The sequence below is a fragment of the Schistocerca serialis genome, chromosome 3 (genome assembly GCF_023864345.2).
Source record: "Schistocerca serialis cubense isolate TAMUIC-IGC-003099 chromosome 3, iqSchSeri2.2, whole genome shotgun sequence".
In the NCBI taxonomy this organism is placed as follows: domain Eukaryota; kingdom Metazoa; phylum Arthropoda; class Insecta; order Orthoptera; family Acrididae; genus Schistocerca; species Schistocerca serialis.
The window spans coordinates 884,828,158-884,900,246 of record NC_064640.1 but is presented as its reverse complement, the minus strand read 5'-3'; positions in this window follow the sequence as shown (position 1 = coordinate 884,900,246).

Sequence of the window (72,089 nt, the reverse complement as noted above, 5' to 3'; positions counted from 1 at the left end):
GTCAGCACGTTGTAGGTGTCGCCACCGGCGCCAACCTTGTGTGAATGCTCTAAAAAGCTAATCATTTGCATATCACATCATCTTCTTCCTGTCTGTTAAATTTCGCGTCTGTAGCACGTAATCTTCGTGGTGTAGCAATTTTAATGGTCAGTAGTGTACTTGCTCAATCGACAAACAGAATAACATTGGGAACATGTTGCAAACCTGTCTCACTCCCTTCTCAATCACCACTTCTCTTTCATATCCTTCAACTCTTATAATTGCAGTCTCGTTTCTGTGCAAATTATATACAACCTCTCGCTGTCCTTATTTTATCCGTATTACACTCAAAATTGCGAAGAGTGCAGTCCCGTCAACATTCTCCATAGCTTACTCGAAATATACAAATGTCATAAACGTAAGTTTCAAGTTCTTCAGCCTATCTTCTAAGGGAAGTCGGAGGGTATGTATTGCTTCACGTGTTCTTATATCTCTGGAACCCAAACTTATTATCCAGGAGATCGGCTTCTACCAGTTTTTCCTTTCTCCCCTGCCTTATCTATCCAATTGCCCACCACCTCACAAGGTCCCACCGTCCAGCCAGAGAGGAGCATTCCCCTCATGACTCAGTACCACCTAGGACTTTTGCAACTGAATCACATTCTATGCCAGTGTTTTGACTATCTCTCTTCGTGCCCTGAAATAAGAAATGTTCTACACACTGTCCTTCCCACCTCTCCACAGTGTTATTCTACCACCCACCGAACCTACACAATATCCTTAGCCATCCCTATTGAACCCTGCTCCCAGCCTCTTGCCTCATAGCTCATATTCCTGTAATAAACCTAGAAGCAAGACCTGTCCCATACATCCTCCCACCACCACCTACTCCAGTCTTGTCACAACCATCACCTATCCCATCAAACGCAGGGCTACCTGCGAAACCAGTCATGTGATCTATAAACTAAGATGCAACCACTGTTCTGTATTCTACGTCAGCATGACCACCAACGAGTTGTCTGTCTGCATGAGTGACACCGACAAACTGTGGCCAAGAAACATCTTGACTACCGAGTTGCTGAGCACGCTGTTCAACACAATTTTCTTTATCTTAATGACTGCGTCATAGTCTTTTCTATCTGGATCCTTCTTACAAACACCAGCGTTTCTTAGCTGTACAGGTGGGAACTCTCCTTGCAATATATCCAACTTTCCCATGACCCTCCTTGCCTCAACCTTCGTTATTCATTGTCCATTGTCCTTTAGGCACCCATCCCCTTCACTGTTCCCACTCCAGCACTACACAGCCATCTATTCCATCACCAACGCACCCACGGTCCCTACTTTCCCGCTCCCCCCCCCCCCCCCCCCGTCCTCCACCTGCTCTTTGTTCAGGCTCCCAACTGCACCTAACTGCCCTACCCTCTCTCCACCTCTTCCCTGAATGCTCCCACAAGCAGCACTTCACTGTCCACCCACACCTACCCTGCTATCTGTCTCCCTTCCCGACGCAGCCTCCTCCTTACCCCCTTACCCTCCCCATCTCCCACATCCTGATTGCTTCTCCCATCATGCTCAGCTGCTCACAGTGTGTGAGTTGAGTTTGCGTGAATGTGTGTGTATGTGTTGTCTAACTCGGAAGAAAGTCTTTAGGCTGAAAGCTTAATTGTTAACAGCTGTTTGTTGTACCTATCTGCGACTCAACATCTCCACTACATGGTGAATAGCAATCCGTCATTTTCGTAATATTGTCACTGACTATTTTGTGTGGTTATGGTTGCACTGGGAGAGGATGAATTCAAACCCCTTGCTGAACAACAAGGTAAGGCTGATATGTCAGTAGCTGCAGATATCACTGTTCTTTTTTCAGAGGTTAGGAAAGTAGCTTCTATGAAGAATAACTTTGTAGAGAGTAGCAAGAATTACTAGTCAGGAAATTTCATGAAGTATATGTTCAATGCTTTGTTCTAGGGAATGGAAAGAAGAATAGGATTTGACGTCACCTGAACGAGTAAGTCACTGCCAACGAGCCCTTAGCTTGGATTGGTGAAACATTAGAGAGGAAACCGGCCATGTCCTTTCAAAAGGAATAATCCCTTCATTTTCCTTAATTAATGCAGAGAAACCAAGGCAAACCTAAATCTAGGTGGCTGGAAGATAATTTGGACAGCTGTCCTCCCGAATGCTTGTCCCTCGTCTTATCTCTATCTATTGCCGTCATAGGTGTGCCAAGTTGTTTGCTACACATTTTCTAGATACTGGGAGATAGAACAGAGATGTGGGACTGTTGAAAAAGGAAATGAGCAAGTGGTCTAAATTTGGCTAGTTAGGAATTGCTAAAGTATCCGTGTAGCAGACTGCAAAGTGATTAGCTTCGCTTGTTTTATCAGGCAAAGGATGCTTATTGTCTAGGAAGTGGTATAGAGGAGCAGGTTTTTTTTTTTCAGTGAAACAATCGAGAGCTTGCCAGTCCTTGGAGGGGTTTATGAGTATTATAGCTTGATCTCTGTGAATGTTCTGGGCAGTTCTCGAATCTTTCACATTAAATAAGTTTCTGATGTGTCACTATATTTGCCCGTGACATACGAATGTAACCCGGTCGCGAGTCTGCAGGAGGAACTTTATAAGGTTGTAAAGGGAATGAAGGTTATTAAGGATAGATGGATTTGTTTGCAATTTTGCCAGATATAGTTTCACATAAGATCTGTTATAGACAGGGTGCAGCATGAGGGATATGATTAGAGTACTCGAAGGTGAAGAAATCGCTTCCGATTTGGGCACCAATGGATTACCAATAGGCGTTACAGATGTTGTGGGAGTCGTCGTGAATAACTTCTCGGTGGACATTCGGACTGGGTGTGGGTATTTGTGTGGTGAATAGTTTACAACACAGGTAAGCCGTAACGTCAAATTGAATCAAGATCTTCAGTAATGCATCCCAGCATTTTAGGAGATGTTAAGACGAGATGGGGGAGGGGAAGTTCCTTTCGGGATGGCTATGCTGTGGGATGGGTACTTGGTCGCTTTGGAATGAGTCAGTAAACTAAAGTCGCAAAGGTAGTGGCTAAGATTTCAAAAGAAGGGGTGAGAATTAGGAGCTCGGTTGGACTGTTGTTTAGGTATTGTGGCTGAACAAGGATGTGCTTATAGAGGCCGACAGCAATGAACCATTGACAAAGTGCTATCACTACAGCGTAGGATAAGTGGAGAGATGTTGATGCTGTAGGACAATTGGAGTAATGTTTCATTGCCTATTTAGGTATGGGCTTGGTGGTAGGAGACGGTATGCATAAATAGGGTTTTGTTTATGGGGAAGGAATGGATATTGCGGAAGAGGTTTCTGTTTTGTTGCCGATTTGTACTGAAGCTAGGAAGCGCCTTTAGGACGTGTGAAAGAAGTGTTTAAACCAAGATATCTAAGCTACTGAAAACGAAGTATACTTTAAAACAATGGTTAGGAAACGAATTACGTTTCTCATAGGACGGAAGAGATGTGGGTGGTAAATACTAGCTGACGATGATTTGGCTTTGAACTTCGTGGACTGGATGGGGTGGGACTGATAAAAGGTATTACAAATTAGAGTGTAAGCACGTTTTTACTGTATTTGGAGAAGTGTAAAGCTTTGTAGGCACTTTTGGCAACAGTAGCATGGGGTATGAGATTTAGAAAATTCGACTTTGTGCCAGCGGTGGTAGATCATGGCTCCCTGTATCATAAGTTTGTCTCTTGTGGAGGGGATTTCGGTAAATATTCGAATGATGAATGTGAAGCCAGAATTATTGTTGATTCGTGCAGCTTTGCGGGTTTCGATACCAGGGTCGGGGTTGAGTTCAGATACCATCTCCTCTGCTGTGATTTAAAGGTCAACTTCTTTCACCACAGCTGTTAGGTGAATAGGGGGGGATGAGGCAGTAGTTATATAGATGGAATGACACCAGGTATTTTGTGGATGATGTCTGTAGGAAAGCTAGTGTTTGGAAATTTTGTGAGATAGGAGTCATTACGAGATATGACTCTCTTGATGGTAAGACTTGGGAGATATTTTTTGGATACAGAGCCCGGAAGGTACAGGAATTTCTGTTCATGGTGGGACGGGATGAAAGTATGAGTGTCACGGCAAGATGCTTGAAGTGGGAGAGTTAGCTCATTAAAACTATAGCTGTAGGATGATCCATGTGGTATTGATAGGTGATATGTTGTGTGATAGTGATTAGAGCGCAGTGATGGGCACATAGCACCGCAAATCTGTCCCCTGGACGGAAAAAGGTAAGGATGACGAGCTACAAAAGAATTACAGGCAACGATGCGGGGACCTACCTACCACGGAGACGCGGGTGGTGTAAGTAATATAGAGCTTTCTCTAGGGCACGCAAAATCTCTTCCACTTGTCAATACATGGAAGGTATCAGATAGAGCCACACACAGCGACCACAACGCAATAGTCATAACCACGGACAGATATATCAATACACTTAACATGGACCACGAACAGCAGCATTTACTCATAGGAAGAGCCGACTGGCAAAAACTTCGAGACATTGTTGAGGCATCGTCACTACACACTGTTGAAGGCAGAATAGATTACAAAACGCATGTACTGACAGACGTCCTACGAAGAGCACAGGAAGCAGCTATGCCACGAGCAAAAACTGGGTGGGAACAGAAACAATGGTGGTCGACAGAACTGGCAAGACTAAGGAAGGATTCGCGGGAGAAAAGAAAGTACTACCAACAACGAAAGTCATCTCCTGAAAGACGGATAAGACTTGATCTGTATCGTGACGCTAAACAGAAATACCAAAAACAACTAAAAGCAACAAGGCAAGACTACTGGACTAATTTTGTAAAAATCCAGCTACAGAACATCTGGGGACAACCATTCGAGATAGAAACAGAACGAGTTAAGACACCGACAGTTCTGTCAACACTAAAACAAGCTGACTGCACAATGACCAGAGGATGGAGAAGCACAGCAGGATATCTTCTGAACAGGCTGCTCCCTGATGACGACCCCACACAAGACGAGCGACACCACGCTGACCTAAGAGAGAGCATGAGACAACCATACATCAGTGACAGTGTAACCATGCCATTCGCGCAAAAAGAAGTCGCGACGGCAATCAGCAGGCTTAAAAGCCGAAAAGCACCCGACCCAAACAAAATACTTTCAGAAACATTAAAACAAACAGTAACACAAATCACACCTTTTCTTACTAACATGTTCAACGAGGCACTACTAACAGGCAGAATTCCAAACCTCTGGATAACTGCTAATGTAGTAATAATCAGTGAATCACAAGACAAAGAGCCAACAGATCCCAAAACGTACCGACCGATCTGTCTCTTACACATTCTCGACAAGGTACAGGAAAGGCTCTTGTGTGACCGTTTACAATCGCACAGACGCCTCCAAGGCCTAACGCACCATCAATTCGGCTTCAGGGAAGGTAGATCAATAGAAGACGCCGTCAGCTAAACACTGACAGTTACAAATAGCATCAGCGACAAATACGCGGCCGCCATTCTAATCGACATAGCCGGGGCTTTTGACAAATTGTGGTGGCCGTCCGTCTTTGCCAGGTTAAGAGAAATGAGGCTATCAGCTTCCCTCTACAATAGCCTCCTCGACTACTGCAGAGGCGGAGTGGCGGAGTGGTACAGGGAAGGTTGTCAAGAGAATAACAAAGTGATGTCCACAGGGCTCGATCTGCGGAACAATATTCTGCCCTTGCTGAACACCCTGGACAGTGACGACAGGGTAAGAGGTGTGGTGACTTACTCAGATGACCTACTCGCAGTGGTGTCTGCCAACTCGAGAGTAGCACTAGAGACAAAAGGGACACAACTGCTTCAGAAAATTAACAGCTGGTGCAAAGAAAATAAATTAAAAATAGCTCCCAACAAAACTGCATATTTTCTGCTAAGAGGGACACTACAGAGGAATCCAATTCTAAAATTAGAAAATACAAGCATGCAGAGGAAGCAAGCCACACGTTATCTCGGACTGAATCTAGACGAAAAACGGACTTTCAACCGTCATATAAAATTGACAATTGACAAAGCCTCCAACATTATGCACAAACTAGCAAGACTAAACACAACTCAGCACAAATTACCTATTAAGACGATAAGGACCTACAACATTGCGATATCTGAATCCATCGCATGCTTCGCCGCAAGTGCTTGGGCTCACAGACTGAACATACAGACTAACAAGACAATTACAAGCCGAGGTCAAAGTAGTGTGCTCCTGAGATTGAACGGAGCCTTCAACGCCACGTCACTAGAGGCACTTTGCGTTGTGATGGGGACCTGCCCTATAGACATAGCAATACTCTATAGAGCTGCACTTTACTGGTTTAAGAGGGACAGGCTCGATAAAGTCACCGAAATTGCGGGAACTAACACTATGAACAAAACACAGTTGAAACAATGGCGGATTCAAACATGGCAGAGAGGGTGGGATGCATCCGATAAGGGTGGCCGAGTACACTCTTTCTTTCCTGATGCACACGACAGACTACAACTGAAACATGTCAACCCAAGCCGGGGATGGTCCATTTTCTGACAGGCCACGGACCGTATCCGGTACATTTAAACCGTATGTGACTAACTAATGATGAAGTATGCGTATGCGGAGAAACTGGGACAACAGAGCATGTCACACTGCTATGCAACACGCTAACATAAGTGAGACCTATACATAACGACAAGGACATCGCCAGAATAATACGTAGTCCCGATGACTGGAACACAATAAATAGCGTAGCCGATATTGTATCGAACACTCTGCACGAAGAATACAAGCGCCAAAACCCAAATGGAAGGAGGCGTAGACAAGCACAAACAACACAACAAACCACATGGGAAGACACAAACACGACCACAGATTCCGAAACCGAGGAAGGAACACTAAGTGAACATGACTCAGAAGGGGTCAACATGAAAGGGACCAAAACCAACAATGCATCACTGTAGTAATAAGGTAATGTCGCTTGGGAGGAGAAGGCTCGAAGAACTTTTATTCAGAGGCTCCTCCCCCCCAATGACACCTGCATAGTGTTTAAAGTATACAGCACACAAGCAGTATTGTATTGCTCGTCTTATTGTGTGCAACACAAGTATATTCTCTTCTCTATTCAAAGTTACAATCAATGAATTTTATATATCAGAAGTGTATTAAGTTATTTAAGGAGTAATGCATTCAAGTAGCAATGAACTATATTCTATTTCTACTAACAAGTTACAAACATAAGTGTATTTTTCATGTAAAGCTAAAATTCATGTATTCCACGTATGAAGTGCTCAGTCAGCATTTAATCTGTATAATCTGTGTAAACATACACTAGCACAAACCATTTCAGATGAGACTACCTCGAGGTTGTACCGAGACCTTCTCATCTGAAATAGGTAGAAATAGGCCATTATTAAACAACGTGCTACTTAGACTGTATTACACATCCAACTACAGCATCACTTCCCTCTACATACTACAAATTATTTTTACCACGCTCAGTGTGTTACATTTCATTTTTTATTTTTCTTTGACATTTGCATTATATAAATTATATTCTCATCAACTAGGTAGTAATAAATTATATGGGACCATTTTAACAACTGTCAAGCATTCAATTCGCTGTAACCTCAGAGAAATCTTTATATATTATGTTCTTTATATTATTTAAAAAAGAAAAGCGTTAACAACTGTATACCAATAAGATTGTAACAATGAGAAGTCTTTGCTATTAGATTCAAAAGCATCCGACCCACCTTACATTTCAAGGTGGTGGGTTACTCTGTACTGTTAACGAAATAAATAAATAAATAAACTTCTGTCGGCGTCGTATCGTTCATCCGAAACCAGAACTTTACCTTAATGACGATACACTCACTGTAGTGGAGACATATCGATTCTTAGGGCTGGTTTTCGACGCCGTATTGACTTGACTTCACCTTCGTCAGCTTAAGCGGAAGTGCTGGCAGCCCTCCGCTGCCTGAGCAACACCAACTGGGGTGCAGATCGCTCTACGCTGCTGCAGCTCTACAGAGCCCTTCTTCAATCCCGCCTTGACTATGGGAGTCTGGTTTACGGTTCTGTGGTGCCCTCAGCGTTGCGTTTACTCGACCCTGTGCACCACCGTGGCGTTCGCCCAGCGGCAGGAGCTTTTATGACGAGTCCGGTGACCAGCGTCCTGGTGGAGGCCGGAGTCCCTCCATTGCAGGTTAGACGTGCACAACTGCTGGCCAGTTCCATTGCACACGTTCGTAGTTCTCCTGCACATTCGAATTACCGTCTCCTTTTCCCACCGACGGCGGTTCATCTCCCGCATCGGCGGCTCAGGTCAGGGCTTCCAATTGCAGTTCGTGTCCGGTCCCTTCTTTCCGAACTGGAGTCCTTGCCTTTACCACCTGTACATCTACATCTACATCAACATTGATACTCCGCAAGCCACCCAACGGTGTGTGGCGGAGGGCACTTTACGTGCCACTGTCATTACCTCCCTTTCCTGTTCCAGTCGCGTATGGTTCGCGGGAAGAACGACTGTCTGAAAGCCTCCGTGCGCGCTCTAATCTCTCTAATTTTACATTCGTGATCTCCTCGGGAGGTATAAGTAGGGGGAAGCAATATATTCGATACCTCATCCAGAAACGCACCCTCTCGAAACCTGGCGAGCAAGCTACACCGCGATGCAGAGCGCCTCTCTTGCAGAGTCTGCCACTTGAGTTTATTAAACATCTCCGTAACGCTATCACGGTTACCAAATAATCCTGTGACGAAACGCGCCGCTCTTCTTTGGATCTTCTCTATCTCCTCCGTGAAACCGATCTGGTACGGATCCCACACTGATGAGCAATACTCAAGTATAGGTCGAACGAGTGTTTTGTAAGCCACCTCCTTTGTTGATGGACTACATTTTCTAAGCACTTTCCCAATGAATCTCAACCTGGTACCAGCCTTACCAACAATCAAATTTATATGATCATTCCACTTCAAATCGTTCCGCACGCATACTCCCAGATATTTTACAGAAGTAACTGCTACCAGTGTTTGTTCCGCTATCATATAATCATACAATAAAGGATCCTTCTTTCTATGTATTCGCAATACATTACATTTGTCTATGTTAAGGGTCAGTTGCCACTCCCTGCACCAAGTGCCTATCCGCTGCAGATCTTCCTGCATTTCGCTACAATTTTCTAATGCTGCAACTTCTCTGTATACTACAGCATCATCCGCGAAAAGCTGCATGGAACTTCCGACACTATCTACTAGGTCATTTATATATATTGTGAAAAGCAATGGTCCCATAACACTCCCCTGTGGCACGCCAGAGGTTACTTTAACGTCTGTAGACGTCTCTCCATTGATAACAACATGCTGTGTTCTGTTTGCTAAAAACTCTTCAATCCAGCCACACAGCTGGTCTGATATTCCGTAGGCTCTTACTTGGTTTATCAGGCGACAGTGTACACCTCCATGGTGTACACCTAGGCCGCGGCTTCGCCTGGACCTTTCACATGGCCCTAAGAACTCAGTTAATCCCGCGGCTCTCCGCTGCCACTTCCTCTGGATTCTTCACATGTACCGAGGCCAGGAAGTGGTTTACACCTACGGCTCGATGGCTGATGATCACGTCGGCCTCGCGTATGTCCATGGAGGACATATTGAACAGCATTAATTGCCCAATGGCTGCAGTGCTTTCACTGACGAGCTGGTGGCTATATTCCGTGCTCTTGAGCACATCCGTTCATGCCCTGGGGAGTCGTTTCTTCTGTGTACTGACTCCTTGAGCAGCCTACAAGCTATCGACCAGTTCTACCCTCGTCATCCTTTGGTAGCGACCATCCAGGAGTCCATCTATGCCCTGGAACGGTCCAGTCGTTCAGTGGTGTTTGTCTGGACCTCAGGTTACGTCGGAATCCCAGGCAACGTACTTGCCGACAGGCTACGCGGAAACCACTCATGGAGATCGGCTTCTCTGCAACTGACTTGCGTTCAGTACTACGCTGCAAGGTTTTGCGGCTTTGGGAAACGGAATGGCATAACCTCAGTACGCACAACAAACAGCGTACCATTAGGGAGACTACGAATGTGTGGAAGACCTCCACGTGGGCCTCTCGCAGGGACTCTGTAGTTGTCTGCCGGCTCCGCGTTGGCCACGCTTGGGTGACACGCGGCTACCTCCTGCACCGTGATGACCCACCTCAGCGTCGGTGCGGCGCCCGGCTGACATTGGCCCATATCTTGGTGAGCTGTCCTTCTTTGGCTGCCCTGCGACGGACTCTTCAGTTGCCGGACTCGTTGCCATTAATTTTATCTGACAACGCCTCACCGGCTAATTTAGTTTTACGTTTTATACATGACGGTGGGTTTTTCATTCTCTATAAGTTTTAGCCCATGTCTTTGGTCCCTTTGTGTTCTCCACTCTAATGCTTTTAGGCTGGATGTTTTAATGTGTCAGAGTGGCTGGCTTTTCCTTTTATTCTCGTGATCGATCAGCCACTGTCATCTGCTCTCTTTTTTTTTTATCCCTTCTAACTGTTTCTTGTTTCTCTCTGTGGTTTTCTTTTCCTATTTTGTCCATAGTAGTGTTGGTTGTCCTTCTGTTGTTCTTCTGGTTCTTCCTCCTTCCTGTTATTGTGCTGCACTCCTCCTTTCTTTTCTTCTTCCTCATGTGTACTTCTTCCGCCGGGAACAAGGAACCGATGACCTCGCAGTTAGCCGTCCGAAGTGGCCGTGCGGTTAAAGGCGCTGCAGTCTGGAACCGCAAGACCGCTACGGTCGCAGGTTCGAATCCTGCCTCGGGCATGGATGTTTGTGATGTCCTTAGGTTAGTTAGGTTTAACTAGTTCTAAGTTCTAGGGGACTAATGACCTCAGCAGTTGAGTCCCATAGTGCTCAGAGCCATTTGAACCATTTGACCTCGCAGTTTAATCCCTTCATCCCCTCTTTTAAACAAACCAACCAACCTTCCATATTTTATATTATGTTCTCTAACGTCTTCCACATCCTCTAGAATCTTCGTACTATAGATCTATCGAACGAACAACTAATCCGTCCTAATACATAAACTAATGACAAAGAACCCACTTGTGAATTTTCCACTAAACAAGACTCTCAGGCCAGAAACCGTTTCTACACATTTAGATAGCAGCAGCCCTTCACTAGAAATAAATACACTGATGGTGAACCTCTCTATCTTTCACTGCTGTCATCTACTCCTTAAGCTGTCGCCACACGGACCGTGCATCCCATCGATGAGCGTTGAGCCTGCAGAGTTTCTGACGTCATAGCTTATAGTCCACGTTGGGGCGTCTTTCCGAACGTGCAGAGCGGTATCTAGCATGTCAGATACTCTGAAAGTTCGTTTGAACGTTGACCAACAAGATGACAGAACGCCATCTACGTCACATGCACTCTATCTCCCTTCGTTGCAGAGTTGTGAGGCGCCATACTGGCTTTTAGTTGAAGCCCGTATGTATATAATATGCCGTTTCTGAACACCAGCAAACTGAGAAGCTCTCTAAAACCCGCTGTTAGTTGTATTATTCGTTGTAATAAAATGACGAGAAACGACATATTCGTAGTAAAAGAATTATTATAACTTGCGTATTATAAGCGTATGCCATTTAAAGGCAACGGCATATTGAGGATCCAGTAAAAACGCTTTTATCTTCGTGCAATTTGTTATAATTAATTTTCAATTTAAATATAACCACGACTAAAGCTTTCAGGACATGGTAACAAGTTAGATATGATTAGCTTACCGTCGTGTTCGCATTAGCGCAATGAATAGCATCACAGGAGCATAACGAACTGTGTGATATGTTGGTTGTTCTCGTCGCTCTACATTCAAATATATTTTTTCTAACCTTCGCGTTTTAATAGGTTCTGATACTTTCTTATTAGCTTAATATAAGTTTGTACTGTAATACTCGATTTTATGTAAAATGTAAGTGCGTTCTTTTTGAGAGTGACTTTATTCGATTGGTTTCATCTACAAGACATCTTGCACTACTTGGAGTGAGATATTTTGCCCTTTTTTCTTTTAAGTTTTGTTATTCATATGCTGTAGAGATTCTGCTGCTGAGTAGGAACAATGATCAAGTAAGAATGACCTTAGTGTTTTATTAAAAGTGACAATGATGAAGTAATTTTTGTCTTACGTGGAGAACTATTGTAATTTTATATCGTACTATTTTTAATGGAACTTTCATAAGCCTATATCCTTGTTAACTGGACATGATACTTTCATTTTTTGCCTTATAATATTTTCACAGATATTGAATTTTATGTTTATGTACACTACAGACAGAACAGCCTGACTGGCATATCGACAAGAGAGGAAAGTTCGTTTTAAGAGAGATAATGTAGGAATTTTACGCCCGTCCATTTCAGTGTGATTTACGAGCCAGATACAGCCGATAACTGCCGCTGGAGCGGGTTGCGATCGCGTAAACTACACTGCGGTCCGTGTACCGTATGTACAAGCCGCATCATTTCTGAATGTTCAGCAGCACGCTGAACTCGGCACGCACACTTTGACATTCAACAACACGATCCGTGTGCCGCTGGTTTTATAGGCGCATATCAGACATCATGCTACAATAGTGTTTCACTCAATCGTTGAATATGAATATAAATTCCTCCACCACTTCTTACCAGTATATGCTTGAGTACTGAGAATAACGCCAAACAGTATCATGCTATGAGGTTCGTTAGAAATAATGTGCTTCATGATGAAAAGCTCTCATTTACAAATTGAATGCGTCATTACCTACATCTACATCTACATCTACATCTACATCTACATTGATACTCCGCAAGCCACCCAACGGTGTGTGGCGGAGGGCACTTTACGTGCCACTGTCATTACCTCCCTTTCCTGTTCCAGTCGCGTATGGTTCGCGGGAAGAACGACTGTCTGAAAGCCTCCGTGCGCGCTCTAATCTCTCTAATTTTACATTCGTGATCTCCTCGGGAGGTATAAGTAGGGGGAAGCAATATATTCGATACCTCATCCAGAAACGCACCCTCTCGAAACCTGGCGAGCAAACTACACCGCGATGCAGAGCGCCTCTCTTGCAGAGTCTGCCACTTGAGTTTATTAAACATCTCCGTAACGCTATCACGGTTACCAAATAACCCTGTGACGAAACGCGCCGCTCTTCTTTGTATCTTCTCTATCTCCTCCGTCAAACCGATCTGGTACGGATCCCACACTGACGAGCAATACTCAAGTATAGGTCGAACGAGTGTTTTGTAAGCCACCTCCTTTGTTGATGGACTACATTTTCTAAGCACTCTCCCAATGAATCTCAACCTGGTACCCGCCTTACCAACAATTAATTTTATATGATCATTCCACTTCAAATCGTTCCGCACGCATATTCCCAGATATTTTACAGAAGTAACTGCTACCAGTGTTTGTTCCGCTATCATATAATCATACAATAAAGGATCCTTCTTTCTATGTATTCGCAATACATTACATTTGTCTATGTTAATGGTCAGTTGCCACTCCCTGCACCAAGTGCCTATCCGCTGCAGATCTTCCTGCATTTCGCTACAATTTTCTAATGCTGCAACTTCTCTGTATACTACAGCATCATCCGCGAAAAGCCGCATGGAACTTCCGACACCTTCGTAATACCTTAAATTCATGATGTTGGTTATTCAAGAATTAACACTAGACTGCTTACTCACGTAACTGCGGACAACAACCCTTTCGCTAATTATTTTACTGGACACAAGATTACAGCTCACAAGCTTACCTTGCGAAAGTATTCCCTGTTTCTCGTAAGCCGGACGCTCATTACAGGCCTCGATGTGGTTGCATTAAAACTAACGCGGTCTTTGTGTCTGCTTTTACCACAAGAGGCCAATACCGTGGAGTGAAGGGTTGCACGGTTTTGCAGTGCGATCCCTTCTGCGCCTACGGACGCTGTGATTGCCATTCTCACACAGCTACTGCTTTACGAAACTCCGCCAGTGTATGTGATAACACTAAGCTCGTATAAAGCAACGAGAGTTTCTTCGTATTTGCTAATACCTGGCGCCGGGTGCGCCGCTGCATTGGAAAGGGCCTCGAAGCTGACGACATTACCCAAGCACCCTCCGTCACCTTGCAGCATTTCAGCTTCGTTGCAGCACTGTTGCACTTTCGTTCCTTCAGTTACCGGGAACAGACGGTCATTGAACAAGATTACTTTCAACAGGTCGAGGGTCAGTTGCCATTGCGACCCGGAAAATGTGCCGGTTGTGCTGATCGTGCTACAGCGGATGTGAACTGTCTGCCTTCCGGCGAGAGATATGGAAAACAGCTACGTTCACACCTCACTATGGTACCCAAGGAACAAAATCTCTCACGAGGAGTACGTAAATTTTGTGTAACCGACGTCTGACTCACTTCATTCGTGACACGGCTTGCTTGGGTTCCAGAATATAGAGTAGTTTGCAGTCGACGCTGTGCCAAATTCTGGTTGTTCTGAATGAAATCCAAGGAGGATGTGGGTGCGTATAAGATATCGTACTGCCTGGTCGTTTACACATATGTTTCTGAAATTCATTGTAACTTAACAACAGTATGTCATTTCCTGTTCGGCACAGTGACTCAGTTACTCTACATTTCCTGAATCGTTGAAAACTTATCTAACCGATACCACGAGTCCATCTATTCATCACAAAACTTTCTAGTCGGATAAATTCGTTGCATCTTTCATCTTACAATTCGTTCCCAAATGTTCTAACATTCGTTAGTTTTTTTCTAAAAGTATATCTTCTCTTATCAAAAACTAAATCAAAGATATAATGAGAAGCAAAAGTATCCGGAGACTCACTATTGTTTCTTCCAAAGACGCCAGACATGTGATTAATATCATTTAGGACCTTATTTTGTCACTATTTTAGTGTTTAACATTCACAGAATTTCTGCTTTGTGTCAATTTGATGCGTCACGCAACTCACATTGCAGTAGTTAATTTGTCACGCAACCAATACTGCAGTAGTTAATTTATTCCAAAGCTGATGGATGGGGTTGAAATGGGGCTTTTTAGCATACGAAGTAAGCAAATCTATCGGATTTCCTTTGGACAACGAGAGTGTGGCCCTACCTGTGGAACTATGGGCATTACCAAAGCTCACAGAGAAAAAAATCACTTTCAAACTCGCAAACTTGTGACCCTGTTCTAGGAAGCATGACATCTACAAATTTCTTTCTTTTATTACACCATCGATCAACACTAATGCCCAAGTCCAAACTAGGAATTATACCCCATGACCACTCACCATAGCACTTGGTTGGATACATACGATCTTCACTCCACTGCTATAGCTTAAGCATTATGTTGGTGCTGAAGTACCTGACGGTTTCAGTGTTAAGGATTCAGTCAAAAGAGATCATTTTAGAAAATCACTCACCTCCGTAGCTGAGGTCGCTAACATACGCATGTGCAGAAGCGCTCGGTTCGGAGATAGCCAGTTCGAATTGTGTGGCTCAAGAAGTTTTCACGAGTGTTTGGTCGGCAACTAAGAAGAGCTGGTGGCATAAAATTCCTCATTAACAGACTTTGCCTTAATGTCCTGGATTTTTTCTTGAAAGGCAGTTATTAGTAAATAACAAGTTTAGCGTGATAATTGTGCATCATTCGTAGAATCTATCACCACATTGATCCCATCCAAACTATTATCATACCCTATGCTGAAGTTAACCTCAGCTCTGCTCTCGACACACGATAACTGGAAACTACATCATATACCGTGACCCACACTGATCGCTCAAAACATTATGAGCACCTCTGAGCATCAGCAAAGAAAATGTTATCAATCAGAGTTCTTCTCTCTTTATCTAGCCGTGTTGGAAAATGAAATACTGAGATCAAACTATACTATCCAAATAACGTTTCCAGATCATTTTTCCTATCAGAATCATTTAGAAAATTTACATTGAAATCATCACAGTCTATTCATTGCTTGATGTTATCTGACACATAGTATAGTAAGGAATCCGTGTGCCTCGTAAACAGCTCAAAATTTCCCGGTGGGGATCTATAGACAGTTACAATTAAAAGTGAACTACTTTTCAGTATTAATTCACTAGCATACACTTCTACGTGATAATCTGTGCAAAATCTAATTGTTTCAGTATTTCTGAACTCGTGTCTTTGTATTATGTAACAACACCTTCCTGTCTGATCTTTTTTCTACATGAGAAAGATGCTAGAGTGTAACCTTTTATATTTAACTTATCCAGACATATGGTTGCGTGGTGTTTAGACAGGCACATGATGTGTATCTTTTCAGAGCTATCTAAATTCTTTAAACAGACAGGATAAATTTCCGATGAAGAGATATCGTCTCAAACAAAGGGTTTTGTAATTGTGTGGTATTCCAGTTCATCTGCTTCAAAGAAACACAGACTTCTCGTTTACTGTAAGCTGTCGTATAAATAAAACTATTCCCCAGATCAAGCTGATACCTATTAATAATAATATTTACACACATCAAAAAACAGTTTTTCATCACCCCGGTTCCCAGAACTCCTGAAGATGGACGTTGACTGTGGATATTGTATCACAGCCAGGGTCCTTTGACTGTTCAGAGATGTCACTAAACCCGCCCAAAGATGTACACAACCATGCATGACCAGCGCCTATAAGACGGAGGGGGTCCGACAGCCGATCAGTTCCAGTCATTCCACCAGGAAGGAGGTACACGGCTCGTGTTGTCTGTAGTTCAACCATACCTAGACGGCAATACCGCGGTTCGATCGCGTGCGCATTGTTACTTTATTCCAGGAAGGGCTCTCAACGAGGGTACTGTCCAGGCGTCTCAGAGTGAACTAAAGCGATGTTTTTCAAACATGGAAAATACACAAAGAGACAGGAACTGTCGATAACATGCTTCGCTCAGGACCCCCAAGGGCTACTGCCGCAGTGGATGACCGCTACCTACGGATTATGGCTCGGAGGAACCCTGACAGCAACGCCACCATGTTGAATAATGCTTTTCGTGCAGCCAATGGAGGTCGTGTTACACTCAAACTGTGCACCATAGGCTGCATGATGCGCAACTTCACTCCCGACGTCTATGACGTTTGGAGGCAACCCGGTCAGGCTGAACACCCTAGACACACTGTCCACCGAGTACAGCAAGGAGGTTCCCTGATGTTTTGGGGTGGCATTATGTGGGACTAACGTACGCCACCGTAACGGTTGTACGATATGTGAATGCCATCCTCCGACCGACAGTGAAACCATATCGGCAGCATAATGGCGAGGCGTTCGCCTTCATGGACGACAATTCGCGCCCCCATCGTGCACATCTTGTGAATGACTTGCTTCAGGATAACGACATCGCTCGACTAGAGTGGCCAGCATGTTCTCCAGACATGAACCCTATCGAACATGCCTGGGATAGACTGAAAAGGGCTGTTTATGGCCGACGTGTCCGGCTAAACACTCTGAGGGATCTACGCCGAATCGCCGTTGAGGAGTGGGACAGTCTGGACCAACAGTGCCTTGATGAACTTGTGGATAGTACGCCACGACAAATACAGGCATGCATCAATGTAAGAGGTCGTGCTACTGGGTATGAGAGATACCGATGTGTACAGCAATGTTGACCACCACCTCTGAAGGTCTCGCTGTATGGTGGTACAACATGCAGTGTGTGGTTTTCATGAGCAATAAAGAGGGCGGAAATGATGTTTATATTGATCTCTATTCCAATTTTCTGTACATGTTCCTGAACTCTCGAAACCAAGGTGATGCAGAGCTTTTTTGATGTGTGTATTACTACTATTACTATTATTATTATTATTATAGACTTTACAAGCCATTGAAAGATGATCTTCGCTGTCGAATGAATAACACTAAACAACTTTGCCCTGTCCGCAGAAGTAATTTTCTAGTCTCTACACTGTATTAATTTTTCCAGATCACTTCGAATATTGCCAAGGTACATGTTACGTGGACGTAAAGAGATCGTCTTCATTGGGACTCTCTTTTGTCACTCTCTTCATAGTCATGCATAGCTTATGCCTGAGTAGTATCACTGCATAATACTTATCCTTCAAGAATTATAATATGATACCAATTGTAGACGAAATAGAAAACAAAATGGAACTCAACCGGAAGTGAGGAGCATACCCCTCGAGATTAAAATGTTCAACCGGAAGTGAAGAGCGTATACCTCGAGATTAAAATGTTCATGTCGCCATTGATAGTTTACACTAAATATCACAAACACTCGTTATAAAATCAAAGAAGTCTTTCTTTATACCGGATATTTGTTTTAACTTGGAACAACTAAATATCTCGAATAATACGCATATTACGAAAAAATGTTCAAGATGAAAGGTTAATATTTTCAAGGGGGGCATCTGTCTGTGTTAAAACTGGCCAGCCACTAAACCGCACCTCCCCTTATCCTGCCATGGGCGGGTGGGTCAACTTTTTATTATCAAATGGGAACCCCTCTTCTTTTATTTCAGATTCGGATTCTAGGACAGAAAATATCAAAGGTTTAGCGGAAACATTTCTGCTTTTCATTCGTGGAAGGTCTAGCTGCAGTCGAGAAAATTCAGTTTTTCCGAATCTTCCAATTAACAACTGACTCATTTGATTCTACTTTACATTTTCGATAAAATGTAAACATTTTTTGTTCAAAACAATTGATAGAGTGGTTAAAATTTTAATTTAGTTTTGCAAATTTGGTTGCACAGTAAAGTTTTTACATTTAGATTGCGTGATTTCCCCAAATCGCTCCATGCAAATGCCGGTATGGTTCCTTTGCAACGGCACGGCCGGTTTCCTTCCCTGTCCTTATCACAATCTCAGCATGTGTTCCGTCTCTAATGGCCTCAATGTCGATGGAATGTTAAACCCAATTTTCCTTCCATCCTTCTACATTTATACATTTAAAAGTCCGAAAAATGAGCTACATTTAAAGTAACATAGTAACCTGTTCCGTTTGGGGTTGATTTCTGTGAGTCCCCCACCATCAGGATGCTTGATCTGGATGAGTCCTCTCGAATCTCACTATCATAGTGGTTGATTTCGGCGTGTTCTTCCGCCTAAACGCCTTAGCTCTCGAACGGATTACAGCGCCGTCTACCACGAATGGAAAAAAAAGTTTCACATAACGTCTAGGTATTTTTTGGTGTAGACTCCAAATTTGCAATTAAGAGGTGGGTTCCCACTTGAAATGAAACACTTGATCCCCCCCCCCCCCATGGTGAATGGAGTATGTGTGTGTGTGTGGGGGGGGGGGGGGGGGCTTAGGCGGTAGCCAGTTTTAGTACAGAAATATGTCTCCCTTGAAAATATCAACTTTTCATCTGGAACTTCTTCTCTTTCGATGCGTATTATTCGAGGCATTTAGTTGTTCTAAGGTAAAACAATCACCCTGTATAAAGAAAGCCTTCTTTGATCTTGTAGTGTGTGTTTGTCAAATTTAGTGTATAGTATCAATGATTACATGAACATTTTATTCTCCAGGTCATGCTCCCCCACTTTCGGTTGAATTCCTTTATGTAGTCTGTTTTAGCCGGCTGAAGTGGCCGTACGGTTAAAGGCGCTGCAGTCTGGAACCGCAAGACCTCTACGGTCGCAGGTTCGAATCCTGCCTCGGGCATGGATGTTTGTGATGTCCTTAGGTTAGTTAGGTTTAACTAGTTCTAAGTTCTAGGGGACTAATGACCTCAGCAGTTGAGTCCCATAGTGCTCAGAGCCATTTGAACCATTTTCGTAGTCTGTTTTGTCTACGATTGGTATAATGTTAGGATTCTTTATGGGTAAGTAGGGGTAATTTTCTTCATGCGATGCGTATTTTTCCAGTTATTTACTTGATCCACGTTAAATCAACAAAAACGGATGTGCAAAACTTAAGGAAAAAAGCGACTTTCGCAAGATGCGTCACTGTCAAGTAACGTAGCACGTTGAAACTTCGACCATACAGGAAAGAACTGCCAGAGTGTAGTACGGAGGGTAAATGAAAGAAATACGCAATGGGATGAACATAAATAACAGTTTTATTCAAATATAATAATTACACTGAGGTCATCGAGATCTTTGGTGGTCCCTGGACATTGAAAACGTTGGTACTCGGTTCTTAATTGGGCAACGCGTGCCGTGCAACGGGCTCTCATGTCGGCGACAGGGTTGATAAGGAGTTCTTGTGTTTTTGGATTACTGACCTCCAAATCCTGGTGCACTCAATCCCTATGTGCGGTTTTTCACGAGTGCACTCGATCCTGACTTCAGTTTTAGGGATGAGAATGCGCGATCAGATCCAATGGTTCAAATGGCTCTGAGCACTATGGGACTTAACATCTGAGGTCATCAGTCCGCTATAACTTAGAACTACTTAAACCTAACTAACCTAAGGACATCACACACATCCATGCCCGAGGCAGGATTCGAACCTGCGACCGTAGCGGTCGCGCGGTTCCAGACTGTAGCACCTAGAACCGCTCGGCCACTTCGGCCGGCTGCGATCAGATCGAATTGCGCTGGTGGAGGAGGTCTTGGAATGAAAGGTTGTTCGGCGGAGAGTCTGGAATGCCCGTTCCCCCGACTTAAATCCCATCAAGCACGTGTGCGATGGGTTGGGGAGACCTCGCAGCACGTCCATATGCACCACCGACCGCCCAGTAATTGTCAACCACGCTGGCGGGGAAATGAAATACGCAACCTCATAAAATGTTATCAACCTCTTGGCAGCATTGGATCGCGTTGCAGAGCATGCATTGCCTTCCGGGGTGATCACACACCCTATTAAGAACCCTGTACCGCCGTTTTCAGTGTCCAGCGCATCATCACAAATCGCGGTGACTTCGGTGTAATTATGGTCTTCGAATAAAAGTGTCATTTCTGTTAGTCTCGTTGCACGTTACTTTCTGTTACCTTCTGTACTATACTGTACCAGTTCTTTCTACAGGGTGACAATTATTGAATTACATGAAATAAAACCGTCACAACTTCTGAACTGTTTGCGTTAGGACGTTCAAACTGCACGTTGGCCACGGGTCATGATGGGAATTAGTATGGTTTGGTTTAGCGTCAAAGCCCACTTTCATTTTGGGTGGGTTCGTCAATAAGCAAATTTGCAGGATTTTGGGGGACTGAGAACTCCATTTCGCGATCGAGAAGTCTCTTCACGCCCAACGAGTGACTGTGTGGTGTTCACAGTCCAGTCAAGGAATAATCGGTGCGATATTCTTTGATGGCACAGTGGCCGGTCGCTGTGGCCGAGCGGTTCTAGGCGCTTCAGTCCGGAACCGCGCTGCTCCTACGGTCGCAGGTTCGAATCCTGCCTCTAGCATGGATGTGTGTGATGTCCTTAGGTAAGTTAGGTTTAAGTAGTTCTAAGTCTATGGGACTGATGGCCTCAGATGTTGAGTTCCATAGTGCTTAGAGCCATTTTTTGATGACACAGTGACTACCGAACGGTACGTGAATGTTCTGGAAGATGACACGTATTGCTAGACGCGTGAAAGATCTCTTGCGCGCGTCGTTTGGTGATGATCGTGTGCTCAGCCACCACTTTCGTCATGCTTGGCCTCCCAGGTCCCCAGACCTCAGTCCGTGCAATTATTGGCTTTGGGGTTACCTGAAGTCGCAAGTGTATCGTGATCGACCGACATCTCTAGGAATGCTGAAAGACAACATCCGTCGCCAATGCCTCACCATAACTCCGGACATTATTCCTCGGCTACAACTATTGTTGAAGAATGATGGTGGACATATTGAGCATTTCCTGTAAAGAACATCATCTTTGCTTTGTCTTACTTTGTTATGCTAATTATTGCTATTCTGATCAGATGAAGCACCATCTGTCGGACATTTTGTCAACTTTTGTATTTTTTTGGTTCTAGTAAAACCCCATGTCATTACAAGCACGTGTGTCAATTTGTACCTCTATATATGCATTATTCCGTGATTTATTCAGTTTTCAAATTTATACTGACTTTTTGATCACCCGGTACTTTCGTTTCATATAGTTCAATAATTGTCACCCTGTTTTATGGTCCAAGTTTCATCGAGCTATATTACTTGGTAGCGACACATCGTTCGAAAGTTACTTTCGTCCGTTATTGTTACACACCATTGTATTTTAGTATCTTTATGACGTGGCACCATCGTTTCCACAAGGGGTTGCAATAACCGGTTCTGCTGTGTTTCGAAGTAACTGCAAGGAAACAGCAAGTGATTTACATTTCTGTCTTCTTCCTTTTGATTGTCCCGGAAAGGGTTATCGTTAACACTTATGTTTGTGGAAAGGAGTTGAACCACGGTTGTTACACATTCGTACCTGGGTATTTATCAGCTAAAATTTTCGAAACCAACGGGAATTTTTTATTACTGGTTGGACTTACGGCAAACTGAAAGGCGTCAATCCATTCTTCCTCGGACCGAGAAGTTTGCGTTTTTCCCTCGTTTTTTTAGGTAGACGTCTTTCGATAAAGCGAAAGTGAAGGGTACGTTGATGCAGCAGTGCAGCCGGACAGTACCGGACGCCAAGCGCTGGAAATTACGGTCGACGGCGAGAAAGAGGAGTGCATGTGAATGTGCTGCCGCCCACTTCCTGGCTGGCCTCTGCCACGGTCACGACGTCGCGTCACTCGCCGCACGTCGCTTTGATTTATCGCTGCGTAGGACACTTGGCACCAGGACAAGCACATTGTGGCCTAGGTTATGGCCAGGGCCTTTCACATCTCTGCTTGCCTGGACAGCGAAAGACACGCACTGCTCCCTGTCAGTAACAAACTACCTGAACGAACTTCAACTCTCATCTGTGAGCATTGGTACATTTTTTATAGTATAGATAAACGACTCAGTGTAGATGCCTTAATTTCCTTTCGACCATCCTAGATGCAATGATCATGACTTGTCTTTGTGGGTATTGGTTTGTCACTGCTAATAGCTATCACTTGTGCTGTTGATAAAATATCTATCGATATATCGACGGATCTTCCAAAAATATCGATTTATATAAACAGCTATACTAAACCTACTGATATATCGATATCGAAAAGGCAATGTCGTCTGCCGATACTTCTATTTTATATTACATTTTTTCGGAATTTTTGATGAATATATGAAGTTGTTCTTTTGAAATTGCAGAACATAAGTCTACTTTCAGTGTGTGTGGCATTGGGAGGGAGGGGGGGGGGGGCTGAATGGTATACAAGATATCATCCGATGTGAAGAAATAGAACACCAGTTGGATTTTAAAACAAGTGCTGTTTACTCACATCGGCATTCTTCAAAAACCTTTGCTGGAACTGATGAATAAAAATCTAAATAACAAGATTGGTCTTTGCGGTGGGCGGAGATGGGTGAGGGGAAATGCTGACGTAATCGGCGCTAGGTGCTACCAATAGAAACTGCAACGTTTAACTTCACCTCTCAGTTTTGACACTAGAGCCAGCGTGGATGTGGTTTATGGGATTTTCCACATCCCCCTACGTGAATACCGGGCTGGCCCCCACGTCCCGCCTCAGTTCCACGGCTCGCAGACTTCTGAACACATTCGCACTATTCCATGGATTACACTAGACACAGACAGTTGTGGTACACTAATTCCGTCCCGGGGGTACGGGGTGGCGGCAGGAAGGGGATCCGGCCACCATTTCAATTAACCTTGCCAAATCCGATTAACCATGCCGACCTTGCGTCATTTCGGGAAAAAGGGCTCAAGCAAAAGAAAGAAAGAAAGAATGAAAAGAAAGGGAGGGACATCGGCTGTGCCCTTTCCAAAGAACCATACTGACATTAGCGTTAAAACGTTTATGGAATTCACGGAAGATCTAAACATGTGTATGGCCAAGCACCTTAAGAGGTTTAGGTTTAGGGGAATCACGGAAAACCTAAATATGGATGGCCAAGAGTCCAGTGTCTTGCCACTGAACATCCTCGCTCGGTAATAGGAGAAACAAGATCGAACACAAGAAGTGAATAGATGTGGACAGACAGAGGTGCAACAGACTGAGAAATACAATGAGAAAGAAGTGTAAATGGAAGAACGCGAGAGTACTTGTTTTGGAGTTTTACAGAGAGAAGTGTCCGAGTACAGTGCCAACAGACAAGGAATTTTCGAATGCTTTTTTATGGGTGGATACAGCTAGGACACTAGATAAATGAGAGTTTCTCCTGCGATTATCATGAACCCTACATCTACGTATACAGGATGGTCCATTGATCGTGACCGGGCGAAATGTCTCACGAAATAAGCATCAAACGAAAAAACAACAAAGGACGAAACTTGTCTAGCCTAAAAGGGGAAACCAGATGGCGCGTTGTTTGGCCTGCTAGATGGCGCTGCCATAAAAAATGTTCAAATATGTGTGAAATCTTATGGGACTTAACTGCTAAGGTCATCAGCCCCTAAGCTTACACACTACTTAATCTAAATTATCCTAAGGACAAACACACACACTAATACCCGAGGGAGAACTCGAACCTCCGCCGGGACCAGCCGCACAGTCCATGACTGCGCTGCCATAGGTCAAACGGATATCAACTGCGTTTTTCTAAATTGAAACCCCCATTTTTATTATATATTCGCGTAGTACGTAAGGAAATATGAAAGTTTTAGTTGGACCACTTTTTTCGCTTTGTGATAGATGGCGCTGTAATACTCACAAACATATGACACAATTTTAGACGAATCGTTGGTAACAGGTAGGTTTTTTAAATTAAAATACAGAACGTAGGTGCGTTTGAACATATTATTTCGGTTGTTACAATGTGATACCTGTACCTTTGCGAACTTATCATTTCTGAGAACGCATGCTGTTACAGCGTGATTACCTGTAAATACCACATTAATGCAATAAATGCTCAAAATGATTGCCGTCAACCTCAGTGCATTTGGCAATATGTGTAACGACATTCCTCTCAACAGCGACTAGTTTGCCTTCCGTAATGTTCACACATGCATTGCCAATACGTTGACGCATGTTGTCAGCGGTGGATCACGATAACAAATATCCTTCAACTTTCCCCACAGAAAGAAAACCGGGGACGTCATATCCGGTGAACGTGCCGGCCATGGTATGGTGCTTCGACGACCAATCCACCTGTCATGAAATATGCTATTCAATACCGCTTCAACCACACGCGAGCTATGTGCCGGACATCCATCATGTGTGAAGTACATCGCCAGTCTGTCATACAGTGAAACATCTTGTAGTAACATCGGTAGAACATTACTTAGGAAATCAGCATACATTGCACCATTTAGACTGGCAACAATAAAACGGGGGCCAATTATCGTTTCTCTCATAATGCCGCACCATACATTAACCCGCCAAGGTCGCTGATGTTCCACTTTTCGCACCCATCGTGGATTTTCTGTTGCCCAATAATGCATATTATGCCGGTTTACGTTACCGCTGTTGGTGAATGACTTTTCTTCGCCAAATAGAACGCGTGCAAAAAAATTGTCATCGCTGCGTGATTTCTCTCATGCACAGTGGCAGAACTGTACACGACGTTCAAAGTCGTCGACATGCAATTCCTGATGCATATAAATATGGTACGGGTGCAATCGATGTTGATGTAGCATTCTCAACACCGACGTTTTTGAGATACCCGATTCTCGCGCAATTTGTCTGCTACTGACGTGCGGATTATCCGCGACAGCAGCTAAAACACCTACTTGGGCATAATCATTTGTTGCAGGTCGTGGTTGACGTTTCACATGTGGCTGAACACTTCCTCTTTCCTTAAATAATGTAACTATCCGGCGAAGGGTCCGGACACTTGGATGATCGTCCATAATACCGAGCATCATACATACCACACGCCCGTTGGGCTCTTTGATCACATTAGCCATATCGACCTTTTCTGCAATTGGTAAACGGCCCATTTTAACACGGGTAATGTATCACAAAACAAATACCGTCCGCACTGGCTGAATGTTACGTGATACCACGTAGTTACCATAAAGCCAAAAAAGTGATCCAACTAGAACATTCATATTTCTTTACGTACTACACGGATATGTAATAAAAATGGGGGTTCCTATTTAAAAAAAAAGAAGTTGATATCCGCTTGATCTATGGCAGCGCCATCTATCGGGCCAACCATAGCGCCGTCTGGTTTCCCCTTCAAGCTAGACGAATTTCGTTCTTTGTAGTTTTTTCGTTTGATGCTTGTTTCGTGAGATATTTGGCCCGGTCAATGTCAATCGACAACCCTGTATACTTCGGAACCCATCATACGTTGCGAAGCAGGGAGTACCTTATACCGCCATTAGTCATTCCGTTTTCTCTGACACTCGCAAATAAAACGATGGAAATACGACTGCCTATATGCTTCTGAACGTGTCTTAATTTATTTTATCTAATTTTCGCGGTCCGTATTCGAAATGTATATTAGCGTTGGTTGAATCGTTCTGCAGTCAGCCGTAAATGCCGATTCTCTACATTTTCTCAACATTGTTGCGAGAAAAGAACGCCATGTTACCTGCATGGATTATCATTTGAGTTCGCGAAGCATCTACCTAACACTCACGTATTGATAGAACATACCGGTCACAAATATAGCAGCACGCGTTTGAATATCTTCAATGTGTTACTTTAATCCGACATGTTGAGACCGCAAATACTAAAGCACTACTCAGGAATGTGTCGCTCTAACGTGCTATACGTGATTTACTTTATAGATGAGCTACACTTTCCTAAAATTCTTCCAGTAAACCAAAGTCTACTATTCGCTCTCCCTACTACCGACCTCACGTGCTCCTTCCATTTCATATCGCTTAGCAACGCTACGCCTAGCAATTTAATCGTCGTGACTGTATCAAGCTGCTCATCATTAGTGCTGCATACGAACATTGTAGGATTGTTTTCCCTACTCATCTGAATTAACTTACATTTTTCTATATTTAGAGCAAGCTGCCATCCATCATATCATGTAGAAATTGCGTCAAAGTCATCCAGTATCTTTCTACAGTCATACAACGACGACTGTTTCTCTTACACTACAGCTTCATCAGCAACTGTCCCAGACTGATGCTCACTCTATTTATCAGATCATTTCTGTATTATACAGTGAACAATAGCGGTCCTATCACGTTTCGCTGGGGAATTCCAGCTGATAATCTTGACTCTGATGAACAATCGCCGTTCAGGACAACGTGCTAGGTTCTATTACATAAGAAGCCTTCGAGCCAGTCACATATCTAGCAACCTATTCCGTGTGCTAGGGCCTTCTTATTCTTTACAGACGAATGAAAAAACTGGTAGAAGCCGACCTCGGGGAACATCAGTTTGGATTCCCCAGAAATGTTTGAACACATGAGGCAATACTGACCCTACGACTTGTCTTAGAAAATAGATTTAAAAAAGGCAAACCTACGTTTCTAGCATTTGTGGACTCAGAGAAACCTTTTGACAATGTTGACTGGAATACTCTCTTTCAAATTCTTAAGGTGGTAGGGGTAAAATACAGGGAGCGAAAAGCTATTTATAATTTGTACAGAAACCAGATGGCAGTTACGAAAGTCGAGGGGCACGAAAGGGAAGCAGTGGTTGGGAAGGGAGTGAGACAGGGTTGTAGCCTATCCTCGATGTTATTCAATCTGTATATTGAACAAGCAGTAAAGGAAACAAAAGGAAAATTCGGAGTAGGAATTAAAATCCATAGAGAAGAAATAAAAACTTTGAGGTTCTCCGATGACATTGTAATTCTGTCAGAGACAGCAAAGGACTTGGAAGAGCAGCTGCACTAAATGGACAGTGTCTTGAAAGGAGGATATAAGATGAAAATCAACAAAAGCAAAACCAACGTAATGAATGTAGTCGAATTAAATTGGGTGATGCTGCGGGAATTAGATTAGGAAATGAGACGCTTAAAGTAGTAAATGTGTTTTGCTATTTGGGGAGGAAAATAACTATGATGGTCGAAGTAGAGAGGATATAAAATGTAGACTGGCGATGGCAAAGAAGGCGTCCTGAAGAAGAGAAATTTGTTAACATCAAGTATTTATTTAAGTGTATGGAGTGTAGCCATGTATGGAAGTGAAACGTGAACGATAAATAGTGTAGACAAGAAGAGAATAGAAGCTTTCGAAATGTGGTGCTACAGAAGAATGCTGAAGATTAGATGGGTAGATCATATAACTAATGAGGAGGTACTGAACAGAATTGGAGCGAAGAGAAATTTGTGGCAGAGCTTGACTAGAAGAAGGGATCGGTTGGTAGGACATATTCTGAGTCATCAAGGGATCACCAATTTAGTATTGGAGGGCAGCGTGGAGGGTAAAAATCGTAGAGGGAGACCAGGAGATGAATACACTAAACAGATTCAGAAGGATGTAGGTTGCAGTAGGTACTGGGAGATGAAGAAACTTGCACAGGATAGAGTAGCATGCAGAGCTGCATCAAACCAGTCCCTTGACTGAAGACCACAACAACAACATGCCATTTTATGCTCATAACATGCGTTTTTTCCTCACGAATTTCAATATTGTTTTACAAACACAGAAATGAAATTCAAGTAATTTGGAAGCCCGCTACAACACTCATTTCGATACATGAGATGCCTATGACGTCACTGGCTAGCTCGCTGCTTCTACCGTCATAAACACTTACCGGAAGAGTACGAATATGAAACCTGCCTGTGGGCTTTCATCCATGGTTCGCAATATACTTGATCTTTGATGCGAGGTATTGGGACGCATGCGCACCAAGGGCATAGCGTATAGTAGTCACGTAACGTCACTGACCGCAACCATTGTAACTGGGCGTGTGTGGCAGTAACATAGTCAAACAAACGATTGATGCATACGTGGAGTAAAGTGCCCATATTTCAAGTGTGTGCCCAATTCCGGGTATCTACATCTACATTCTACATTGATACTCCGCAAGCCATCCAACGGTGTGTGGCGGAGGGCACTTTACGTGCCACTGTCATTACCTCCCTTTCCTGTTCCAGTCGCGTATGGTTCGCGGGAAGAACGACTGTCTGAAAGCCTCCGTGCGCGCTCTAATCTCTCTAATTTTACATTCGTGATCTCCTCGGGAGGTATAAGTAGGGCGAAGCAATATATTCGATACCTCATCCAGAAACGCACCCTCTCGAAACCTGGCGAGCAAGCTACACCGCGATGCAGAGTCTGTCACTTGAGTTTATTAAACATCTCCGTAACGCTATCACGGTTACCAAATAACCCTGTGACGAAACGCGCCGCTCTTCTTTGGATCTTCTCTATCTCCTCCGTCAGACCGATCTGGTACGGATCCCACACTGATGAGCTATACTCAAGTATAGGTCGAACGAGTGTTTTGTAAGCCACCTCCTTTGTTGATGGACTACATTTTCTAAGCACTCTCCCAATGAATCTCAACCTGGTACCCGCCTTACCAACAATTAATTTTATATGATCATTCCACTTCAAATCGTTCCGCACGCATACTCCCAGATATTTTACAGAAGTAACTGCTACCAGTGTTTGTTCCGCTATCATATAATCATACAATAAAGGATCCTTCTTTCTATGTATTCGCAATACATTACATTTGTCTATGTCAAGGGTCAGTTGCCACTCCCTGCACCAAGTGCCTATCCGCTGCAGATCTTCCTACATTTCGCTACAATTTTCTAATGCTGCAACTTCTCTGTATACTACAGCATCATCCGCGAAAAGCCGCATGGAACTTCCGACACTATCTACTAAGTCATTTATATATATTGTGAAAAGCAATGGTCCCATAACACTCCCCTGTGGCACGCCAGAGGTTACTTTAACGTCTGTAGACGTCTCTCCATTGATGACAACATGCTGTGTTCTGTTTGCTAAAAACTCTTCAATCCAGCCACACAGCTGGTCTGATATTCCGTAGGCTCTTACTTTGTTTATCAGGCGACAGTGCGGAACTGTATCGAACGCCTTCCGGAAGTCAAGAGTATTTCCCTTGCTTCGTGCTACACTCCAAAGCTTGCTCCGAAAATAAGCAGCAAAGACCGTTCTAGTAGGCCATTGAGAGCCAGGTGTCGGTGCTGTTAACATTTCGTCCTCCACAGCTATTTTTGCATTGTGATCATTGTGATTTTCTGCAGAGTTCAGTTGGGAGTCAAATAGTTCAAATGGCTCTGAGCACTAAGGGACTTAACTTCTAAGGTCATCAGTCCCCAAGAACTTAGAACTACTTAAACTAACTAACCTAAGGACATCACACACATCCATGCCCGAGGCAGGATTCGAACCTGCGACCGTAGCGGCCGCACGATTTCAGGCTGTAGCGCCTTTAACCGCTTGGCCACCACGGCCGGCAGTTGGAAGTCCTTCCTCAAGCCAGGTAAGACGTACTTTGAAAGTATTTCGTAAGTGACAATAGTTTGAAGAAAGCTCTTTCTTGTCTAATTGATAAAAGTGTCGTCCACCGCTCACTTAACCGTTTCACGTGCATGGGACACACTTATCTCACTTATAAATCACCTTAATAATTGGATTGTAATCACAGTGGCAGAGATATTCGTTTTCTCTACTGTCATACTTCTTTGGTGGCAACAATTGCTGTAACTGCCACCAGTCGTTCGCTATTGTTGGTGATTCTTGCTTCAAGCACACATACATATTTATTCACTTATTGTGTTTGTTTTGTGATTTCAGTCTTTCCGTCAAAGTTTGAATCTATATTCATGTAAGTTTCTCTTTTACTTTGGACAGTTTGTTTAGAAAATAACTGAAATTCATCAGTGGAAATTTTTATTTTCATTCTGTGGGACATAGTTGTCCCAATGTACTCCAGTGGTAACATGTGTACTTGCATCTGAATATCATGTTATGGTATGAAATCTTTACTATTTGCCAAAAACATTCGGAATAGCATTTTAACTTCAGTTGGAAATGTGTTATCTTTCTTGTTATTAAGTAAGCGAAAAAAACCTGGTACTAGTATGATTTTAAATCTGCTTTTAGGTCATATGCTCCAGAAAAGAGAATTTTTCCATCACTGAAGAAAGTGTTAGGCAGATTTTGGAGCTTGCAATAGTGATAACGAAGATAATTTGTTACTAAATGAAGAGGAAAAAATTTTTCTATCAGCGCACATAGAACATGAAAGAGAACGTATTATAGTAGAAGTTCTTGAAAAATAAATACGTAGTCCACCTAGCAAAAGAAGGCAGACAGAAGAAGTCGCATCAGAGCCAAGTGCTGATGTACCTAAATGCCTTCCAGATTTACCAGGCCCGCCGCGGTGGTCTCGCGGTTCTAGGCGCGCAGTCCGGAACCGTGCGACTGCTACGGTCACAGGTTCGAATCCTGCCTCGGGCATGGATGTGTGTGATGTCCTTAGATTAGTTAGGTTTAAGTAGTTCTAAGTTCTAGGGGACTGATGACCACAGCTGTTAAGTTCCATAGTGCTCAGAGCCATTTGAACCATTTTAGATTTACCGGAAGTTAAATGGACCAGAACTTACCAGCAAAGACATTTCAGTCTTAATATGTATCATGAACTTGGGAAAGTGCTGTTGTTTAGTATCAGTGAGAGTGATGAAATGCCACATCCATCTGACATTTTTCTCCCACTATGGGCCTAAAATGTTTATTACACGATACATTAATTTCTGAAAGCATTCGGCATGCAGAACACTCTGGCAATACATTCAGCACAAATGAATATGAAATCAACGCATTTCTTGGTATGAACCCGGTTATTACCTACATTTACAAGCTACTGAGCAACTGAACCTGATTTAGGTGTTCCTTAATGGCACAGATTATGACACTACAGCAATTTGAAGAGATTCGAAAGTACTTACATTTTTCTAACAATGCAGATCAGTCAGTAAAGAAAGATCGTGCATACAAGGCGAGACCTGTAATTGTCCATTTGAACAAGTTCGAAGGACAATACTATACGACAGTATGTCAAAAATAAGGGAGTCAAATGGGGTTTCAAAATGAGGTGCAGGTGTGATTCGGAAACTGGTTATTTATTTTAGCTTGACTTATACACTGGCAGAAATAACTCATGTCCTGAAATAGGAGTAAATGAGTCAGTAGATCTTCCACTGACAAAATCTCTTTCCCGACCGGAATGTGAAATTTACAAAGATAACGTTGTGAACTCTCCAGCTTTGCAGCTTTACCTTGGTTTAGAAAATATCAGATCAAGTGGAACAGTACGCACCAATTGTAAAAACATCCAAAGACATTCCCTTCAGACAAGCAAATGAAGAGAGGTGACTCATGCAGTCTTGGTAGTAATGGACTGACAAATTATCAAATGAATGGATAACAGGCCATTTTATCTACTGACTAACTTTATTTCCCCAGTACCATGTACAGCTGTGAAAAGGCGTCAGTCTGGTCTTCTGGGAAGGTCAGCGTGCAACGTCGCTTTATAATAAAGTACAAGTGGGTGGAAGAGGTGGACCTCATGGATCAGATGAAAGTGACTCATGAGATTAACAGAAAGACAAAAATTAAAGTATTACCGGAGAATTTTCTCTGATCTTGTTGACATTGTTGTGAATAGTGTGTGCGTAATATATTCAAAATTGGTAGCACAAGTAGGATTGAAATCAAAATTATCATCTCTAGAATTCAGACAATGCATTGCAAGAAATCTAACTGGCAATTATTGAAGTCGACAAAGGAATTTATCGACAGCTGTAAAAACCTCTAGAACGTGGGAGATATGTTTTAGTCCAAAGAGTGCAGAGCAACGAATGATAAAATCGGAAGCGAGAAAAAGATGTGTTCATTGTGCTTCAAAGCGTTTTGAAAATTGCACTTACAATATCTGTGAGCAGCGTAGTGTTACTTTATGCTTTACTTCAAGCAGAAATTGTTTTGTAGAATTTCACATCGAATAGAAAGAAGATACACAGCCTTTGTAGTTCTTCAATATATAAAGTGCAATGTGCAATGTGTTCTGTAACTGTCCTTTAAGGTACATAGGGGCAAATATGTCATAGATTTGCAACGTACGGGGGTTTATTGTAAAATTATCGATATACTGAAAAATATCTATTGGTGGTCTTAGAAGACCTTGAGTTGCTATCTGACTTAAGTTGGCTCTGTTTAAAGGCGCGGTTATGCCCCCAGTATCATTTGCATCGAAATTATCATTACACTCTAATTATTAAACAAAAATATGGTGATTGCTAGCTACTAAATCAATAATGTGGTAATTAGCATATGATACCAAATTAAGATTTATTCAGAACAGGATGAGCAATATTTCTTGCCTAACATGACAATCCAATACAATCGCTAATCTAACTAGCCTATCATTGGCACAATGTATCCTCTTTTCCTAACTACTTAAGTCAACACTGAAACCGCAAGTGACTCTATTGAAGTTCTGCCTGAACGGACACAGACTCAGAGAGCGGCAGTCAAAGAGCTAGCGGAATACGAACTCATTTAGAATTACAGTGCCCTACTTTGGCTGATGATTGCTAATATCACCGTAATTCTCCGTGATGATTACGACGGTCAGCCCAGCCAACGTCGTGATGCCGTCTTTCCCGTGAGCGAGCTTGGCTTTAATTTCCAACGTGGACGTGGTTTGCGTCCGTAAACTCCTGTACGCAAGTTTCAATTGCGGAGTCCGTCACTAGACAATACTCAAGCTACTTGCACATATGCCAAGAGTAGTTGGTCGACTCAAGTGCGCGGCAGCAAAGGTACACTTCAGATTGCATATGAACACCACATGTTAGGAAAAATCTGTTTCTCTCCTCAGAGGAACAGATAATGCTGCGTATGTGGAGTCTTATGCTCTAAACTATTCACACTTAGAGAGTAACCACTGGACTCAATGCCGGTAACTTCTCTCCACGCTCTCCAAGCAGGCCAGCCAGACACCGCGACTGCTCTCCTCCACAGCCGACCCCCTGACTCCTCCTTCAGAGTTTTTGCAAATCTGGCCGTTCTTCGCCGCATGGATCCGTGCGCGTTGGTAGCCAATCACGACACAGACTACCATGTATCCCTGCGCGTTTGTACCCAACCACGACACAGAATTCTCCCGTGGTTACTGTTGCCGCCAAACTTTTAACATGTATTTCTACACGCTCTGCGCCAATCCCGTCACAGTCTTCCCAAATTTTCCACTGTGGCGCGAAATCATCTTTCTCTCTTTCGCATATAGCCCAGCCTCTTCGAACGTCTTTGCCGGTCCGAAGTGCCAGCCGACAAAGGGGTCCGGCCGCGGCCATCCCGTTAGTTTGATGTGACATAAACACCTTCCTTAGGGGTTCCGGCCGTATTCCCCCACCCTCTGAGCCCATATCGTTAGTCTGACATGACACACACAACTTCCTTTCCTGTGTCCATTCTCTCCTACCGGTGTATTAGCATCATGTAAGGTGCAAAATCTGCTACCTTACAGATTTTTGTAGCAGTGCAAATAAAAATGTTTGAAATAATAACATATTTTGTGTATAAAACTTCCAGTTACCCTAGACACACAAAAATTTCTGTAATTAGCCCATTAGTATTCTTATGTACCTAAAAGGACTAAGCGTTATGTTGTGCCGAAATAGAAGTAAGAGATGGTCCCCAATAGCTGGTAGTAATAGGTTGAACTATACCGGGTACCCGAAATTTGGCGTCAGTTTATACAAACAGATGTTCTGAATTTTGTCCCAGATGGCCCATTTGCAATGACTGAAAGACAAAGACGGTTGCCCATTAATGGAATGAGTATAGTGACCCCCTGGTTTTTGCATCCTTGGATTTTCCTCCTCAGCAATCTGCAGCAAATTGCTGATAAGACCTCAGAAGTTACAGCAGGGCCATTGTCGACAGCAGTTACTGGAATGGAAGAAACAGCGGTTTCTACTTTTGAACTCAGCTCACCTCCAACCGTTGCTTTCGCTGGGGGTTAGGGATTTCTGCGGGTGGCGACGAAGTTACTTGGAAAGTTTTTAAATGTGACTTCCGTAAGCAAAAAGACTGAATATTTTTCTTGGTATGGGTGAAATGTGTGCAGAGTAACCGACATTTATGGAACACTCTTTACTTCTGAAACAAACATTTGGTACGACTAAAGGCTATTTTACTAATTCATTATATTTTAGCGTTTATTTTCGAAACATAATTAGAAAACCCGAAACGCCGCAATTAGGTGCCATATTTTTCGGAGATAAAAATTACACGTTTTAATTCTTTGCCCTGTTATCATAGAATGACAAATTTTTCGGAAGACTTTCTTGTAGTGTAGTATAGCAATACTCCTAACAATGGTATAGCGCATTTTCCATAATTTAAACATTGCTCATTTACAGCTAATCTTAAATTTGATAACGGTACCCGGTAATAGGGCACTTTCACCTAAGGCACTCAAACTTATGTATATAATTATGAAATTGCAGTTCTGTCTTGAAGAAACACAAATTCTTCTTGTTTAACATTCAAACATATTTTGACGAAGTTTCACCATCGTCACTGGGTTCATTAATTCACGGTGAGGTAAAATATGAAATATTTTGCATGATAATGAAATATTATGGTATTTCCAGTCATAAAACTATAAACAGAAAAACATATACCTTAGTATCATCTACAGATGTTTTATGTGGCTGACATTTGCTGTACAAATGGTACTTTGTTCCAATTTGTCATTTGCAATTAATCGGAATTTTTTCTGTATTATTTTATTTATGGTTCCCAAGAAGTTAAGCCTAAAATAAAGCTATTTTTTTGTCGTTTTACCATGATTAATCTTAACAATATGGAGCTTTCCTTACTCGTTGAATTACATCGCAGTTATTATTAGACGTTGATTATGGAAGGAAGAGTAGAGTTTATCACTGACTCCAAGATCGTTAGAGACGAAACTTATGTTTAGCGGGCCAAAGCGAGGGCACCCATCGGAAAAAAAAAAACATATAGGTATTCACTTGAAATTATGTAGATGACGAGGGGAAAATCTAAAACCAAAATATGAATAGGGATCTGAATCCTGCTTCTCCGAAATGCGAGTCCAGTGTCTTAACTAGAAGGCCAGTCTGTCTCGCGTCTTTCACAAGTTATTCTGTATTTAAGTAGTAATAGAAAATTTATGTCCTTATACATGCTCTCCAAGCTCTGCAGACATGAGGTACTGCAATAAAGCAAGCACTGTTTCCTTGGCGACGCTATACTACGCGATACATGTTACAGATAGAAGATACACCAGACAATCGATCACGGTCTTGAGTTGCATTTACGGTGTTTAGTGTCCCACCAAGGTGACATATACGAAGGTTAGACAGAAAGTTATGAACCGCACTTTTTTTCTTCAACAATTCGTTATTGACATAATGAAAAATTACACACACGAAAGAATGGTGCTTTATCTACACAACATATATATATATATATATATATATATATATATATATGTTGTGTATATATATATATATATATATATATATATATATATATATATATATATATATATATATATATTATGACTTTTGAATATTACTAAGGTAAATACATTGTTTGTTCTCTATCAAAATCTTTCATTTGCTAACTATGCATATCAGTAGTTAGTGCCATCAGTAGTTAGAATCTTTTATTCAGCTGGCAGTATTGGCGCACGTTGTATTGCAGTAGTCTGAGTAACGAAGATTTTTGTGAGGTAAGTGATTCATGAAAGGTGTATGTTATTGTTAGTCAGGGCCATTCTTTTGTATGGATTATTGAAAGTCAGACTGCGTTGCGCTAAAAATATTGTGTTTCAGTTTAGTGATGATCAGAATAAGTAAAGAGAGAAATGTCTGAGTACGTTCAGTTTTGCTCAGCTGTTTGAAAATCAAATAACGTAGGGCGTTAACCAGCACAGTAATTCATAAATTTTTCTAAGGAGAGGTTTCAACATCAAATACATCCATGCCCGAGGCAGGATTCGAACCTGCGACCGCAGCAGCCGCGTGGTTCGAGACTGAAGCGTCTAGAACCGCTCCGCCAACAAGGCCGGCCTCACCTCCCACAATCGCTGAAGCAGAGCATTAATGCATGTTGGTTTATGTCAAGCGGGAAGGACGGAGACGTAGTGTCTGAGACGTGTGTTCAACGAAAATTTATTCCGAAGAGGTCCGCGAGTGAAACTTTGGTGGGAAAAACTGCGGGATTACAACACGGACGTGACTCGGGCCCGCTGCCAAACTTGGCGGCCACGAATGTCGTTGGCCCACTGTCCGCTGCTCTGCCCAAACTCCAACGTAGCTCTCCATTTCCAAAGATCTAGTCTTCCGATGAACTACAAACAGGAGTTTGTTGTTTTCTAATATCTGCTTACGTTTGACATCCAAGCATCCGAAATTCTCGGTGTATCTGATGATTCCTTCCTATTGCTACCGAACAATTTCCAGAGATTCTCCCACGAACTAAGTCGATATGCAGCAGGATTTTAAAACTTATATTGTGTTCGAACATTATGAATTACCTCGAAGGAAACGGTCTATTGACACACAGTCAACATGGGTTTAGAAAACATCGTTCCTGTGAAACACAACTAGCTCTTTATTCACATGAAGTGCTGAGTGCTATTGACAAGGGATTTCAGATCGATTCCGTATTCCTGGATTTCCGGAAGGCTTTTGACACTGTACCACACAAGCGACTCGTAGTAAAATTTCGTGCTTATGGAATATCGTCTCAGTTATGTGACTGGATTTTACGATTTCCTGTCAGAGAGGTCACAGTTCCTGTCGTTTATCGACTAATAAAGTCATCAGAAGAACATAACAAACTGCAAAAGGATTTAGAAAAAATATCTGAATGGTGCGAAAAGTGGCAGTTAACCCTACATAACGAAAGTGTGAGGTCATCCACATGAGTTTTTCATTGCGACGGAATCTTCTCACGAAATTCCAAACACCAACTTTCACCTCAGAATGCGAAAATATTTTGTTGACACCGACCTACATAGGGCGGAACGATCACCACGATAAATTAAGGGACATCAGAGCTCGTACGGAAAGATATAGGTGTTCATTCTTTCCGCGCGCTATACGAGATTGGGATAATAGAGAACTGTGAAGGTGGTTCGGTGAACCCTCTGCCAGACACTTAAATGTGATTTGCAGAGTATCCATGTACATGTACATGTAGATGTAAGTGTGAAAAGCACGCTGCGACATTTGCGAGTTAATTATCACTGAAGTTAGCCCATCACGCCGAATCACGAGCAAAATCAAGCAGCACGCCTGGTACAATTAGTCTCAGTTGTTCTCATAGCGTAGATGACCGTGCACGAGACCATTCAACCTCTGGAGTGTCTTGATTCTGGACGCGGATTTGAACCGCACGCCATCCGAATCCCAATACACTGCCTCACTCATTCCACCATCTCGTTCGATCGATACGCGGAATGTGTTCGTTGTGATTATGTTGGACACAGTTAGCATACGTTACTATCGAGTAACAGTTCTTCTCATGATGTCTAAAGCCAATAGGACCTGATCAGAATGGTTCAAATGGCTCTAAGCACTATGGGACTTAACATCTGCGGTCATCAGTCCCCTATAACTTAGAACTACTTAAACCTAACTAACCTAAGGACATCACACACATGCATGCCCGAAGCAGGATTCGAACCTGCGACCGTAGCAGCCGCGCGGTTCCGGACTAAAGCGCCTAGAACCGCTCGGCCACATCGGCCGGCTAGGAGCTGATCACTCTCTGGCAGTATGCAGCAGTTGTGGCATCTCTTATTTTTAAGTTCTGTTGTGTAATATACTGTCGAAATTTTCCTTTTATCAAACATCTCCTACGATCAATTATTATTGGTTTTCCATACGATTTTCCAATGATCATGTTAAGTATATTTTAAATATTCCTAAAATGCGGCTTCTTGGATATTTGTCAGCTATAAATCTGTTTTTCTCTGTTCGTAAATATACATAGTGGCTGGCTTTGAGCACTATGGGACTTAACTTCTGAGGTCATCAGTCCCCTAGAACTTAGAACTACTTTAACCTAACTAACCTAAGGACATCACACACATCCATGCCCGAGGCAGGATTCGGACCTGCGACCGTAGCGGGCTCGCAGTTCCAGACTGTAGCGCCTAGAACCGCTCGGCCACTCCGGCCGGCAATATCCATAGTGCACCGTTAATTTTAGCTCTGCGGTTTCTTTATTATTTCTCCGAAATTTCTATCGGAGGTAGTGCGGATTTTACGTTTCTCTTGGTGCTCTCGATGTGTAAACACGTTGCGCGGCAGGGAACAGGGGAAACAGTATCATCGCACTACAACAATCCGAAATATCCGTTTTGGGCTCCTTACATCATTCAACTCTTCTTTGCTTCCCATTTATTTTACACTTCGCATTGTTTCTGTTGACAGTTTCCTCTAAACGAATACGGGGTCATTTTGCTAACTTGGGACAAACTGCAGGAAACGACCCCTGAGAGGATGCCTTCCAAGAGAGGTACACCCACTTGGAGGTAGAGATAAAAGATCTTTCACAGTGAACCCTGTATCGGCACATAGCTGGTGAGCCAACGTCATGGAGTAAGACAGGCGTCCGTGTCGAACATTCCCCACGACAACTGCTCCCATCCGTATCACTTACAATGAGCGCAGGCCTAATTGCCTAGGGACTTGCCACTGCGGCCACGGTTTTGTCACTGATTCGCCGCACAGGCCACCATGGTGCTGGTAATTCTGCCATCCATCCTATTCACAGATGAGGCCACCTATACGAGGGTCGGTATCGTCAACCTACAAAATACTTACCTGTGAGCTACGAAGAATGCTCACCGTATGGTGGCAGCGAACCATGGGGACTGAACAGCCTCAAAGTATGGACGGGGATTATTGGCCACCGATTCTTGGGAGAAGTCGTCTCTCCACAACAAATCACAGGCGAGGCATACTTGCACTTCTTGCGGGTGACCCAGCATCCTGAATTTGTACCAAGAACAACTACTAATATGAGTAACATTAGAAGTGGATATCTTCGGTGTAGCACTGGACTCGCATTCGGGAGGACGACGGTTCAATCCCGCGTCCGGCCATCCTGATTTAGGTTTTCCGTGATTTCCCTAAATCGCTTCAGGCAAATGCTGGGATGGTTCCTTTGAAAGGGCACGGCCGACTTCCTTCCCCATCCTTCCCTAATCCGATGAGACCGATGACCTCGCTGTTTGATCTCTTCCCCCAAACAACCCAACCCCAACCCCTCGGTGTAGCGAAGCAGCTTAAATCATTTAATAAGGGTTAAGGCCGATGGTATCGTCTGTATACCAGTCAGGTTCCTTTGAGAGTAAACTGATACAATAGCCCCATACTTAGCAGTCATAAACAACAGCTTCCTCGTCGAAAGATCCGTACCTAGAGACTGGAAAATTGCGCAATTCACACCAATACCCAAGAAAGGACATAGGAGTAATCTGTCTATCGCTAACGTCGATTTGCAGTGAGATTTTGTGTTCCAACATCATGGTTACCTTGAAGAGAGCGATTTATTGACAGACACCCAACATGGATGCATAGAACATCATTCTTATGAAACTCAACAAGTCTTTATTTTCAAGAAGTAATGAGTGCTGTCGACAGGAGTTGTCAAATTGATTCGATATTTTTAGATTTCCATGGAGTATCGTCTCAGTTGTACGACTGGATTTGTGATTTCGTGTCAGGAAGGTCACAGTTCCTAGTAACTGACGGAATGTCATCGAGTAAAACAGAACTAATATCTGGCGATCCCCAAGAAAGTATTATGGGCCCTCTGCTGTTCCTGATCTACATAAATGATTTAGGAGGCAATCTTAGCAGCCCTCTTTGACTGCTTGCAGATGACGTTGTCATTTACCATCTTATAAATTCATAAGATGCTCAAAAAAACTAAAATCGATTTAGACAATATATCTGTATGGTGCAAAAAGTGGCAATTGACTGAAATAATGAAAAGTTTTAAGTCATCCACATGAGTATTAAAAGGAATCCACTAAATTCAGACACAGGATAAAATTTGCAGGATTACAATTACGAGTAAGTTAAACGAGGACAATCAAAATGATGTGGTGGAAGAGACCCAAAGACTGCGATTTACTGGCAGAACGCTTAGAAAATGTAACAGGTCTACTAAAAAGACTGCTCGCGCTACTCTTGTCCGCCCTCTTCTGGAGTACTGATGTGCCGTGTGGGACCCGCATCTGATAGGATTGACAGAGTACATCGAAAGAGTTCAAAGAAGGGCAGTTCGTTTCGTACTATCGTGGAATAGAGGAGCGAGTGCAACGGATATGATACCAAACTGGTGCGTCAATCATTAAAGCAAAGGCGATTTTCGTTGTGGCAGGATCTTATCATGAAATTTCAATCACCAGCTTTGTCCTCATAGGGAGGAATGGTAATCGGTTTCGGTCAGAGACCATTTTCCTGCACAACTTTACGTTAATTACATGTGTTACATATATACTCGTATCTTAAAATAAATTTAATAAAACATTTGTAACTAATATTTTGTTATCTATCTTTGCAAAATGTTACATTTTGGCATTTATTTTATGATATGTATATAACACCTGCTGTTACGAAAATTTGTACAGGAAAATGGTCTCTGACCGAAACCGGTCGCCCAATTAAAAATAAATTACACAGCAGCTTCAAGTGTTACAGTATCTCATTTGTACGATTTATCATAGCTGCGGAACACAATAAAAAAAACCATGCTTCATTAATTTTCAATGAATTCAGGAAGCCACGGATATTGTAAATCATGATGACTGATCCAATATTCGTACCTACCCCCTCTGTCCCATGCTACCCAACAATGTGTCCATTGTCTTAAACAATGCTCTATGTCGTTTGACAGGTATGGAGTAACCAATTTCATCTTCTGTTATCTCTGTGTGACGAACGGTATCACCAGGAGTCACTGGAGAATGACGTTTTGCCATCAACGAGGCAATTAGAGATGGAGCGCGATCTCGTATTGGACAAGCTTGTCACAGGAAATAAGTGCCGTTCCTTTCAAAGGAACCATGCTGGCATTCACCTTAATGATTTAGGAACGCCACTGGAGGCTAAATCTTTATGGCAGTACAGGTGTTTGAACCGCGCCTCTCCCTAGGGCTAACGCCACCCCGCTCACAAAGCTCGACCCAATTGCATCATGGGAGCAAATGGAGGGTAACTGACAGTGCCTGTTGAAATGTATGATTGTGTGAGTGAGTCAGATGGAAACCCTATAAGATGTGTGACATATGCCGACACCACGCTTCAGTTTACTGACGACAGGGCTTTTAAAAGATGCTGTACCGGTATACAGGGCCTTGCCTACTTTTCTGGTACAGTTCGCAGTCTAGAATATATGTCTGAGACAAATACTTATTAAAGTTAGTCGCGCAGGGTAGCTGCGCGGTCAGTGGCCCCTTGTCACGGTTCGCGTGGCTCCCCCCGTCGGAGGTTCGAGTCCTCCCTCGGGCATGGGTGTGTGTGTTGCCTTAGCGTAAGTTAGTTTCAGTTAGATTAAGTAGTATGTAAGCCTAGGGACCGATTACCTCAGCAGTTTGGTCCCATAGGAACTTACCACAAAATCGTATCAAATCTGTATTAAAGTTATGTCTTTTTATTTGTAACAAGTAAAAATTGTATGCTATATTATCACTAAAAACCGGACAACAGTGTTTCGAGCAATTTCTCTTGTTACGGAAACACCTAAGTACGGCTCAAAGATCAACCCAAAGTTTCGGCTTACGTCCGGCTCATTATTATTTTTAGACTAGCGAACCCAACAATGCTTCGCAATTGCTAAATGCGCATGGGAATTGGATGCGTGTCCTAATCTCCTTATACCCCCCCCCCCTTCATCTCCTCCTCCCTCTCTCTCCACCCATCTTCTCCTTCATTAACTCCCTCTCTCTCTCATCTATAGAAATTACCTATAAAACTGACTGCGAGACACAAAACAAAATCGCACATATTCCCAAAAGAGCAAAACGATTTCTTTGTCGCAGTCGGGTTTACCATAAAACTTGTACATTGTTATTTAAAGAAATATATGACCTACGTAGAAATATTGTAACACGTGAGGCAATACTGACACTACGACTTATCTTAGAAGCTAGATTACGGAAAGGCAAACCTACGTTTCTAGCATTTGTAGACTTAGAGAAAGCTTTTGACAATGTTGACTGGAATACTCTCTTTCAAATTCTGAAGGTGGCAGGGGTAAAATACAGGGGGCGAAAGGCTATTTACAATTTGTACAGAAACCGTATGGCAGTTATAAGAGTCGAGGGACATGAAGCGGAAGCAGTGGTTGGGAAGGGAGTGAGACAGGGTTGAAGCCTCTCCCCGATGTTATTCAATCTGTATATTGAGCAAGCAGTGAAGGAAACAAAAGAAAAATTCGGAGTAGGTATTAAAATCCATGGAGAAGAAATAAAAACTTTGAGGTTCGCCGATGACATTGTAATTCTGTTAGAGCCAGCAAAGGACTTGGAAGAGCAGTTGAACGGAATGGGTAGTGTCTTGAAAGGAAGATATAAGATGAACAGCAACAAAAGCAAAACGAGGATAATGGAATGCAGTCGAATTAAGTCGGGTGATGCTGAGGGAATTAGATTAGGAAATGAAACACTTAAAGTAGTAAAGGAGTTTTGCTATTTGGGGAGCAAAATTACTGATGATGGTCGAAGTAGATAGGATATAAAATGTAGACTGGCAATAGGAAAGAAAGCGTTTCAGAAGAAGAGAAATTTGTTAACATCGAGTATAGATTTAAGTGTCAGGAAGTCGTTTCTGAAAGTATTTGTATGGAGTGTAGCCATGTATGGAAGTGAAACGTGGACGATAAATAGTTTGGACAAGAAGACAATAGAAGCTTTCGAAATGCGGTGCTACAGAAGGATGCTGAAGAATAGATGGGTAGATCACATAACTAATGAGGATGTATTGAATAGGATTGGGGAGAAGCGGAGTTTGTGGTACAACTTGACTAGAAGAAGGGATCGCTTGGTAGGACATATTCTGAGGCATCAAGGGATCACCAATTTAGTATTGGAGGGCAGCGTGGAGGGTAAAAGTCGTAGAGGGAGACCAAGAGGTGAATACACTAAGCAGATTCAGAATAATGTAAGTTGCAGTAGGTACTGGGAGATTAACAAGCTTGCACAGGATAGAGTGGCATGAAGAGCTGCATCAAACCAGTCTCAGGACTGAAGACCTCAACAACATAGCCTATGTCCATATAAACGTTAGTTAGAGCCTGCTGTAAAAGTCTGAAGTACACTCGAAGAAAAAAAAAATACGACGCACCGCAAAGGAATTATCCGAATCGGACGAAAATCGGTAGATGTGACGTAAGCGTACACAAAAATTGGATGTCTTATTCAAGAGAAAGACCTTCACAAATTGAGCAAGTCAGTAACGCGTTGGTCCACATGTGGCCCTTACGCAAGCAGTTATTCGGCTTGGCACTGATTGATACAGCTATTGTATGTCTCCTGAGGGATGCCGTCTTTCCCGTGAGCGAGCTTGGCTTTAATTTCCAACGTGGACGTGGTTTGCGTCCGTAAACTCCTGTACGCAAGTTTCAATTGCGGAGTCCGTCACTAGACAATACTCAAGCTACTTGCACATATGCCAAGAGTAGTTGGTCGACTCAAGTGCGTGGCAGCAAAGGTACACTTCAGATTGCATATGAACACCACAAGTTAGGAAATATCTGTTTCTCTCCTCAGAGGAACAGATAATGCTGCGTATGTGGAATCGTATGTTCTAAACTATTCACACTTAGAGAGTAACCACTGGACTCAATGCCGGTAACTTCTCTCCACGCTCTCCAAGCAGGCCAGCCAGACACCGCGACTGCTCTCCTCCACAACCGACCCCCTGACTCCTCCTTCAGAGTTCTTGCAAACCTGGCCGTTCTTCGCCGCATGGATCCGTGCGCATTGGTAGCCAATCACGACATAGACTACCATGTATCCGTGCGCGTTTGTACCCAACCACGACACAGAATTCTCCCATGGTTACTGTTGCCGCCAAACTTTTAACATGTATTTCTATGCGCTCTGCGCCAATCCCGTCACAATCTTCCGCAAATTTTCCACTGTGGCGCAAAATCGACTTTCTCTCTTTCGCATATAGCCCAGCCTCTTCGAACGTCTTTGGGGGTCCGAAGTGCCAGCCGACAAAGGGGTCAGGCCACGCCCATCCCGTTAGTTTGACGTGACATAAACACCTTCCTTAGGGGTTCCGGCCGTATTCCCCCAGCCTCTGAGCCCATATCGTTAAAGGCGCTACTGTCTGGAACCGCACGACCGCTACGGTCGCAGGTTCGAATCCTGCCTCGGGCATGGATGTGTGTGATGTCCTTAGGTTAATTAGGTTTAAGTAGTTCTAAGTTCTAGGGGACTTATGACCACAGCAGTTGAGTCCCATAGTGCTCAGAGCCATTTGAACCATTTGAACCCATATCGTTAGTCTGACATGACACACACAACTTCCTATCCTGTGTCCATTCTCTCCTACCGGTGTATTAGTACTGATTTAGCATCATGTAAGGTGCAAAATCTGCTACCTTACAGATTTTTTTAGCAGTGCAAATAAAAATGTTTGAAATAATAACATATTTTGTGTATAAAACTTCCAATTACCCTAGACACACAAAAATTTCAGTAATTAGCCCGTTAGTTTTCTTATGTACCTGAAAGGACTAAGCGTTATGTTATGTCGAAATAGAAGTAAGAGATGGTCCCCAATAGCTGGTAGTAATAGATTGAACTATACCGGCTACCCGAAATTTGGCGTCAGTTTATACAAACAGATGTTCTGAATTTTGTCCCAGATGGCCCATTTGCAATGACTGAAAGACAAAGACGGTTGCCCATTAATGGAATGAGTATAGTGACCCCCTGGTTTTTGCATCCTTGGATTTTCCTCCTCAGCAATCTGCAGCATATGCTGATAAGACCTCAGAAGTTACAGCAGGGCCATTGTCGACAGCAGTTACTGGAATGGAAGAAACAGCGGTTTCTATTTTTGAACTCAGCTCACCTCCAACCGTTGCTTTCGCTGGGGGTTAGGGACTTCCGCGGGTGGCGACGAAGATACTTGGAAAGTTTTTAAATGTGACTTCCGTAAGCAAAAAGACTGAACATTTTTCTTGGTATGGGTGAAATGTGTGCAGAGTAACCGACATTTATGGAACACTCTTTACTTCTGAAACAAACATTTGGTACGACTAAAGGCTATTTTACTAATTCATTATATTTTAGCGTTTATTTTCGAAACATAAGTAGAAAACCCGAAACGCCGCAATTAGGTGCCTTATTTTTCGGAGATAAAAATTACACGTTTTAATTCTTTGCCCTGTTATCATAGAATGACAATTTTTCGGAAGACTTTCTTGTAGTGTAGTATAGCAATAGTCCTAATAATTGTATAGCACGTAGCTATGATATCGTATCAAATTCTCTCCAATTGGCGGGTTACATCGTCAAAATCCCGAGCTGATTGGAGAGCCCTGTTCATAATGCTAAAGGCGTTCTCGATTGTGGATAGATCCGGTGATCTTGCTGGCCAACTAAGGGTTTGGTAGGCACGAAGACAAGGAGTAGAAACTCTCCCTGTAAGCCATGAAGGGCAGCAAAACGAGACGTAAAATATCGTCATTGTACTGCTGAGCTTGTAATGGTTCTTTGTTTACGTAATCATTACGGCACTCCAACCCCAGTTCTCGATACCAGTAATACCGTACTACTTTTCTGCGAAGTAACAGACTTTTTTGTGACAATATTTACATTTGGTTTTATTAATGTATAGGTACTCCGATGTATCGATATATTACAGTGATACGGTTCTCGTGTGTATTCATTTCTGTGAGACTGTCATAATCTTTGACTTACTTGTAACCGTGTAGGCGCGAATGTGCACAGAGCAGTCTTTGTTTCATTTTGCAGAAGTTAAGTTCTTATTTCGCTTTGTAAAAGAACAGTCAAGTCTTGTGTTTGGTTAAAGTGGAAATTAAATATATGAATATTGATACAAAACTGTTTTCTTGATGATGTGACATTTAAGAAGAAGTATATGTGAATTTACAAGAAGTTTAATAAAAATGTGGATCGTGAACACCAAGTCAAAAATTATTTCTACCATACCATTGTTCTGATCTGGGATTGTTTGATCATTAAGAATTTCCTGAAAACGCATTTGTTAGGTCTTCAAATATCGCTAAAATACAGATCTGGACCTTCTAGCAGTCAAAGTGGAATCACCCTAGAATCAACAAGGTGAGCCATAACTACTTCGACGAAATCTACATGGGTAGCCTCAAGCGTGAAACAATGCGTGTATTCCCAGTCGGTACCAATCCTTGTCCTGGTGACGGAGCCAGTGCTTCGCTGTGTGAATAACCTCCTCATCGTCCTCGAAATGTCTTCCATGCATGGCATCCCTTAATGGCGCCAACAAGTGGAAGACCGAGGGGGCTATGTCAGTTGTGTCAGATGTGACATCTGTGGACTGTTTCCCCGTGGAGTTCCTCCGAAGAGCCTTCTGATGAACTCATCTTCCGTGTCCAGCGACTAACTGTACTTATGTTGACAGCAGATGCTCCATAGACTTAGTTCAAATGGTTCAAATGGCTCTGAGCACTACGGGACTCAACTTCTGAGGTCATCAGTCCCCTAGAACTTAGAACTACTTAAACCTAACTAACCTAAGGACATCACACACATCCACGCCCCAGGCAGGATTCGAACCTGCGACCGTAGCGGTCTCACGGTTCCAGACTGTAGCACGTAGAACCGCAAGGCCACTCCGGCCGGCCATAGACTTAGTGCAATGTTTCAGACAGTTTCTTCCCCTTCCCAGTTTCTTCAACGGCACGTTGCTTATAACGTCCATCACTTATAGACGCCATTTTAAAACTATCCTGCAGCTACGCTATCTGTCAGAAGTGACAGAAACTTGGTGCGCTCACTCAGGAGACTTCAAATAATACATACGTAACGTTTCGCATTCCTAGCTTTGTTTTAACCCGAGAAAAAAAATGCTGTTCATTACTTTCTGAACAACCCTCGTATTATTGAGAGAGTCCAAGGGTTAAATAAAGTAAGCAAGTTCAGCTGGATGTAGGCTGTGCTAGCCATTCAGAGTCTTGCACAGGATAACCTAGCGTAGAGAGCTGCATCAAACCAGTCTTTGGACTGAAGATCAAAGAACAACAACGAAAACATGGCCTCTTTTAATCCGATACGGGCACGCAGATATTTTCCGATGATAAGAGCAGAGAAAAAAGGAAATGAAGGAGGAGTGAGGCGAGGGAAGGCGTCTGCATCGAGGAACAAAGCGAGTCAGCGGAGCAGGCGCGAGCCGCCGGGCGGACACGCCCACTCGCTGAGGCGGCAGTCCCAGGGCTCAAGGCTGCACCGCCGTGCATTGCCACAGACACGCGGGATTTCACCTAAGCACTCCCATCTTCCTTTCGTCACGTTCTGAATATTTTGGCGAGTTCATCCAAGAGTAATTCGATACAGCTAAGAGTATACAGGGTCGTCCATTGATAGTGACCGGGCCAAATATCTCACAAAATAAGCATCAAACGAAAAAACTACAAAGAACGAAACTCGTCTAGCTTGAAGGGGGAAACCAGATGGCGCTGTGGTTGACCCGCTAGATGGCGCTGCCATAGGTCAAACGGATATCAACTGCGTTTTTTAAAATAGGAACAGGCATTTTTATTACATATTCGTCTAGTACGTAAAGAAATATGAATGTTTTAGTTGGATCACTTTTTTCGCTTTGTGACAGATGGCGCTGTAACAGTCACAAACGTATAAGTACGTGGTATCACGTAACATTCCGCCAGTGTGGACGGTATTTGCTTCGTGATACATTACACGTATTAAAATGGACCGTTTACCAATTGCGGAAAAGGTCGATATCGTGTTGATGTATGGCTATTGTGATCAAAATGCCCAACGGGCGTGTACTATGTATACTGCTCGGTATCCTGGACGACATCATCCAAGTGTTCGAACCGTTCGCCGGATAGTTACATTATTTAAGGAAACAGGAAGTGTTCAGCCGCACGTGAAACGTCAACCACCACCTGCAACAAATGATGATGCCCAAGTAGGTGTTTCAGTTGCTGTCGTGGCTAATCCGCACATCAGTAGCAGACAAACTGCGCGAGAATCGGGAATCTCATAAACGTCGGTGTTGAGAAAACTACATCAACATCGATTGCACCCGTACCATATTTATATGCACCAGGAATTGCATGTTGACGACTTTGAACGTCGTGTACAGTTCTGCCACTGGGCAAAAGAGAAATTACGGGACGATGAACGATTTTTTGTACGCGTTGTATTTAGCGACGAAGCGTCATTCACCAACGGCGGTAACGTAAACCGGCATAATATGCACTATTGGGCAACGGAAAATCCACGGTGCCTGCGTCAAGTAGAACATCAGCGACCTTGGCGGGTTAATGTATGGTGCGACATTATGGGAGGAAGGATAATTGGCCCCCATTTTATCGATGGCAATCTAAAAGGTGCAATGTATGCTGATTTCCTAAGTAATGTTCTACCGATTTTACTACAAGATGTTTCACTGCATGACAGAATGGCGATGTACTTCGAACATGATGGATTACCGGCACATAGCTCGCGTGCGGTTGAAGCGGTATTGAATAGCATATTTCATGACTGGTGGATTGGTCGTCGAAGCACCGTACCGTGGCCCGCACGTTCACCGGATCTGACGTCCCTGGATTTCTTTCTGTGGAGAAAGTTGAAGGATATTTGGTATCGTGATCCACCGACAACGCCTGACAACATGCGTCAGCGCATTGTCAATGCAGGTGCAAACATTACGGAAGGCGAACTACTCGCTGTTGAGAGGAATGTCGTTACACGTACTACCAAATGCACTGAGGTTGACGGACATCATTTTGAGCAGTTATTGCATTAATGTGGTATTCACAGGTAATCACACTGTAACAGCATACGTTCTCAGAAATGATAAGTTCACAAAGGTACATGTATCACATTGGAAGAACCGAAATAAAATGTTCAAAAGTACCTACGTTCTGTATTTTAATTTAAAAACCCTACCTGTTAGCAACTGTTCGTCTAAAATTGTGAGCCATATGTTTGTGACTATTACAGCGCCATCTATCACAAAGCGAAAAAAGCGGTCCAACTATAACATTCATATTTCTTTACGTACTACACGAATATGTAATAAAAAATGGGGGTTCCTATTAAAAAAAACGCAGTCGATATCTGTTTGACCTATGGCAACGCCATCTAGCGGGCCAACCATAGTGCCATGTGGTTTCCCCCTTCAAGCTAGACAAGTTTCGTTCTTTGTAGTTTTTTCGTTTTACGCTTATTTCGTGAGATATTTGGCCCTGTCACGATCGATGGACCACCCTGTATATTGGTGATATCCTGTGATTTGCTTAAGCAGCTGTGCACCACTGATTCTTCTCCATTACAAACTAAAATAATTTGAGAGTTATAACATCAAGGTTGTATTTAAGTCAAACTATCTAGCTTCTACTATACCGGCTTTCCCACCGTGTTATTACCGCTGTGTCTGGAGTGATGTACTGCGGAATCTGCAGGGAGGTCAGAAACAGTCTGAAAAGCTCATCATCGATATTGCTGGATAGATTGTGCTGTGATAATTGTTAAGAAAATAATTCGGCACGTTATGCTGTTGTCGAGTTAATTAGCATTCAATTCAGCCAATCAGGCCGTTACGCGCTCAAGTTCAAGCGGACCACTACATACGGTTTTATAATTTTTTCTAATAGAGTAAATGGGTGATAGCGCACGAGACTGCTCGGCCGTTGGCTCGAGTTCGATCCTTACTATCGTCGTATGTCCAATTTTTGTATCGCTCTCTTTTTGGGTTTTAGGAATCCAAACGAAAAACAAGTATGACGACACCGGCTGTGGCGGACTGCTTGAATTTGCATTTGAAACGGCTTGATCGGCTGACTTCAATGTTAATTAACTCGGAAACGGCGCAACGTATCTAGTTTTCTTCTTAAAAGTTATTGCTCATTATAGCCTACGCTGCCTCACCCTTACAAGTTTTTCAGACTGTTTATGACGACCCTGCACACAAATAAAAATGTAAATGTTCGTCTGTTAAAAATCTTGAAGTTCTTCACCAATTGCTTCGAAAGTTTGATACAACGTTGCATCGAATAAGCTCGTGTTCTCATGTACCTACCGGAGCAAAATTTTATAATATATAAATACATACTTAATATAGAAAGGAGCCATGTTATTACCAAAAATCGTGAAAAGTACTTGACCGTTTTACTCAAAGTCCATTGACATTCGCAGGGACATAGACTATTTATTGTAATTTTTGTATCCCGTCTGCGCCGGCCGCGGTGGCCGAGCGGTTCTAGGCGCTTCAGTCCGGAACCGCGAGACTGCTACGGTCGCAGGTTCGAATCCTGCTTCGGGCATGGATATGTGTGATGTGCTTAGGTTAGTTAGGTTTAAGTAGTTCTAAGTTCTAGGGGACTGATGACCTAAGATGTTAAGTCCCACAGTTCTCAGAGCCATTTGAACCATTTTATCCCGCCTGGAAGGCGGCGCGTGGGTCTGCGAAAACTGAAAGGTTGGCCGAATGACGAAAGCGAGTAGGAGCAGGAAAAGGTGAAAATCTTTCGGTACTGCAGTGTGAATTCTAGAGCTCCACAGCACCGGCTAAGAGGGCGCTGTCGTCGGTGCCTGTCGTAGTGCCAGCTTAAGAACTTTCACCTACGCCGTGGCATCGTAGCTATCGATTCCATAGTAATATAGGTCGTTACCAAATAAAATATCTAGGAAAGTTCTAGATTTGTTTCATATTTTTACACGTTACTCTAATAAACGTTCGGAATATATATACACTCCTGGAAATGGAAAAAAGAACACATTGACACCGGTGTGTCAGACCCACCATACTTGCTCCGGACACTGCGAGAGGGCTGTACAAGCAATGATCACACGCACGGCACAGCGGACACACCAGGAACCGCGTTGTTGGCCGTCGAATGGCGCTAGCTGCGCAGCATTTGTGCACCGCCGCCGTCAGTGTCAGCCAGTTTTCCGTGGCATACGGAGCTCCATCGCAGTCTTTAACACTGGTAGCATGCCGCGACAGCGTGGACGTGAACCGTATGTGCAGTTGACGGACTTTGAGCGAGGGCGTACAGTGGGCATGCGGGAGGCCGGGTGGACGTACCGCCGAATTGCTCAACACGTGGGGCGTGAGGTCTCCACAGTACATCGATGTTGTCGCCAGTGGTCGGCGGAAGGTGCACGTGCCCGTCAACCTGGGACCGGACCGCAGCGACGCACGGATGCACGCCAAGACCGTAGGATCCTACGCAGTGCCGTAGGGGACCGCACCGCCACTTCCCAGCAAATTAGGGACACTGTTGCTTCTGGGGTATCGGCGAGGACCATTCGCAACCGTCTCCATGAAGCTGGGCTACGGTCCCGCACACCGTTAGGCCGTCTTCCGCTCACGCCCCAACATCGTGCAACCCGCCTCCAGTGGTGTGGCGACAGGCGTGAATGGAGGGACGAATGGAGACGTGTCGTCTTCAGCGATGAGAGTCGCTTCTGCCTTGGTGCCAATGATGGTCGTATGCGTGTTTGGCGCCGTGCAGGTGAGCGCCACAATCAGGACTGCATACGACCGAGGCACACAGGGCCAACACCCGGCATCATGGTGTGGGGAGCGATCTCCTACACTGGCCGTACACCACTGGTGATCGTCGAGGGGACACTGAATAGTGCACGGTACATCCAAACCATCATCGAACCCATCGTTCTACCATTCCTAGACCGGCAAGGGAACTTGCTGTTCCAAAAGGACAATGCACGTCCGCATGTATCCCGTGCCACCCAACGTGCTCTAGAAGGTGTAAGTCAACTACCCTGGCCAGCAAGATCTCTGGATCTGTCCCCCATTGAGCATGTTTGGGACTGGATGAAGCGTCGTCTCACGCGGTCTGCACGTCCAGCACGAACGCTGGTACAACTGAGGCGCCAGGTGAAAATGGCATGGCAAGCCGTTCCACAGGACTACATCCAGCATCTCTACGAACGTCTCCATGGGAGAATAGCAGCCTGCATTGCTGCGAAAGGTGGATATACACTGTACTAGTGCCGACATTGTGCATGCTCTGTTGCCTGTGTCTATGTGGCTGTGGTTCTGTCAGTGTGATCATGTGATGTATCTGACCCCAGGAATGTGTCAATAAAGTTTCCCCTTCCTGGGACAATGAATTCACGGTGTTCTTATTTCAATTTCCAGGAGTGTATATATATATATATATATATATATATATATATATAGGGTGGTCAGAAGATGTCTGAAACGCTTGTCGTGATGTTGTAGGGCAGATTGTACTGAGACATAAATGTTAAGAAAAAAATGCGATACGTTGCACCGTTTCCGAGTTATTAAGCACTGAAGTTAGCCAATCGGGGCGTCGCGCGCTCACATTCAAGCGGCCTGCCAGGGGCGGTGTTGCCCAACGAGTGCTTTGTCTCGTTAGCTGAAACTTGAATTTACGCGCGCGACGATCTGATTGGCTAACTTCAATGCTAAATATCTCGGAAACGGCGCGACGTTTCGAATTTTTTTCCTAACATTTATGTATCAGTACAACTTTCCCTGCAACATCACTACAAGCGTTTCAGATATTTTCTGACCACCCTATATATGTATATACAGGGTGTCCCAGCTATCATGTCCACCCAAAATATCTCTGAAACAATAACAGCTATTCGAAAACGACCTTCACGGGTATCAATGTAGGGCTGGGGCCCATGAATGTACATATTTGGAAACATTCTAAAACGAAAGCATATGTGTTTTTTAACACAAACTTATGTTTTTTTAAGTGGACCTCCTATATTTTTTCTTCAGCAATCCATAGCATGACAAAGCACATACACAATGGCGTTGATTGCATCGCAATATTCCCATTACATCCCGAGATATTGAGACGCGCACGTCCTGAGGCTCAGGCGTGAACCCCATGCTGCCCGTAATCGCGATGTGATTGACATGTGTAATCACACCTCCATACTTATCAAGAGGTCCGAAACGAATAATACGGTCTGCTGCCATCAACTCTCATAAGCACATAATGGTTTCCTTCTTGCACGTTTTACGTATCTACGTACACAATATGAACCAGTACCGATCGGTGTACACCCGTCGGGTTGTCTTATTTATCCTGCACACCCAAAATAAGGTTTATCTAATGCGTTATATGACCCACTGTGCCTGTCGCGCAGGGCCTGGCTCTACCTAGTCAAGTGTCCAACGTAGTTCCCACTACTGCCACAGTTACCACTTCGCCTTGTTTATGATTTGCGACCCATGCATCCTGTACTCCACCACCCTCCTAGCATCCCATTAGTTGTTGCTTTGGCGTGCAGTACACCGCTTGCCAGTGTAGTCGTGCATCAGAGTAATCTAGTGACGGCACGGAGGTAGTACACATTGTGAATAAACGTTGTGTTGTGGAACTTATACTGTACAGTATAATGTACACACATGAAGATATGGTAGAAATGCTGCTGATCTATGGAGAATGTACGTTGACGGGAAATTCGTTATGAGATTGCTTGTTTGTTGATAGTACTGTTAGCGAACATTATGATTATTAAGTTAATATGTCTGTTTTCTACCCTACTCTACATATCTGTACTGTACCCTGTTGTAGGTGGACGAAATGCTGTTCAGGCAGAAAGACTGTACAGAAGACGATTCCCTGACAAGCCATCGCCTTCGCGCCGGATGTTTGGTCGTCTCACATCTCGTCTACGTGAAACGGGAAGCTTAAATCCAAGACCTCGACATCGTCCTAGAACACGCACAGATGAACGTGCTGAAGTTGCTGTGCTTGCTACCATAACTGTGAATCCTCAAATCAGCACACGTCAAATTGAACGTGAAGTTGGTGTGGCGAAATCAAGTGCACAGCGTATTCTTAAACGTCATAAATTTCATCCTTACCATGTTCATTTACACTAGGATCTTCATGGAAATGACTTCCGCAATAGGATAACATTTTGTCGGTGGGCTCAGCAAAAACTTCTGACTAATCCAAATTTTTTTGCAGATGTTCTCTTTGCCGACGAGGCATCATTCTCCAACAAAGGGATTGTCAATATGAGGAATATGCATTATTGGTCCGCAGACAATACAAAATGGCTCCTTCAGGTAGAGCATCAACGTCCGTGGAAAGTTAATGTTTGGTGTGGGATTATTGGAGATACCATTATCGGACCTTTCTTTATAAATGGCATCCAAAACGGCAGACAATACTCCAGATTTATACGACACAATCTTCCTGTTCTCTTGTACACCGTACCTCTGAACCGGAGAATGGTCATGTGGTATCAGCATGACGGATGCCCTGCACATAACGCCTTACGAGCACGACGACTTCTGAACCGTAAGTTCCCTGGTAGGTGGATTGGACGAGGTGGCCCAGTTAGGTGGCCTGTCCGATCTCGGGACCTTACACCGCTGGATTATTTTCTTTGGAGAACAGTGAAGGATGCTGTTTACCAACATGAACCAACAACACCAGAGGACATGAAGCAACGCATTATTGATGCTTGTACAGCCATCAAAGAGGAAACAGTAGCACGACGTAGGGCATCCTTCATCCGCAGTGAGACCCTATGTATGCAAGGCAGTGGGCATCACTTTGAGCATGAGATATGAACGCTATGTTTAGTATGTAGTGCTGGTATCACAGTGGAAGTTTCTACAAAGGGCCATTTTACCCAGTGATGTTAAGAAACATTTGTTTGCAACAATTTGTCATTTAACGCATTAGATAAACATAACATTGATAATTATGTGATAATAAAACTAATTGGTTAAACATGTTTACATTCATCTTCTATGTCCTACCTGAACTTCCCAAGTCAAAACATTTTTACCTAAACAACGGTAAAACTTTTAGTCCACTTGCTCGTTTCACTAAAACCATCAATATGAATTTTACTATTACGAGTGAATGATTAACTGTCACTTGCGCTAGATCTACAGTAAAGTAAAGTTTTAACGTTGAACGGCATTACCTTTTTAGTAACGGATTAACGATAAGCGAAGTTAACTTTGTGACTAACGTTGCGGTACACAGATATGTTACAGAACCGCATCACCCCTAGCCTATGGGATAAATACCTGCTGGAATGTACGACGTTAATGCAGGATGGCAGCAGACCGTATTATTCGTTTCGGACCTCTTGATAAGCATGAAAGTGTGATTCCGCATGTCAATTACATCGCGATTACGGGCAGCATGGGGTTCACGCCTGAGCCTCAGGACGTGTCCGCAGCTCGTGGTCGTGCGGTAGCGTTCTCGCTTCCCACGCCCGGGTTCCCGGGTTCGATTCCCGGCGGGGTCAGGGATTTTCTCTGCCTCGTGATGACTGGGTGTTGTGTGACGTCCTTAGGTTAGTTAGGTTTAAGTAGTTCTAAGTTCTAGGGGACTGATGACCATAGATGTTAAGTACCATAGTGCTCAGAGCCATTTGAACCATTTGAACCTCAGGACGTGCGCTAGCAGCGCATGTCGGGTGTTTCAAGCGTCAACTTCACGTCTTAATATCTCGGGATGTAATGGGAATATTGCGATGCAATCAACGCCATTGTGTATGTGCTTTGTCATGCTATGGATTGCTGAAGAAAAAATATAGGAGGTCCATTTAAAAAAACATAAGTTGGTGTTAAAAAACACATATGCTTTCGTTTTAGAATGTTTCCAAATATCTACATCTACATCTACATCTATACTCCGCGAGCCACCTTACAGTGTGTGGCGGAGGGTACTTATTGTACCACTATCTGATCCCCCCTTCCCTGTTCCATTCACGAATTGTGCGTGGGAAGAACGACTGCTTGTAAGTCTCCGTATTTGCTCTAATTTCTCGGATCTTTTCGTTGTGATCATTACGCGAGATATATGTGGGCGGTAGTAATATGTTGCCCATCTCTTCCCGGAATGTGCTCTCTCGTAATTTCGATAATAAACCTCTCCGTATTGCGTAACGCCTTTCTTGAAGTGTCCGCCACTGGAGCTTGTTCAGCATCTCCGTAACGCTCTCGCGCTGACTAAATGTCCCCATGACGAATCGCGCTGCTTTTCGCTGGATCATGTCTATCTCTTCTATTAATCCAACCTGGTAAGGGTCCCATACTGATGAGCAATACTCAAGAATCGGACGAACAAGCGTTTTGTAAGCTACTTCTTTCGTCGATGAGTCACATTTTCTTAGAATTCTTCCTATGAATCTCAACCTGGCGCCTGCTTTTCCCACTATTTGTTTTATGTGATCATTCCACTTCAGATCGCTCCGGATAGTAACTCCTAAGTATTTTACGGTCGTTACCGCTTCCAATGATTTACCACCTATGGCATAATCGTACTGGAATGGATTTCTGCCCCTATGTATGCGCATTATATTACATTTATCTACGTTTAGGGAAAGCTGCCAGCTGTCGCACCATGCATTAATCCTCTGCAGGTCCTCCTGGAGTACGTACGAGTCTTCTGATGTTGCTACTTTCTTGTAGACAACCGTGTCATCTGCAAATAGCCTCACGGAGCTACCGATGTTGTCAACTAAGTCATTTATGTATATTGTAAACAATAAAGGTCCTATCACGCTTCCCTGCGGTACTCCCGAAATTACCTCTACATCTGCAGATTTTGAACCGTTAAGAATGACATGTTGTGTTCTTTCTTCTAGGAAATCCTGAATCCAATCACAAACCTGGTCCGATATTCCGTAAGCTCGTATTTTTTTTCACTAAACGTAAGTGCGGAACCGTATCAAATGCCTTCCTGAAGTCCAGGAATACGGCATCAATCTGCTCGCCAGTGTCTACGGCACTGTGAATTTCTTGGGCAAATAGGGCGAGCTGAGTTGCACATGATCTCTGTTTGCGGAATCCATGTTGGTTATGATGAAGGAGATTTGTATTATCTAAGAACGTCATAATACGAGAACACAAAACATGTTCCATTATTCTACAACAGATTGACGTAAGCGAAATAGGCCTATAATTATTCGCATCTGATTTATGACCCTTCTTGAAAATGGGAACGACCTGCGCTTTCTTCCAGTCGCTAGGTACTTTACGTTCTTCCAGCGATCTACGATAAATTGCTGATAGAAAGGGGGCAAGTTCTTTAGCATAATCACTGTAGAATCTTAAGGGTATCTCGTCTGGTCCGGATGCTTTTCCGCTACTAAGTGATAGCAGTTGTTTTTCAATTCCGATATCGTTTATTTCAATATTTTCCATTTTGGCGTCCGTGCGACGGCTGAAGTCAGGGACCGTGTTACGATTTTCCGCAGTGAAACAGTTTCGGAACACTGAATTCAGTATTTCTGCCTTTCTTCGGTCGTCCTCTGTTTCGGTGCCATCGTGGTCAACGAGTGACTGAATAGGGGATTTAGATCCGCTTACCGATTTTACATATGACCAAAACTTTTTAGGGTTCTTGTTTAGATTGTTTGCCAATGTTTTATGTTCGAATTCGTTGAATGCTTCTCTCATTGCTCTCTTTACGCTCTTTTTCGCTTCGTTCAGCTTTTCCTTATCAGCTATGATTCGACTACTCTTAAACCTATGATGAAGCTTTCTTTGTTTCCGTAGTACCTTTCGTACATGATTGTTATACCACGGTGGATCTTTCCCCTCGCTTTGGACCTTAGTCGGTACGAACTTATCTAAGGCGTACTGGACGATGTTTCTGAATTTTTTCCATTTTTGTTCCACATCCTCTTCCTCAGAAATGAACGTTTGATGGTGGTCACTCAGATATTCTGCGATTTGTGCCCTATCACTCTTGTTAAGCAAATATATTTTCCTTCCTTTCTTGGAATTTCTTATTACACTTGTAGTCATTGATGCAACCACTGGCTTATGATCACTGATACCCTCTTCTACATTCACGGAGTCGAAAAGTTCCGGTCTATTTGTTGCTATGAGGTCTAAAACGTTAGCTTCACGAGTTGGTTCTCTAACTATCTGCTCGAAGTAATTCTCGGACAAGGCAGTCAGGATAATGTCACAAGAGTCTCTGTCCCTGGCTCCAGTTCTGATTGTGTGACTATCCCATTCTATACCTGGTAGATTGAAGTCTCCCCCTATTACAATAGTATGATCACGAAACTTCTTCACGACGTTCTGCAGGTTCTCTCTGAGGCGCTCAACTACTACGGTTGCTGATGCAGGTGGTCTATAGAAGCATCCGACTATCATATCTGACCCACCTTTGATACTTAACTTAACCCAGATTATTTCACATTCGCATTCGCTAATAACTTCACTGGATATTATTGAATTCTTTACTGCTATAAATACTCCTCCACCATTGGCGTTTATCCTATCCTTGCGGTATATATTCCATTCTGTGTCTAGGATTTCGTTACTGTTCACTTCCGGTTTTAACCAACTTTCCGTTCCTAATACTATATGCGCACTATTTCCTTCAATAAGAGATACTAATTCAGGAACCTTGCCCTGGATACTCCTGCAGTTTACCAATATTACGTTAACTTTTCCTGTTTTTGGTCTCTGAGGACGGACGTTCTTTATCAACGATGATAATGTCCTCTCTGGTAAGCCGTCAGGTATTTTATCGTTTCGCCCAAGGGGGGGTCCCTCTAACATTCATGGGCCCCAGCCCTACATTGATACCGGTGAAAGTCGTTTTCCAATAGCTGTTATTGTTCCAGAGATATTTTGGGTGGACAAGACAGCTGGGACACCCTGTATATAATTTTTTTTTCTCAGTTTGTGTAGCTCTTTCTCTTGAATGTGTCATCCAGTTTTACTCAAACTGTAATAAATTGTTTGTCTGTACATGTGTATCACAACTACCGATTGGATATCACGAAGGAATTATCCAAATGGGACGAAAATCGGTAGTTGTGATACACATGTACAGACAAACAATTTATTACAGTTTGAGTAAAACTGGATAACACATTCAAGAGAAAGAGTTACACAAGCCTAGCAAGTCAATAACTCGTCGGTCCACCTCTGGCCCATATGCAAGCAGTTATTGGGCTTGGCGTTTATTGATGCACTTATTGGATGTCCTCCTGAGGGATGTCGTGCCAAATTCTGTTCAACTGACGCGTTAGATCGTCAAAATGCCGAGCTGGTCGGAGAGTCCTACCCATAATGCTCCGAACAATCTCGATTGGGGAGAGATCCAGTGACCTCACTGGCCAAGGTAGAAAGAAGACAGAGAGCAGAAACTGTCGCTGTGTACAGATGGGCACTGTCTTGCTCAGATATAAGCGCCTGGAAGGTGGCGCGTGGGTCTACTCCTGAAAACTGAAAAGTTGGCCGGATGACGCAAGCGAGTAGGAGTAGGAAAAGGTGAAAATCTCTCGGTACTGCAGTGTGAATTAAAATCACCTTTACTTTAGTAAGAAGATGAATACATAACTTTGCACTGAGGTGCGAAGCCTTAGACCCGTCGTAAGTAGTGCAAAGTCACTATATGAAGCGAAACTGAAGCGAAGTGTCCCAACCGTTTACTCTTGATGAAATGGGCATAATCCGGAGCGGAGCTCGTAGAGCTCCACAGCGCCGGCTAGAGGGCGCTGTCGTCGGTGCCTGTCGTAGTGCCAGCTTAAGAACTTTCACCTACGCCGTGGCATCGTAGCTATCGATACCATAGTAATATAGGTCGTTACCAAATAAAATATCTAGGAATTTTCTAGATCGATTTATTTCATATTTTACACGTTACCCTAATAAACGAATAAACGTTCGGAATATACATATATATATATATATATATATATATATATATATATATATATATATATATATATATACACTCCTGGAAATTGAAATAAGAACACCGTGAATTCATTGTCCCAGGAAGGGGAAACTTTATTGACACATTCCTGGGGTCAGATACATCACATGATCACACTGACAGAACCACAGGCACATAGACACAGGCAACAGAGCATGCACAATGTCGGCACTAGTACAGTGTATATCCACCTTTCGCAGCAATGCAGGCTGCTTTCTCCCATGGAGACGATCGTAGAGATGCTGGCTGTAGTCCTGTGGAACGGCTTGCCATGCCATTTCCACCTGGCGCCTCAGTTGGATCAGCGTTCGTGCTGGACGTGCAGACCGCGTGAGACGACGCTTAATCCAGTCCCAAACATGCTCAATGGGGGACAGATCCGGAGATCTTGCTGGCCAGGGTAGTTGACTTACACCTTCTAGAGCACGTTGGGTGGCACAGGATACATGCGGACGTGCATTGTCCTGTTGGAACAGCAAGTTCCCTTGCCGGTCTAGGAATGGTAGAACGATGTGTTCGATGACGGTTTGGATGTACCGTGCACTATTCAGTGTCCCCTCGACGATCACCAGTGGTGTACGGCCAGTGTAGGAGATCGCTCCCCACACCATGATGCCGGGTGTTGGCCCTGTGTGCCTCGGTCGTATGCAGTCCTGATTGTGGCGCTCACCTGCACGGCGCCAAACACGCATACGACCATCATTGGCACCAAGGCAGAAGCGACTCTCATCGCTGAAGACGACACGTCTCCATTCGTCCCTCCATTCACGCCTGTCGCCACACCACTGGAGGCGGGCTGCACGATGTTGGGGCGTGAGCGGAAGACGGCCTAACGGTGTGCGGGACCGTAGCCCAGCTTCATGGAGACGGTTGCGAATGGTCCTCGCCGATACCCCAGGAGCAACAGTGTCCCTAATTTGCTGGGAAGTGGCGGTGCGGTCCCCTACGGCACTGCGTAGGATCCTACGGTCTTGGCGTGCATCCGTGCGTCGCTGCGGTCCGGTCCCAGGTCGACGGGCACGTGCACCTTCCGCCGACCACTGGCGACAACATCGATGTACTGTGGAGACCTCACGCCCCACGTGTTGAGTAATTCGGCGGTACGTCCACCCGGCCTTCCGCATGCCCACTATACGCCCTCGCTCAAAGTCCGTCAACTGCACATACGGTTCACGTCCACGCTGTCGCGGCATGCTACCAGTGTTAAAGACTGCGATGGAGCTCCGTATGCCACGGCAAACTGGCTGACACTGACGGCGGCGGTGCACAAATGCTGCGCAGCTAGCGCCATTCGACGGCCAACACCGCGGTTCCTGGTGTGTCCGCTGTGCCGTGTGTGTGATCATTGCTTGTACAACCCTCTCGCAGTGTCCGGAGCAAGTATGGTGGGTCTGACACACCGGTGTCAATGTGTTCTTTTTTCCATTTCCAGGAGTGTATATATATATATATATATATATATATATATATATATATATATATATATATATATACTTGCTCAGTTTGTGTAGCTCTTTCTCTTGAATGTGTCATCCTGTTTTACTCAAACTGTAATAATTTGTTTGTCTGTACATGTGTATCACAACTACCGATTTTCGTCCCATTTGGATATCACGAAGGAATTATCCAAATGGGACGAAAATCAGCAGTTGTGATACACATGTACAGACAAACAATTTATTACAGTTTGAGTAAAACTGGATGACACATTCGAGATAAAGAGCTATACAACCTGAGCAAGTCAATAACTCGTTGGTCCAAGTCTGGGCCATATGGAAGCAGTTACTGGGCTTGGCATTTATTGATGCCCTTATTGGATGTCCTATTGAGGGATGTCGTGCCAAATTCTGTTCAACGGACGCCTTACATCGTCAAAATGCCGTGCTGGTCGGAGAGCCCTACCCATAATGCTCCGAACGATCTGAATTGGGGAGAGATCCGGTGGCCTCGCTGGCCAAGGTAGAAAGAAGGCAACGAGCAGAAACTGTTGCTGTGTACAGATGGGCATTGTCTTGATCAAATATAAGCCCAGGATGGATTGCCATGAAAGGCAACAAATCCGTTGGGCTGTAATAGTGCCGCCGGCCGGAGTGGCCGAGCGGTTCTAGGCGCTGCAGTCTGGAATCGCGCGACCGCTACGGTCGCAGGTTCGAATCCTGCCTCGGGCATGGATGTGTGTGATGTCCTTAGGTTAGCTAGGTTTAAGTAGTTCTAAGTTCTAGGGGACTGATGACCTCAGAATTTGAGTCCCATAGTGTTCAGAGCCATTTGAACCATTTTTGTAACAGTGCCGAGATGATTGTCGGGCCGTATTGAAGGAGGGGGGAAGGGGGGGGCGACAGTCATATTGGTGTCCCAAGACTGTCCCGGACGTGTCCAGATGTCTTCGCTGGTCACCGTAGAGGAACTCATCAGTGAAGAAAATTCTACTGCAGTCAATGAGATGCCTGGCTGAAGACGTGTCTGGAGAAGCCCTGGGCAGCGGTGGGATACCAAACTTACTGTCGCCAGCGATAAGAGCCGACAACAAGGAACGATGGTCTGAGGTGCCATTTCTTTCCATAGCAGGACTCCTTTGGTGTCATCCGCGGCACCCTTACAGCTTCTAACAACACCACCACTTGCAAAGTAGGTTAGAAATCAGATTATTAATGTTGCTCACACAGCATATGTTCGCTTTATCGGGCAACAACAAAGTTATCGACAGTGGATGGTATCGTCAGAATGGAAATAATGAAGTCACTGTAAAAAAGTCATTAATTTTGGCACTTATCTTGAATGGATTCCCTCGTAGCTTTCGTCGAAGTTGTTATGGCTCATCTTGTTGATTCAAGGGTGATTCCACTTTGACTGCTAGAAGGTCCAGATCTGTATTTTATCAATACAAACAAGACCTAACAAATGCGTTTTTCAGGAAATTCTTAATGATCAAACAATCCCTGATCAGAACAATGATATGGTAGAAATAATTTTTGACTTGGTATTCACAATCCACATTTTTATTACTCTTCTTGTAAATTCACATATACTTCTTCTTAAATGTCACATCATCAAGAAAACAGTTTTGTATCAATATTCATATATTTAATTTCCACTTTAACCAAACACAAGACTTGGCTGTTATTTTACAAAGCGAAATAACAACTTAACTTCTGCAAAGTCAGACAAAGACTGCTCTGTGCGCATTCGCGCCAAAACGGTTACAAATAAGTCAAAGATTATGACAGTCTCACAGAAATGAATACACACAAGAACCATATCACTGTAATATATCGATACATCGGAGTACCTATACATTAATAAAACCAAATGTGAATATTTTCACAAAAATATGTCTGTTACTTCGCAGAAAAGTAGTACGATATTACTGGTATCGAGAACTGGGGTTGGAGTGCCGTAATGGTCACGTAAATAAAGAACCATTACACAGTGGTGTGTATAAAATCACTTGCAATGACTGCAGCAAACTGTACATTGGTCAGACAGGCAGGGACATAACGATTAGGCAGACTGAACACGTATGCAGCTGGAGATAACCTACGTCAGACTCCACCTTTGCCGAACATGTGCTGAAGGAAGGACACAGATATCATGACCAAGCAGAATTACTACATACAGCCAATCTTCTTCTTCTGCTTACATCTTTGTCCTGCAGTTTTCGCAGGGTCGGCGTGGTTACAATCTGATTTGGCAACGTTAATTTGAAGGGGTGGCCAGATGCCCTTCCTGTCACCATCCTGTACCCCCCAGGATGGAATCAGTGTACCCCAGCTGTCTGCGTCTAGTGTAAATCGTGTGAATGTGTTTCAAATGTCTGCGAGTCGTGTAACTGAGCGGGACGCGGGGACCTGCCCGGTATTCACCCAGTGGGATGTGGAAAACCGCCTAAAAACCACATCCGGCACAGCGGCCCTCATCGTTAATCCGCTGGGCGGATTTGATCCGAGTCCAGGAAGCAGCGCATTAGCGCTCGCGGCTAACCTGTCTGGTTACTACATATAGCCAATAAAGAAAGAAAAATAAACCTGTTAGAAGCACATGAGGTAAACAGACATTAGCTCAAAATCCCCAGCTGGTTCTAAATGATCACTTACAGCTGAACATATCTTGTCTTTTAAGCTTCACATGATGCAGTCAACCAGCCACACACCCACGAACCGCCACAATGACACATATTCGACACAAAATTAAAACACAATATAATTTCGTATTCCTTACTTGCCACCCCCAAAGACTTCAACAACATAACTTGTAATACTGTAGCATTGTGTATTTTAACCATGTACTGTGTTTAATATTGCCCTTTACATAAAAGTAATTTACAATGTAAAGCATGTTCGTTGCACAACGTAAGTTACTAACGCTTAGTTAGACAGGTCTCAACTAATGTCACAACCTCTCAAACTATACCATCATAACCATAAACCTGTAATACTACAAGATAAATTACTGCATATAATATTGTCCATTGCCTAAAGTTTAATTTACAAGTTTAAAAAAGTGTTTATTGCACTACATAAATGAAGACTTTAACAGTTTCTCAGCCAATGTCAAGACCTCTCAAACTATAGTATTATAATCTTTTAACCCGTAATATTTTGTAGTTTATTTATTGCGCTTAATATTGTCCATTGGGTAAAGTGTAATTCCAACTTTAACAAACAACTCTGATGCAGAACAGTCTATGCGAGTAGGTTGTATCTCTGCTGATAATGTTTGGTTAGCTAAGAACTAGTGTCCGCCGGCCGGAATGGTCGTGCGGTTCTAGGCGCTACAGTCTGGAACCGAGCGACCGCTACGGTCGCAGGTTCGAATCCTGCCTCGGGCATGGATGTGTGTGATGTCCTTAGGTTAGTTAGGTTTAATTAATACTAAGTTCTAGGCGACTGATGACCTCAGAAGTTAAGTCGCATAGTGCTCAGAGCCATTTGAACCAGCCAACTAGTGTCCCTCCCAGACTCTAGTCAGTTGCTTCCTGAAGATGGCCCAGTAAGCCTAAGACTAGTCTGAAATAAACAAAAATCAATAGAACAAAACCAGTGTACTTGTTATTCAAGCTTAAAAATGACGTCGTTTTCTAACTGTCGTGAGACTGGCGCAAGGCATGTTCAATATGCTATCCACGTTCTGCAACAGATCGGAGTGTCTCGGAGGTCACGTTCAGAACACGTTGCACAATGCGTGTCGTCAGTTCAGCTACGTTCGTAACTGGAGCACTGAACACAACATCTTTCAGACAACTGCACAGGCAGGAGTCACACAGACTAAGATGGAGTTGTCTGGACGGCCAGGCTGTAGCAAAAAGCCAGCTGATAATTCTATTACTTTGGAAATGCCTTGTTAGTAGCCACTTCCTTGGCCATGCAGTGTGCGGAGGAGCGCCATCTTGCATAAAAATGATCCTACCTACACGCCCACGCTCTTGAAGGGTCGAAAAGATTCTCATAGCATTTACCAGGGACAGTGCAGGTGACAGGACCAGCAAGACTCATCGTCTCGAAAAAATACGGCCGTTCGATAAACGGTGCCGCCAACCCGCATCATGCAGTCACCTTTGCAGAATGAAGTTGTACCGGTTGATGTGCGTGCGGACTTTCCGTTTCCCACATGCTGCAATTCTGCCTATTGGCATATCCTTGGAGACGGAAATGGGCTTTATATGTCTAAAAAATGATCCATGGCCATTCATCGTCCACTCTCATGAGAGCACGAAATTCCAGAGTGAACTGCTGGCAGGTCAGCAGGAAGCAATTCCTGAACAGGGGTGATTTTATATGAATAGCAGTGGAGGGTGTTCCGTAGGATTTTATGCACCACGTTCGCAGGCACGTCCAACGTTCGGACAATTCCCCATGACTGCATGTTCGAGAACCATCTCTCGACTCCTCCTGCGACGTTGTGATCACATCTCTCACAGACGTCGGATCGACAGCTTTCCTCCATCTGCCACATTACACTGCAAAAGTACCTGTCTTTTCGAATTTTTTAATCGTTTTCTCCAGACCCTTAAGCCGTCGGCACACGGACCGTGCTGTCGAACGTTAACGTTGAGCGTGCCGAGTTCAACGTGCCGCTGAACGCTCAGAAACGATGCGACTTGTGCATACGGTACGTGGGCCCCAACGTGGTATACGCCATCGCAACGCACTAGTTGAGGGATGTTTCTAGTTCGTAATCACACTGTTCACTCAACGGGCGCGCTTAAAATTCCCGCGTTAGCTCTATTAAAACGCACATTTCCTCCATCGTCCACGAAAAGGAAAGTAGCATGTCCAATCAATAAGGACACAGGCTTATAAAAGTTCCATTACAAACAGTGCGGTACAAATTTGGAATACTTCTCCGCATAAGATAAACATTATTTCATCATTCCCACATTTTAGTAAAATCCCACGATCAGTCTTACTTGATCACCGTTCCTACCCAGTAGCAGAATCTTTGCAACATGTGAATTACGAAGCGTAAAAGAAAAAGGAGCAAAATATCTTTATACAAATAGCGCAAGCTGTCCTGTAATTAAGCCAATCGAACCAAGTCACTCCTCAAAAAAAGGTGAACTTATATTTACACAACATCAAATATTATAGCATATACCTACATTAAACTAATAATAAAGTATCAGAACTAAATAAAAACGCGAACGTTAGGAAAAAAAATTTGTAAGAATTAGGTCGCGAACCACTGTCCCTACAAAGGCTTGTTACCAGACAGAGACGCTAATCATTACGCTAAACTAACAATTGCTAATGGTTTTCTGAAAATATTGTTTTACCCCTTGCTAAAAACGTTAATCGTAGATAATTGTTATTAATTGAAATTTAATTATAACAAATTGTACGAAGAACCATGCATTTTGGGTGGATCTTCAGTGTGTCGCTGCCTTCAAATAGCCTACTCTCATAATACGCAAGTTACAATAATTCTTTTGCCACGAATATGATGTTTCTCATTATTTTATTGGAACGAATCACACAATTAACAACGGGTTTTCCAGTGATTCTCAATTTACTGGTGCTCACAAACGGAATATATACATACAGGCTTGAAATGAACGCCAATATGGCGCCTCACAACTCTGTACTGAAGGCAGACGGCGTGGTTGTGACGTGGGTGGCGTTGTGCCATCTCATTGATCAACGCTCAGACGCACGCTCAGAATATCTGACATGCCAAATACTGCTCTGCACGTTCGGAAAGACTCCCGAGCGTGCTGTTCCACGCTATGACGTCAGAAACTCTGCACGCTCAACGCTCAACGTTCGGATGCACGGTCCGTGTGCCGACAGCTTTAGCAGTCATCGGACCAATGCGTGTTTTCATACCTTTGAGCGTCCGGAACTTCTACAGGTCTTCTGTCGCGCAGTCAGTGTTCTTGTAAAAGATTTTTACGAGCAGCGCGGGCTCCTTCATGGAAACAGACACGTTTGGCGCCTCAGACGCAAATTGAGGAACAGCAGCGTGCCGCGCGTCTGTTGATGTGCAAATTCTGATGCTTACAGCGCCATCTGTTGGTCAAATTTTCGTTAAATCTCCTTTTTTATGTTCCTTGACGTTTTCCCCTGTGTCAGTAATACGCTGTCCAAATCTGACGTCATTTTGAGCAGTGGTTCTCTTTCTATAGCGTTTTGAAACTGGAACTTTAATCATGGACACCCCGTACTTCCACAGACAATAAATTTAAATCTTATAGATCACGGAAGAGGGTTTAGTGAGCGCTGAGCTTGCGATAGACACTGTCACAGTTTACTTTTGCTTTCTTGTATTTCACTTCAGTTTCAGCCCTACTCTAGCATTAATGCTTTTACGAGCCATGCTAGTGAATCTACCACTGTGATGCAAAAAGAGACAGCCAGAGTTGCAACTAAGATGGATGTTTATTTTGTAGGTAATGTTTGCCAAGTAAAATTTCAGTCAAAATAGCAATAAACAAAGTGCTTACATGTGCGTATAGTCTCAACTAATGTTCATTGACGAAACGTTCATTTTAGTTGCAACTCTTGCTGCATCTTTTCACATTACAATCTAAATGAGTTGCTGTCCCACTATACCCAGCACGCAGTAGTTGCGTGAATCTACGTTGCTAGGTAGACGCTTCAATGGCTGTTTGGCACGTTACCATCTGCCTGCAGCGGTAAAAGATGCGGAAGCTGCATACGAATACAACTGCATTTATCTACACATATCAAAAAAAGTTTTGCATCACCCCGGTTCCCAGAACTCCTGAAGACAGACGTTGACTGTGGATATCGTATCACAGATACAGTCCTGTTGACTGTTCAGAGATGTCACTAAACCCGCCAAAAGACGTAAACAACCATGCATGAGCAGCGCCTATTAGACGGAGGAGGTCCGACAGCCGATCAGTTCCAATCACCTGCACCAAGGTTTCAATGATACCACTCATTCCATCACGAAGGAGGTACACGGCTCGTTGTCTGTAGTTCAACCATCCCTATACGGCAATACCGCGATTCGATCGCGTCCGCATTGTTACTTTGTGCCAGGAAGGGCTCTCAACAAGGGAAGTGTCCAGGTGTCTCGGAGTGAACCAAAGCGATGTTGTTTGGACATGGAGGAGATACAGAGAGACAGGAACTGTCGATTACATGCCTCGCTCAGGTCGTCCAAGGGTTACTACTGCAGTGGATGACCGCTACCTACGGATTATGGCTCGGAGGAACCACGACAGCAACGTCATCATGCTGGATTATGCTTTTCGTGCAGCCACAGGAGGTCGTATTACGACTCAAACTGTGCACAATAGACTGCATGATGCACAACTTCCCTCCCGACGTCAATGGCGAGGTCCATCTTTGCAACCACGACACCATGCAGCGCGGTACAGGTGGGCCCAACAACATGCCGAATGGACCGCTCAGGATATGCATCACGTTCTGTTCACCGATGAGTGTCGCATATGCCTTCATCCAGACAATCGTCGGAGACGTGTTTGGAGGCAACCAAGTCAGGCTGAACGTCTTAGACACACTGTCAAGCGAGTGCAGCAAGGTGGAGATTCCCTGCTGTTTTGGGGTTGCATTACGTGAGGCCAATGTACGCCTCTAGTGGTCATGGAAGGCGCCGTAACGGTTGTACGATACGTGAATGCCATCCTCCGACCGCTAGTGCAACCGTATCAGCAGCATATTGGCGAAGCACTCGTCTTCATAGACGACAATTCACTCCCCCATTGTGCCCGTCTTGTGAATGACTTCCTTCAGGATAACGATATCGCTCGTCTAGAGTGATCAGCATGTTCTCCAGACATGAACCCTATCACACATGCCTGGCATAGACTGAAGTGGCTGTTTATGGACGACGTGACCCACCAACCACTCTGAGGGATCTACGCCGAATCGCCGTTGAGGAGTAGGACAATCTGGACCAACAGTGCCTTGATGAACTTGTGGATAGTATGCCACGACGAATACAGGCATGCATCAGTGCAAGAGGACGTGCTACTGGGTATTAGAGGTACCGGCGTGTACAGAAATCTGGACCACCACCTCTGAAGGTCTCGCTGTATAGTGGTACAACATGCAATGTGTCGTTTTCATGAGCAATAAAAGGGGCGAAAATGATGTTTATGTTGATCTCTATTCCAATTTTCTGTACAGGTTCCGGAACTCTCGGAACCGAGGTGATGCAAAACTTTTTTTCATGTGCGTATATCTGCATTAATACTCCGCAAGCCACCAGACGGTGTCCGGTGCAGGGTACTTCTGGTACCATTATCTTATCCCCTTTCCTTTTTCTACTTGCGAACGGTGCGTTGGAAGAATGATTGCCGGTAACTTCTGTGCTAGCTCTAATAACTCGAATTTTCTCGTCGTGGTGATTTCGCGAGATGTATTTTGGAGGACTCTTGTCCTACTCTTCCCGGAAAGTAGTCTCGAAATTTCAATAGTAAACCTCTGCCTGACGCACAACGCCTCTCATGTAGCGTCTGCCACTAGAGTTTGTCGAGCATTTCTTTAACGCTCTCGTACCGACCAGACGATCCCGTGACGAAACGCTCCGCTCTTCGGTGGTGCTTCTCTATATCTTCTAATCAGCCTTACCTAGTAAGCGTCCCAGATTAATGAAAAATACTAAAGAACCGGTGGAACAAGTGACACTTCTTTCGTGGATTAAGAATTTTCCTTAAAATTCTTCATATAAATCTCGGTCTGGAATCTGCTTTTCCTAATATTTCCTTTATGCGGTCATTCCGCTTAAGGTCACCCTAGATATTTTACGGTAGATACTGTTTCGAGGAGTTTGTCATCATTAGCGTAGTTGTACACTGAAGTGACTAAAGTCGTGGGATACTTTCTAATATCGGGTCAGACCTCCTTTTTTTCGGGTGTAGCCCAGCGACTCCGCATTGCATGGATGCAGCAAGTCGTTGGAAGTCCCCTGCAGATATACAGAGCCATGCTGCCTTCACAGCTGTCCAAAACTGAGAAAGTGATGCGGCTGCAGGATTTTGTACATGAAATGACCTCTAGATTGTGTGCCATAATTGTTCGATGCGATGCGATTCATGTCGGACGATGCGAGTGGCCAAATCAATCACTCGCATTGTCCAGAATATTCTTCAGAGCAGTCGCGAACAATTGTGGCCCGGTGACATGGCGCATTTTCGGCAATAAAAATTCCATCTTTGTTTGGGAACATGAAGTCCATGAATGGCTGCAGATGGTCAATGATCGGTTCAGTTGGACCAGAGGACCAAGTACAGTTCATGTTAACACAACCCACACCATCAGCTTTCACAATGACTTGGGCCCATAGCCTCGTGGGGTTTGTGCCACACTCGAACCCTACCATCAGCTCTTACCAACTGAACTCAGGACTCATCTGACTAGGCTACTGTTTTCCAGCCGTCTAGAGTCCAATCGATATGGTCACGAGCCCAGGAGACGCGCTGAAGGCAATTTCGTGGTGTTAGGAAATCTACCCGCGTCGGACGTCTGCTCCAAGAGGGGATAATTAACGCCAAATTTCACCGCACTGTCCTAACGGATACGTTCCTCGTACGTCTCACATTGATTTATGTGGTTACTTCAAGCAGTGTTGCCTGTCTGTTAGCAATGACAAGCTGCTCTCGGTCGTTAAGTGAAGGCCTTTGGCCACGGCATTATTTTTGGTGAGAGGTAACGCCTGAAATTTGGTATTCTCGGCACACTCTTGACGCTGGTGATCTCGGAATATTGAATTTTCGAAACGGAATTTTCCATGTGTCTAGCGTTGAAAGTCGTAATTCCCGTCGTGAGGCCCAAATCACGTCGGACA